The sequence below is a fragment of the Castor canadensis genome, chromosome 12 (genome assembly GCF_047511655.1).
Source record: "Castor canadensis chromosome 12, mCasCan1.hap1v2, whole genome shotgun sequence".
NCBI lineage: Eukaryota > Metazoa > Chordata > Mammalia > Rodentia > Castoridae > Castor > Castor canadensis.
In genome coordinates, this window is record NC_133397.1 from 113,762,723 (window position 1) to 113,834,271 (window position 71,549).

The window sequence follows — 71,549 nt, forward strand, 5'->3', positions numbered from 1 at the left end:
GGAGAGCTAATTCAGACAGTATTTTCTGAGTCTCTCATGTGGCTGCAGTCACATGTCAACTGGGACTTGTAAGCATCTAAAGCTCAATACTGTCAGAAGTTCAATATGGCGTGTTCATGTGGCTGGCAGCTGACACTGAAGCTGTAAACTTCACCTGCAAACACACAACCACTAGCCTGGCAGTCTCTGGTGGTCAGACATATCACACAGTAGCTAGATTCCCCCAGAATCAGTATCCCTGAAACACTGCACTGAAGTGGCATGGCCCTTGTAATGCAGCCCTGGGAGACACATAGCATCACTTCGGCCATATTCTATTGGTTAGAAGAGGCATTTGCTTGCCCAGAATCAAGGGGAGAGGCATAGAAACCATTTCTTAATGAGAGAAGGGTTAGAGAAGTTGGGGCCTTTTCTTTAAAAACACACCAACAATACCATATCCTTGTAGTCTGTGGAGTTCTTCAACCATGGCCCAAGTCTGTATGGGTGAAGCTGGATGAGGCTGCATGTCTGGTCATAGCAGTTAGGGGGAACAAGGTAGTGTGCAGGATCAGTGTTACCCTCTTCTTTCCCCTCCTTCCTTGACTTCTAGTTTTAGGCTGAGACTGTCTTTTAAAATAGCTCAAGAAGCTGGCTCATTGCATGGGTGATGGAGCCTCCCAGGGTGAAACAGGCTCCATAGACCCACCCAGAGTCGCAAGAGAGAGAAGGGTATATTTAATGAGCACCTATTGTATTCCTACATGGAAAGAAGTCTACAGAGACTACAGGAGTTCTTTTTTTTTTTTGCAGTACTGGGGCTTCACCTTGAGTCACTCCACCAGCCCTATTTTTGTGAAGGGTTTTTCAAGATAGGATCTCATGGAACTACTTGCCCAGGCTGGCTTCGAACCACGATCCTCCTGATCTCTGCCTCCTGAGTAACTAGGATTACAGGCGTGAGCCACCAGCACCAGGCTTACAGATTTTTTTTATTATAAATTTTTTGTTAAGATATATTCATTATGGGGGGGATTTGTAGTGACAATTTTCCCTTTACAGATTAGAAAATGCAGATTCACAGGCTAAATGGATTGCCCAAGGTAGGTGATTTATATTCACGATTCATATGACCTCACACCACCTGCCTCTGGGGCAAACATGAGGCAGACAAAGCTGTTGCTCATGTCCTCCTGCACGTTCTTCTCATATTCCTCCCTGTCCGCTCCCTCCATCCAGGGCTCAAATTTAGCCACTCACCAACACTCGGAACTGACCTGTTGGGTGTCCCAGTTCTATCTCTATGCTGGTATCCCCTCAGAAAAAGACTTTCACACAGCTGTCAATGACAATGACAAAGATCCCTAAAATCTAGAATAGGCTCGTTATCTGGATAGCCCCTCCCCCAATCTATATGTGAGTTCTGTATGCCCTCCCCTTAATTCTGGGCAGATACCATGATCCACAGAAGAGGTGACACTTTACATTTTCTAGGCCCAGGCCTTAAGAAACTGGCAGCTTCTAACTTCTTGTTTTTCTTTGGTAGTACTGGGGTTTGAACTCAAGACCTCATGCTTGCTAGGCAGGCGCTTTTTGAGCCACTTCACTAGCCCTATTTCTTGTCTCTTAAAATGGTCTGTCTGGGAACCTTGAGCCACCAGGAAAGAAGTCTGGCCACTGGAGATGAGCTTCTCTGGGGAGGCCAGTTGTAAAAGCCCACTCTGACCCATGCTCTCAACCATTCTCACTGAGATGCCTTTTTTTTTTTGGTGGTATTGGGGTTTGAACTCAGGATCTCATGTGTGCTAGGCAGGCACTCTACCACTTGAGTCACTCTGCCAGCCCTGTGATACCAGACATTTTGTTAGGGGAAAGCTTGATCTTAGGGCTGGGGGTTACAAAGGAGCAGATGTTAGGCAAGAGAACAGATCTAGCACAGAAAGCACTGCAAATGCAAATGTAGACTCAGGATAAGGAGGGATAAGGGCCTGCCCAAGGGCCCACCTATCAGAAAGCCATCTCCAGGGACCACCTAAAGGCCCACCTGTCTGGAAGCTGTCTGGCAGGGCCCACCCAAAGCCCTGCTATTTCCTGGGATTTGCAAAGTCTGCCTCAAAAGCACTCCAAAAACTACATTAAAAATTCCTAGACAGCACAGTTGCCACAGCTCACTCTTTCTGAGTCCCACCCGTGTGGGTTCTCTTTCTTTCTTTACTTCAATAAGCTTCTTTCTCACTTGCCACTCACCCACTGTCCGAGCTTGTCATTCTTCAATGAAGAAGAACCAGACAAACCCAAAACCAGTATCAAGTTGAGTGAATGTGAAGGAGGCTGCCTTGGACCTCCAGACCAGCTCACCGGCCAGTTGAATACCACTGAGTGGCCTCTGTTGCCACAAGAAGAGTTGCTCATACAATCCCTGCCTGAATTCCTCACCCACAAAATCATGAGATAATAAAATGGTTGTCTTATCCACTAAAATTTGGGCTGACTTGGAACGCAGCATGGTCCAATGTGCATTTTCTCATTCAGTCTATCCATTATCTCTATCTTAAGAACTAGGAAATTTAAGCTCAGAGGGATTAAGTAATTTACTCAAGTTCTCCCAGGAAATGAGCCCCACTTGGCATTTGCATTTGAGTTTGTACTTTGTAAATATGAATCTAGAGCTCCCTTGCATCAAAACTTGTTGTTCTGCATCTTAAAGGGTCCTTTCTAAGAGAAGGGCTGTCATTAGAGTCAAAAATGTTACCTTCAGTTAAAGGGCCAAATGGCTATGTAAGGAATGGCTTTTCTACAACAGGGATATTCCCTTGTTTGAGAGATAGGTGGAGAGACCTGTAGTACAGGGCAGGCTCCTCCCTCAACAAAACTCAGGTAGGTGGGGCTAATTAGCTTATCTTTAAGTATCTATGACTAGTGTGGAGCCTTCTGTGGTGTATGCTTAATGTTGTTCCAGGAATAACCCACAAAGGAAAAAGTGACAGAGTGGGAGGGGAGGGTCCATGGGCTAGCTCTTGACAGAAAGGGGTTCTCGCCACCTGGCGGCTGTGCCTGGAACAACGCTTTTCTCTGGGTGGCAGGCGAAGAAAATGGAAGGCTCCTTTTTTGGACATGGCTGAGTGTGTCCAAGATCACGTAGTTCCAGCATCATTCCAGGCTGGAGTGAGACAGGGCCCGTGCCCAGGAGACAAACAAATTTCCTCTATGAACATCTATGCTCCTTGAAGGAGGCAGGAGAAAGGGTTTCTGCTGTCACCAGCTCCTCTGCTCTTCACTGGGTGCTTAATAAATAAATACTTGGTATTGATATTTGAGAAAACAGGTGGTGTGACATCCTGTAGTTCATCTTTACCCTTCACTGAAGATTCCAAAAGAGACAACTAACCTGAAACGAAGGGTGACTCTCAGAACTCAGGACATGGGTTTGCCATGGGCCAGCTTATCTCCTCAGCAACATGGCCCCTCAGTCCCCTTCCTCCCTGTGCTCACTCTTCAACCTCCAGTCACAGGTAGCTTCTCAGCCCCTGAGGTGGGGCCTTCAGCACCCCACTCTTGCTGAGTGGACAAGGATACCATTCCCCGGCAGTCAGGGAGGACAGGAATGCCCCCTGTACTGGCCTGAAAGACACCAAACACCATCCTCACATCAGACAGAGCCTCATTTTCCTCACCTGGAAAAATCTAGACAGAAGCATCTCCCTCAGAGCATGGTTGCAAAGATATCAGCGGGGCTAGATGTGTGGAGTAGTAGGACCCCATAAAGGACCAGCACAAGTGTGCATAGTTAGTACGTAGGGCAATTTCTGGGAAAGTAAATATGTCTGTCCCCAAACTCCTCAGCCAGCCAGACAGGAGTCCTGTCTACCCATCCCAGGCCAAGATTTTGCCCCAAAGCTTCCTTTGGAATCATTGGCTTTCCCCATCCCTTCTCCCTGATCCCAAGAGCAGGTAAAAAAGACAAGAGGGGCGTGGTAAGAACAGATATTTTATTGTATTCCACGGTAAGGGAGAGAGGAAGGAGGGATGCTGGGTGACAATGCCTCATGCCCTCCCCTGGGCTGAGTGGTCTCAACCCAGGATTCTGACCAGCCACGGGACACATGGACTTGAACTGTTTTGAACTTGCTGCAGGACCCAAAGTGACTGCCTAGCGTGTGTGCTTGGGTGGGTCTGTATAAAGTAAGCTTTCTGTGAGAAGGGACCCTGCTCCCTCCTTGCTCCGTGAAGGAACAGCAGCCTCCACATTTCAGGGCCTAGTGGAGAGACTCAGGGATGTCCGGTGCATTGCAACTTATTCATACTCGCTTCTCTTTTTCACAGTGGGGAGTACTCTGACTGGTGACATACAGCTGTGAAGACAGCAGAAGGGCAGCCCCCTTCCTGGAATACTGGAGGCCTGTGCAGGCCCCAGGCTCATGGCCTACACAGGCTGACTTGGAAGGGCTTCTCCTGACACTAAGCAAGCAGTAATCCCTGCAGATTTATTGCTGGAGGGCAGAAACCAACCTTACCTACGTTGCCTTGTGTGCTCAACCTGTCCATCCCCCAACTGAGCCTTGGGTTTCATGTTACCTCAGTGAAAAGGGCAGAAGCCTCCCTGAGCAAGAAGCTGGTGATTGGGGCTGGGGGCAGGCAGGGCAGGAGACCCTTATAGGCATACTCCTGCCCTACCCCAACTCATGACTTATAGTCCCGAGCTCTTGTGCCTCATGGTGGGCACTGCATGACAGCACAAAGTGGTAGTGGTGGAAACCTCGTACAGGGACTTGGGGGCCTGCCCCACTCTGGCCACCTCCTGCCCCTCCAGGAAAGCTGGGGCTGGAGTGTAGCTTTCCAGGTGATCCCATCTGCTCTTGGCTCCCCTGAGGAGGCAGCAGAAATGTCAGAAGCACAGTTGGGGAAGCTGTTCCTTTCTGAGCTGTCAGAACCATTCCAAGGACAAACGCAGGGCAGAGGTGCTGTGAGAGGCCCTCTCACAGCATGGGTTCGCCATGCTAAGACACCTAGTACTTTCCCTGCTGAAGAGCTTGTGACTACAGTGGGAAGAGCAAAAGGTTGACTGGAGAATAAAATTAGGGGCCTCCCCCTCCACAAGGCCCTCCCTCCCATCAGAGGTGTAAAGATGGTGAGTCACCAGCAAGAAACACGTGCCTTTCCCCACAGCTGGAGCTTCCTGTGGACACTGTGCTGGGGCCTTACCCATAGAGCTCAGAGGAAGAGGCAAGGGAAGCAGAATGGTCTTCCAGAAGGTGGTGACCACTAGGGGGAGAGGGGAGTCACAAATCAACACCCAACACACACCCACACTCGTGTATGTGCACGACACACACACACTCCACACACACACATGCACACGCACTCACACAGAGTTCTAAGCCCTACATATAACACGCAGCAAAGACACAGCAACCAGGACAGGGCCTGGCCCATAGCAAAAGGCTACGAGGAACACTATAAGCAAGCAGACAGCCCCAGCTCAGCCACCTCCCACAGGCTTGCAAGCTGGGGCCTGGCCCAGCCACGCTACAAAATTAAAAATATATCAAATATACAATGAAAATAGATCTGTACAGCACTGAGGATGAAAATAGTCCACCAGCCACAGTATGATATTGGATTTGTCATTTCACAGCATTTACACCCACGTGTACAGATTGAATGTACAATAGAAATAGCACAAAGAGTATAGATAGTGGAGTGTCTCTCCTGGGGCCTGGTTTTCCTGTTGCTAATTCTGCTTGGGACTAGGCATGGGGCCAGGTAAGAGGTGTTGTTAGGTAAGGGGGCCATGACAGAATGCTGTACCCTCAAAGTGCATCTCCGTGGAAAGAGATGAGCTCCTCTCTCCTCACATCCTAGGACAGGTGGGGCCAAGAGGGCTAGAAAAGAGAGAAGGTATGGGGGACTGATGAGTAAGGGAGATGGCAAACTGGGTGGATGGACCCCTCCAGGCTGGGGACGGAGGTAACCAGAGGACCCAGGGGTAAAGGAGGAGGCCTCGTCTGTCTGTCTCAGTGCTGAGAGCAGTGAGGGCTACAAGACTCAGAACCCTCCTTGGAAATGCTCAGGCCTGCTCCTGCCCTGCTCACTATTCACTCAAGAATGGAGCCAGTCTTTCATTCCATCTATAAATCCATCCATCCATCTATCTATCCATCCATCCAACCACCCATCTCTGCCGACATTTATTCTCCAGTCAGGTTCTGAATCCTCACAGGTGGCACTGGAGGGCAGCCTATCTTCCAAGGGAGGCCCTGAAGGTAAGGGGGTGGGGAGTAGGGATGCAGCCCTTTGCAGGCGCTAAACCTCAGGACAGAGGTTCTGCCTTGCCCTCGGCAGACTCCTATGTTCATGGCTGCCTGTGGTGCTGCCTGTCATGGGCCAGGGAAGCTTGGGAAAGTTTCCAAGGTGTCTGCACACTATGTGCACACAGGTGGCTGTGCTTGTGCAACAAGGAGAGTGAATGGCAGCCCATAGGGGCAGTGAAATTACCTGTCTTTCCCCCAAGAACAAGGACTCCTAGTGTCGATCTCCAAGGAACCCTGATCCAGAGAAGCTGCCACTAGACAAAAAATCAGGCCCCAGGTGAGGGGACAGGGAGTGTGCTTCAATTGTGCTCCAAACCATCTAAATTGTGCTGGGAACCATCAAGGTGTGCTTTGGAAAACTTGCTTTGTGCTTGCACTGTCCTCTCTCTTCCCTTCTCTCTCTCTCTCTCTCTCTCTCTCTCTCTCTCTGTCTGTCAGAAAGAGGCAGAGGCCACCACCTGGGCTCCAGGTTGGATAGAGGGGCTGGGAGATGGCTAAGTCCTAATTGGTCAAGGTGGGAAGGATCTGGGCCCACTCACTGCCCTCCTCCCATGCAGGATGCAGAAATATACCCTGCCCACCTCAGCAGGGGCAAGGACATCCAAAGATTCACCTATAGCCAGAGGCCAAGGAGCCTCCTTTGCTGCCAAGGTTCAAACTCAAGCCAAAAGCACCTATCTTACAAAGCAGGATTTGAGAGTTTCTGTATACTTCCTGCCAAGCTTGAGTCCTGGCACATCTTCCCCATCCCTGTCAGGCAGCCTCCTGGCTCAGGAGCAGCCCAGTCCAGGTGGGACAGGATGACAAGTCCTGTTCTTATGGCAGACCGAGACAAAGTCCTCCTCCGGGCACCCTCAGCCCTGATGGCTCTTATCACCTCCACCTAGCAGCACAAGGGGACTCTCCCCCTGACCTAAGAACTGAAGGTGGTAGGTTATAAGAAGATGAGTTGACTCCTAAAGTGGCTACTTGGAGTCCCCCATAATGGGATTCAGGATTTCTGGATTGTTCTGGTTACATGGCTGCAATTTGGTGAGAGGTTCTCAGAGAATTAGATGAATTAGGGGGTCTGGATTGGAGACAGAGCTGTCTCCAGCCTCCTGCTCAGAGCTAGAGAGCAGGGTCTGCTGAGACTGGGGTGGGAATGTGGCAGGGTGGATCCTCTCTCCTTGGGCAGAGGGCCTGGCCTGGGCCTGGTGGCCATTGTGGAAGAAAAGGCCAGGCCAGGCAAGTGGGCAGGTTGGGTGTGGGGAGAGGAGGGCAGGTTGGGGGCAGTGGTCACAGCTCTGACTCAGGGGTGCTGGCCAGGAGGTAGCCGCTTCCATAGCGTCCATTGGGGTTGCCACTTGTCTCCAGGGTTGACGTGCTGCCGGGCCCCAGATAGGAGCGGTGGGTAGGCATGGGGGACGGTGCCTCACTGGGCACCTTGCTGAGGATAAAGCGAGTCTCATCGTTCTCCTCCAGGTTAGAGATGTCCTTCATCATGCGGCCCTTCTTGTAGGACACAGAGAGGGTGTTGGAGCCATCAGACAGCAGGTGGAAGTGCCTCAGGATGAACACCACAGGGATGGGCAGGGTGGCCACAGCGATGAGGACGATCAGAAGTGCCATGGCCCAGTTAGGGAAATACAGGTAGCGCTCAGCAGCCTGGAGATGGGTGGTGGTGAGGGCTGTGGTCAGCACTGTGACAAGTCCCTGCTTTCACCCCCCTCCCCCAGCCTACAGGACAGTCTCTTCCTTCCCTCACCCTTGGTCTGCCACTCCTCGCTCCTCCCATCACCCTGGCCAGGCATCAGGGGGCACTACTTAAATTCTGCTGGGATCACAATGGCTAACTAATCTCAGCTTCTATCTGTAAAAACGACAGGTAATTCTACTCCATAGACACGGAAAGAGGCTATGGTTAGAAAGGATTGGATAAATGTGTTACTGAGCCTGTTTCCCCACTTGTGTTTCAGGGATAATTCCTCCTTCTCAGGGTTGTTGCAAAGGTTTGGTGTGCAGATCACACCAGCAGGGCCTGGCCCAGAGTAGGTGTCCTTTAAAGGGTTATTCTATTGCATTAAAGGCTTGAGGTCAGACACTAGTGGCTCATGCCTGTAATCCCAGCTACTTGAGAGGTTGAGATTGGAAGGATTGTGGTTCAAGGCCAGCTGAACCAAACAGTTCATGACACCTCATCTCAACCAATAGGTGGGCATGGCTCTGCACACGTTATCCCAAGCTATGCAGATAGTTGAGATCAGCAGGTTTGTGGTTCCAGGCCAGTCCAGAGGGGAAAAAGTTTGGAAGACCCCATCTCAATGGAAAAAAGTCTGAGTGGGGTGGCATGTGCCTGTTATCCCAGCAAAGGAAGGAAGCTTAAAATAGGAGGATTGCAGTTCAGTTCAGCCTGGGCAAAAAATGAGACTCTTATCTCACTTTTAACCAGAGCAAAAGGGGCTGGAGGCTCTCTCAAGCCACAGAGCACCTGCCTAGCAAGTGTGAAGTCCTGAGTTCAAATCCCACACTAAAAAATATGGCTGGAGAAGATGCAAGTCACCCTGGGCGCTTCCTGGCCCAACTCTCACCTCCTCCTTGATCCAAGCACTGTAGCCTGGGGGCGTCACCCCTAGTTGGATGATGCTGGCTGTGGTGAGCACAGCCATGCACAATGGAGACACGAACTTCCACATGTAGAAATAGAAGCGGTAGGGTTGGAAGCCCAGCATCTCTGTCAGCTCCTGCATGAACCTGCCAGGCATAGCAGAAGGCAAGAGGCTGGAGGCATGGTTCAAGCCACAGAGCACCTGCCTAGCAAGTGTGAAGTCCTGAGTTCAAATCTCAGTACTAAAAAAAAAATGGCTGGAGAAGATGCAATGGCCCAGAAGTTGGCACTTCACCACTGTGAACCCCCCCCCCCCCACCCCCAGTTACCTCCTCCAGGAAATCTTCACTGATCAGTCCCTTCCCAGACTTCACCTTCACTGCTCATGGTGTGAGGCCTGGGTGGCCTCTGCTAGGCTCTGCCCTGACTACCTCACACCATGTTCCACGCAGGAGTATGATACAGTCCTTCAGACCTGCCCTGGGTAGGTGGACAGTCACTAGGGGGCTTTGTGTTCACCAGAGCACCCAGCCAGCCACCTTACCAGCCTGGCTCCAGCCTCCCCCTGCTGGAAAAGAGGCAGCAGTGCACTTCCCCAGCATCCAAAGGCAGGAGGTTGCCAGGATTAAGCGTTTTCTAACCCTGGGTCTGCGCTAGAGCTCCAGCAGGCAGGCTGTGTACTTGAAGCCATACAAAAACTCATCTTTACCTCAGTTACACCAATGAAAATCCAGCAATTCATTCTATTGAAAGTGCAAGCAACCACAGTAGTGTTAATAATACCTGTGGCTCTGTCTACTAGAGACTGAATCAGATATTTTTACATTGCATTACAGTTGTTGAAGATACCCAGAAACCTCATTTACACTCATCACTACTGTGAAATTATGGCCGTTACTAGATCTGGTGACTTAAAGTACCCGGACATTACTATTTCATAGATTAAACAATATTTTGCTATTTTTCAATGTGATTATAATACTGCACATCGTATGCATTTAAAAACAATATTCTGAGAAGGGCACAGGGTGGAGTCCATGGTGTCCAGTCAGAGTCTGACTCTCATGCCTTCCAGACCTGGCACACAGGGAGCAATCCTTTTCTTACGATCCCTGCCCCCTCCTGCACTCTGCCTGGAAGCAAGTGGTCCCTGGGAGAGAGCCCTGATTCCAAAACCATCAGGGCATCAGGGAGGATCAGGTTAAGGGGTTAGTGCTGAGTACAAGGATGGAGAGGCCCCAGGCAACTAACCCTGAGTAGGTGGAGAGGGCCTACTCCTTGGGGACACAGATTTGTCCTTAAATGGGGGATGACACTGAGTGCTGCCAGTGAATGGAGGTCTGCCCCAGGGTCAGGCCATGAATCCAAACCCTTTTACTGCTGAATCATCTTGCCCTGCCTAACCCCCAAACTTGGAGCCAAACCATACTTTAAAAGTGTGAATCAGCTGGGTGCTGGTGACTCACACCTATAATCCTAGCTACTTGGAAGGCACAGTTCAGGAAAATTGGGGTTCAAGGGCAGCCCAGGCGAAAAGCAAGACCCTATCTCAGAAAAACTCAACACCAAAAAGGGCTGGATGAGTGGGTCAAGAGGTTGAGTGCCTAGTTAGGAAGCCTGAGGCCCTGAGTACAAACCCTAGTACTGGCAGAAAAAAATAAAGCGTGCATCAGCATGCTGAGGTCTATAAGTTCATGGAGGGCAAGGGACCCCAGAATCCCCACCAAGTGTTTAACAAGCTTAACAGAATTTGGGGAGTTGGCACCCAGGAAAGGAAGTTTAGACTGGTGCCAGGACCTGAACCTAGGACTCCCAGGTAGGTCATCAGCATGGTTCTATCTCTTACTAGCCGAGTGGCCTGGGCCAGCCACGCCCTCTTTCCAGCCCTCAGTTTCCCAGTGCCAAAGGACACTTTTAGCTCTGATATTCTGACTCTCTGATCTCCTGCCCCATTCGCGAGCAGCTCTGGGAACACAGGACCCTCCAGGAAGTCATGTTATGACAGAACCCTCCTCCTGTCCCAGAACCTTCTACCCTGTGTCCCCCTTACTTTTTGGTTCCATAGATCCAGGCCACAGCGATGTTCTCGAGGATGACAATGACGGTTAATGGCAGGGTGGCTGAGTAGTCATCAAACATGGTGACAAAGTAGTTTCCAGAGCGCTGGACGAACAACAGCCCCACGAAGAATGCAAAGACACAGCAGCCCACTACAGAGAGCCGGGAGGCCGGTGTGGGGGCAAAGGTGCAGAGTGGCCAGGGCCCTGGGGGTCTTGGGGGCACCCAGGTCTCTCCCATCAAATTGCTCTCCCAGCAGGCCTGCAGCCCACCCTCCCTCAGGTGCAGCCCTACAGGAAGGAACCCAGTGCTGGGGTTCTGAGCTCCCCTTCTGGGTTGGGTGGGTTCTTGAGGAAGGCATGGACACTCCAGTCTTCTCTCACACCTCCTGCCCCTGGCACAGTGCCTGGGCCACTGCAGTTACTCCATTGGGTTTAAATGATTCATCTGGTTCTCGGTCTCTTTTTGTCTGCCTCAGTTTGAGAACATCCCTGGGGATGTAGGTGAGAAGTAGCCCTGTACGGAGTCCAGCTCCAATCAGCAGGGACAGAAGGGGACTGTGACACAGCCAGAGACTGGGGGTAAGACATGGAACAGGACGTGAGAGGTCAGTGCTGAGAGAGGTCACTCCTGCCCAAGACAAGTCAGCAAGCCCACAGTGAAAAGGACAAGCCAAAACTAAGCAAGAGACCTATCTCCTGGCTCAGGCTCTCTCCCCTTGGCTGTGAGTGCTGGTGGCGCAGTGGCACAGGGAGATTCCAGCTGTGTCCCTGGTGATCCCATCTGGGGATGGGATACTGAATGACCCAGTAAGAACCCAGTCTTTCTATAGTTAGAACCTTGCACGTGAGCATCAGCAGGCTGGGCAGAGCTGCAGGAAGTTACCTGTGAACATCTCCTTGGGCACCTTGAAGGTGTCGATGATGGGCGTGGTGATGCCCGCCATGGTCCCGATCATGCTGCCAAGGCCCAGGTTGATGAGCATCAGAAAGAACATGACGGACCAGAACGGGGAGGCGGGGAAGTGCGTCATGGCCTCGGTGAAAGCGATGAAGGCCAGACCTGTGCCCTGCACGGACTGAGGTGGGTGGAGAATGAGGGTTCTTGAGGCCCACCTTCACCCTGGAAGCCCCCTGCTTCTTTCCTTCTGTCCTTAGGGCTTTAAAAATCACTGTTCCCTCTTTCATAGGGATCCCCACCTCCACCGGAATCCTATTGGTTGGGGCCAGACTTCAGTGGGCATCAGAACTCTTGTGGATTGGAGCAAAAGGTACCAATCCAGAATTCCCTTAGGGACCTGGAATCTACAGGTGGTACAGGGACCCTGGAGATTCATATAGAGATGCTTGCATCTAGACATATACCCAGTACAAGACCCTCCTCCTCTAAGATGTCTTCCCCGATTGCTCCAGACTCACCCCACCAAAGCTCTGAACTTCTGACCTGCAGATGGTCTCAGGCTCAGCTGCCCAGTGGAAGCAAGTGGAGCTTTTAACATCCCTAATGCCCAGGTCTTCCCCAAGTAAAATGACTTGATTGGTCTGCGGTGAAGCTGGCCTCGGGTTTTATAAGAGCCCAGGTAGGGAACCACTGCTTTAATGCTTGGGCCCTGCTCATAGAGTACCGACCTGGCTTCCTGCCAGGATCACTCACGCGCTATCCTGTGTGTGATTGTGAGAACATGTGCTCCCACACAAGCATGTGATTCCTGTCATCTGGATGCTGTTGAGGTCATATTATATGGAAAATATAATGGAGCCTTTTATATGGAGCTCAGGCATCTACCAGCAGAAGCTTCTGGACACATGAAGAAGGACAGGGTTAGCCCAGGCTATGGGTGCAGGCTCTGTCACAAGAGCCTTGGCTCCAACTGGATTCCCAGGACCCTGAGGATGTGTCTCTGTCCTGTTATCCCTTAGAACAGAACAGTCATTTTGAAAATGCCCTGCTGTGCAAATGTAAATAGAAGCAAGGTGTCCAAGTATGGGCCTGAGCGTTGGTGAGAGGAGCATCTCCTGCCCAAGCCCAGGGGGGTGGGAGTGTGGAAGCTGAGGGAGGGGACAGAAGCATCAAGGGGTGCTCCAGAGCTCTCCCACTTTCTAGCTGTGAGACCTTGATGAAACAAGGTCACCACTCCCTTACAGGCTACTCATCAGTGAAACTGGGGACAATATGAATATTCAACTTGCCTTGAGGACCAAAGGAGATGGACAGCAAAGGGCAGACGATAACATAAACACTCATGTCATGCACTGTGTACAGAGCATGTTCTAAATGCATCGCATATGGCAGGGCCAAGGTACACAGCAAGCTCACCCAGGAAGTGAGGAAGCCACCCCACACCTACTGTGGTCTCTGGGATTCATGTGTCTGCCTTGGCCCTTGGTCTGTTCATAAGCCTACCTGGGATTACAGACGTGGCTGACACTTTTCCTCAATTTCTCCCTGTCTAGATGCATTATGGATCTTCCCCTAATACGTAAACAAATGCTTGGCTTTCTAAGGCCAGGCTCACACTCCAGACACCATGGCCTGTCTCTGGGCTCCTTCCTGTCCTCGAAAAGGCAGCCCACCCCGCACCTTGTCCAGCTCCTCCTCCAGGAGGCAAGGGTCCAGGCCCAAGGCCAAAAAGCGGTCTTCCTTCACGGTCATGATAACATTGTACATCTCTGCATAGTCCTTGGTGGTGAGATGGGAGAAGTTGACATGAGGTGGAATGAGGTCCCGGCTTAGGACGTTGGAGTTTAAGTACCCCAGTATTTTCTCAGCGTTTCTGCAGTACAAAGGGGAGAGGACTAGGTAAGAAGGCAGGAGTGGGATCTGGAGGCCCCTCCAGACACCCAGGCAGGACACAGGGGCCACTGCAGAGACAGCTCTGAGCCTGTCCTGTGGGCCAGGGCTAGGGACAGATGATCCCTGATTTTATCCCCCTTGCCCTGCACGGCCCATCTGCTCACTCCTGGGTGAGGTAGGGGACAGGAAGGAGGGACAGGAGGGGACATGCCACCTACTCGACCACACACTTCTCATTCATAATGTTGGCCTTGAAGCCCAGCACGGCAAACACCACCAGGGTGGCCAACACCGAGGTGAAGAAGTTGATGAAGGACACAAGGGCAGCATCAAAGTGGCAATTGTTGTCCTGCTTGTTGTAGCTGGAGAACGCGATGACACCACCAAAGCCCAGCCCCAGGGCGAAGAAGACCTGTGTGGCTGCCTCCCGCCACACCTGGGGGTCCAGCATCTTGTCCAGCTATGGGTGAGGACCGGGGCAGGGGAAAAAAGACACAAGAGATGATGGTTATACTCATGTGCCCTGGGTTCCCCCACGCCCCTCTTCCTCAGCCTCAGTGGAATTCAGAGGCAGCATGGCAGGGTAGTAATAAGCTGTGACTGTATGAGCCTGAGCAATCCATCCAATCCTTCTGAGCCTCAGTTTCCCCAGATGTCAAACACAGACACAAAACACAGACAACAAGATGTCAAGTTCAGAGGATAGTTGTGAGGCCGAGATAAGATAAAAACAAATGCTTACAGAGTAAATTCTGTTAGTTTTAGTTGCTATCATTGCTTACCATAGAGCTGTCAGACTATAGAAAATGGCCAAGGCTATTGTGTAGTATACAATGATACTTGCTTAGACTATGGTGTGAAGGGTGCCTCCTCAAGTCATGCAGTGAACAGCCTGCACAACTGTACAAGAGAACAGAGAACACAATGTCTCCCTGAGATGTTTTTCCACTTCAGATAATGGAAGAACAAAATTCACCATCTGCTCCCTCCTGCCTACCAGATCTCCCCTTTCCCAGAAAGAGGCACCATGAACACACATCTATATAATCTAGATCACACAGTCCTCCTCCCTGACCCCTTCCTGGAGAGAGGCAGCCTCCATCTGCCCACAGACCTGAGAGGGGCCTGGACCACAACACACATGGATGGCATGAGGCCATTTCCAAAGTCCCTTTCATATCCATTTTTCTTTTACTGTTTGTTCCTTGAGGCAAGACCAAGGGGTGAAAGCAGGCAGGGTCCCAGCGCTCATGGGGGTTAGGTCTTAGGTGGAGAGATGGACACTGGTTAGCAGATGCTAAACTGCAAATGTGACAAGGGCTGTGATGGCTAGGAACTCAATGTTCAGATCACCTGCAGTGGGGGATCTGAGCAAGGTAGGAGGGCAGAAAATCGTCTTGGGGTGGGGGGAAAGGGGGTCTGGAGCTGACATCTGACAGGGGCAGCAGGGGGCAGGGAGAGCACTGAGGTAGAGGGATCAGTATGCAGGTATGTGATGAAGGTAGGACAGAGGGTGGTGGGGGAAGGGAGAGGAGGTAGTCAGAGTAGCAGCATGGTAGACGTAGAGGTGATGCAGGTAGGGTGGCGCAGGTGAGGTGATGCAGGTGAGATGGTACAGGTGAGGTGTTGAAGGTGAGGTGGTATAGGGGAGTGGTACAGATGGAGTGGTACAGCTGGAGGTGGTCCAGGTGAGTAGTACAGGTGGGACTAGGAAATGCTGAGGTCAAAGGCCTGTAGGGTTCCCTGTCTTCATCCTAAGAAAGATCCAGGAAACACCACAGGGCTGAAGAAGGAGGGACACTGGGGGATGTGCATTCCAAAAGAAATGAGTGTACGTAGCAGGGAAGCTATGAAGAAGCACTTCTGGGGTCCAGGTGGCAGGCTGTGGTGGCTTTGCCTGGGGTGGGGAGGGGCTGATGGAGAGATTTAAGGAGAAGCCAAGAAGACATCAGGGATGAACTGGAGATGGGGAATGCTGGAGAGGAAGAGCCAAAGTGACAGCCATGCTCTGGCCCGTGTGCCAGAACCCCACTGGCTATGGGACCAGTGAAGTTTGTGTTTCTGCATATTGCTTTGGTTATTTGGGGTTGGACTAATTTGAAGATAGAATACATAAAAATTGGGGGAGAGTGGGGAGGTGGCCTTCTATAAAAGCCCCTTGAGCTGGCCATTAGAGACAGCAGGGAAGGGTGACCACATGGGGCAGCTGCAGGCAGGTCTGCATGTTCTGTTCCTGCCTGTCTTTTGAGGGGCTCCCGACTTGGTGGTCTCTTTTCCCTGTAAAGCAGGAGGTCAAATCTTCTGCTGGAATGAGTGCTGGAGACAAGGGCGGAGGGTTCAGAGGGGTGGAGGTAGTGTCAAGGGAGACAGAACTCAAGAAATGGGGCAGGGCTTTCCCACACTGCTAGGGGCCATTGACCTTGCACAAGTGGAACTCTGGTTTGTTTTTATTTTTATTTTTGTTGGGATTGGGATTTGAGCTCAGGGCTTCAAGCTTGCAAAGCAGGTGCTCTACCTCTTGCACCACACCTCCAGTCCATTTTGCTCTGGTTATTTTGGAGATGGGGAGCTCTCAAACTATTTGCCCAGGCTGGCCTCAAGCCATGATCCTCCTGATCTCTGCCTCCCAAGTAGCTAGGATTACAGGCATGAGCCACCAGTACCGGGCTATTTGTTTCTATATTTTGAGACAGGTTCTCCCCAGGTAGCACAGGCTTGTCTCAAACTCATGATTCTCCTGCCTCAGCCTCCCAAGGGCTAGGCAAGTGCTCTACCACTGACTAAATCCCTAGCCTTGAGGGGTCTGGCTTTGAAAGTAAAATTACAGAAGTAATCCAGGTAGGTCCACAGCTCCTTACCTAAAGCCTTGGGGCCAAAACTGGATTTGGACTTCAGGCTTTTGTTTCCAATTCTATTTTAGGAAGATAAACTGATGCCTATCTCACGTAATTGCCTAACAGTTTCAGCAGGGTCCAGGCCAGCACTCTGGAATCAAACACATTAGGATTTCTGTAGCAGAATATGAATCTCCACACCAACAGAGACTATAAATAGTCTCACATCTGTGCAGGTCATTTTCCCTCCAAATGAATTCTAGGGGAACAAAACCAAATTGAGGCAACTCTTGCTTTTCAAGGTGATTTGGGTTTTAGTACTGTGGACAAGGAGATAGGGGCCTGTACTGTGTTTAATAGTCATTTGGAGGTTACAGAAAATAATATTCGTCCCCCTGTGAAAGGATTTCTGTACCCCTCTCATTCTCATGGGTGATGACTTTAACATGATTCTCTCAAAACACTCCATAAATGGGTGAAGAGATTATGCACACCTGAAAGGCACGCTGGCCTTCACTAGTGTCCCCAGCTGTCCATGGTGACAGATCTATCAATCTGCTGAAGCCTGAGCACTTTTCTTAGCTAGAATCCAAGACCTACTGGGAGAGCTATGGGCAGTTTGGTGAGTGCCTACTAGGAAGAATTACAGGGTTTTGAAGAGAGGCACATTGAAATGGGCAAGCTCTGGTCATGTTCCTTACATGAAAATAATTTTCAGTGTCTCCCACTGCCTCCTGGAAATCTTTCCCACTCTGACCTCTGCACTTCAAATTCAGTGTACTACAAATGCATCATGGTCTCTCATACTTCTGACCTTGGCTCAAGCTGTTCCCTCTGCCTGAAATTTCCTTCCTGAAATTCACTTTCCAGTGAACTCCTACTTATTTCCCAAAACCCAGCACAAATATCATGCCTCTGAAGCTTTTCCTGACTGCCAATGGCAGAGCTAGTCATGGTCTTGGGCTCTCATACCTCTTGTCAACCAATAGCTACATCACAAGCTTGTGTGTCTACCTTCCTTCCAGCTGTTCATATGAAGGGTGGGAGTCATGTCTTGTTCGCATCTGTATCAACAGTGCCTGGCATGTGGAAGAGAAGGTAGGAGTGGAGAGCAAGACAGAGACAGAGACAGACAGACAGACAGACAAAAAGCCGATCTGATCGAGGTCATGAGCCAAACAAAAAGAACTGGACAAGGGACTGTGAAGTTGGACCTGTCATTTTGGGCTATTATGCCCGGTTCCAGATTCTTAGGACTTCAAAGTGCCACTTTGTAAAACAGTTATTTTAGTGCTGGCTTCCTCTCCTCCTTCCTTCCCTATATTTTTGGTAATTATTTCTCTTTTTATATACATCAAATATTACTGTGAACCAGGAATGGTGGTGCACACCTGTAATCCCATCACTCAGGAGGATGAGACACAGGAGGATCTTGAGTTCCAGGCCAGCCTAAACTATGTAGGGAGAGTCTGTCTCAAAAAAGAAAAAAACCAAAATGACAACAACAAAACATTACTACAGTTTTTACAAAAGGTCTAGATCATCTGTGAGACCCAAACACATGTCATTATCAGGATTCTTACCACTCCCTAAACCTAAAGCGAGGGTGTAGATAAATTCCTAGCCCCACTCAAGGGACAAATTTCATAAAAAGAAACAGCCATTCCAGGTTAGATGCCACAGTCCCAAATGGATTAGCAATATCTTGGAGGACTTCTCTGAGGACAGGGCAGGACTGCAGCGTGTGCAATGACTTTAGATGGAAACAAGATTGATTCTGTGTTTGTTTACCATTTGTCTATTTACATTTTTTCCCATTTTTAAAAATTATAAAACGAACACAAGTGGGGAGGATAGAGAAATGAACCCCCCCACTATTCCCATTCTCCAGCTTTAACAGTTATGAACACCTGGCCAACCTTGTTTCTCTATGATCCCACATTCTCCCTTCCCCTAGACTATTCTGAAGGAAACTGATAGATCTGAACCTGACAATGAACTCCAGGAAAGCACCCTCGCTCCACTAGAGCTTGACCTTCAAGGAGAAAAGTGTCCTGTGTAAATTCCCTCAGCAGCCCCACTTGCAGCCTGTAGCTTGGAGGGCCTCCCCCACTGATGGAGATGAACAGATACCCAATGCTAATCTGGGAGTAAACTGAGTCAGGCTCCTTCAGAATGGGATGCTTGGTATTTCTTGAATTTAAAGGAGACTGTTGCCAGGACTCCTGGGGTGAAGATGTGTGATTTCAAACAAGTGTCCACAGAGGATGAATCCCTGCCCAGATTCAAGATGTCCCGTGTCCCTTCCAGACATTAGGATGTGACTGCAAGAGGAGAAAGATGGGAACTGGGCTTTCCCTCCAACGCTAAGCTCACACCCTCCTCAGAGCGCCCGCTCTGAAATAGAGCAGTGGCTTCCTGCTGTTTCTTTGGCCCAGTGGCTGAGTCACTTCCTCGCCAGGGAACAAGGTGTTTCACCAACATGAAAATGAGTCTGGATCCTCACGCAGCTGCTGAGTCCCAGCCTGAGGACCTGGTGTGGGGCAGCAGTGCGCACCCTTGCTTCTCGGCACTGCTGTGGCACCTGCCGGTGTGGAGCCGGATGGGCCACAGACACCAGATGGCACTGGAGTGCCAAGTTCCTACTGACCAAGGACAATGTCACCTTCACAAGGGATGAGGATAATAATAGCTAAAGCTAAAACTTACCGTGTGCTCTCCACTTGTCAGGACCAGTGCTACGAGCTCTCCCAACAACCTGTGCAGAGGTGCCATCATTCACACCTCTCACAGCTGTGGAAACTGAGGCACTGAGAGTCAGGGACTTGCCCGCTGGCTGCTGGGTGATCTGAACTAGATCATTGGCTCCCTCTGGTCCCAAGGCTGGGCTGCCTTCGCTTTCCTGCTGAGAGGCCTTTGGAACGTGCACTAACCCTCTTCTTGGGTCCCAGGGATGCGCAGGGACCGGTGTTAGCATACTCTCAGTCATGTCGTCGCCTCTCCTTCTCCTGGATCCCAGACTCCCAGTTTCCTTCCCCAGACATCACCATAACATATGGGCTCCCTGTGTACGCCTCCAGTGATGCTGACAGTGATACAGCAATCTTTACAGTCACATGTTACAACACATACACATGAAAACACGTATGTGTGTGTATTCCTTTTTCTGCTGCTGTCCACACCAGAACTGTCCATGGCGCTCTCCCTACTCCCGGACAATACCTTGCCCTCTAGAATTCTTCAACCTGCTGAGCTGGTACTCCCAAGCCCCAGAGCTCCAGGCAGGATGCCCCCCTCCCCTTGCCTTCTCACAGCCTCACCCTACAGTTCGCTCACTTCTCTGTGAAATGGTAGTAATAAGAGCACCTGCATGTACGGTCGCTAAGAGGCTTGAGTGAGTTAATTTTGTAAGGGACGTGCAATATGGCCTGGCGCTTAGTGAGCACCACCTCACTGATTGTGGGAAGCTATCTGCTTGGAGATGTTTGAGGGTGAAAGGCTGCATCCTGGATCGCACAGGAGCTGGGGATGGCCATGCTGGAGGAGTCCATGGCTGATAGCTAGCAATTAGCGCTGTGCCTGGTTACTGGGGTTTGAACTCAGGGCCTACACCTTGAGCCACCCCACCAGTCCTTTGGGTTTCTTCAAGTAGAGCCTTGTGAACTATTCACCTGGGCTGGCTTCGAACCTCTATCCTCCAGATCTCTGCATCTTGAGTAGCTGGGATTATAGTCGTGAGCCACCGGCTCCCTGCCAAGTGTGCCCCCTTAGGCCTCCACTACTTTCACCTCCATTCTCAGCTGATCACTTTGCTTCCTACCTCACTAAGAAAGACAACGCAATCAGAAGAGGACTCTAGCCATGAGAACCCCTCCCAGCAGCTTCTCATGGGTCAGCATTGTGCTGGGTGCCAGCCCTTCTCTCCTGTTGTATGGACTCTGTGCTCATAGCTAAGCCATCCTCTTCCTCATGGGCACTGGGACCTCTCCATGCTGCTATTCCTCCTCCCCGACAGCAGCAGTCTCCCCTTCTTTTTTGGACTTTTTAAAGTATGCAGTTCTTAATACATCATAGAGCTATCAATCACCATGATCAATTTAGAACTTTTTCCTTACCTCAAAAAGAAGACTGTACCCATTGACAGTCATTCCCAATGTCTCCTCAACACCCCCTCAAACTCCAGCCCTAATCCAGCCAACTAATCTCTGTCTCTAAGAATTTGTCTACTCTGAACAGTTCATATAGTTGGAATTATACACTGTGTGGTCCTTTGTGTCTGGTTCTTTTCACTTAAGTTAAAATTCTCAAGGGTCTTCCATTCTGAAGCATATATCAGTACTTGATTCCTTTTTCGTGGCTAGATAATATTCCATTTTATCTACATGCAACTTTTTTTTAAATCATTCTTGGGCATTTGGGCTGTTTCTGCTTTGCAGCTATTATGAATCCTGCTGCCATGAACACTCATGTTCAAGTTTTCATGTGAACATATGTTTTCCATTCTTTTGGCTATGGGCCTGGGAAGGAATTAGCTAACTCTGCTTAACCTTTTGAGGAACTATCAGGCTATTTTCCAAATCTATGGCACCATTTTAAATCCCCGTCTGCCGTGTAGGGTGGATTGTTTTCATTATGGCCCTCGCCAGTTACCACTCATTTTTCATTTCTCTGCTTCCCTTTACAGCAAAACTCCTGAAAATAAGTGATCTTACTACTTGTCTCTAATTCCTCACCTCCCATTTCTCTTCCAACCCATTACTGTTAGATTTTGTTCCCAGCACACCACCAAGACAGCTTTGTCATAGTCCCCAGTGGCACCTCTGTTGCCAGGTGACTGGTCACTTCTGAGTCCTCATCACCTTACCATTCCCTCTTTCTTTGAGCATTTTCTCCACTCTGCTTCTCTTCACTCCTCCTCCCTCGCCAGCTATCCCTCCCCTGTAAACTCAGCGGCCCCAGGACTCAGTGCCCAGTCTTTTTTTGACAATGTTCACTCTCCAGGTGATTATAAACCAACTTATGGCTTTCAATTCTGTTACACCAGACTCTCAAACTTGTACCTCTAGCTTCATCCACCCAACTGCCTATGCACCCTCTCCACCTGGCTATCTACTTGACATTTTAAACCTGCCATGTCTGAAGCAGTACTATGGGTGTTCTCCACCAAATATCCTTCTCTCATCCCTCCCCCATCCATCTGTAAGTGTCAACTCCACCCTTCTAGTTGCTCAGGCAGAAGACCTTGGAGTCACCCTTGACTCCTCTCCTCCTTCCATACCTCACCCAATCAAATGCAAATCCTGTTGACTCTGCTCCCTTGGTGCATTTTCAACCCAAACCATCTCTCATTACACCCATCACCATTTGGGCTTAAACCCAGTCTCCTCTCACCTAGATGACCATCCCAGCAGATACCTGTCCTCCCTGTGTCCCCTTGGGTCCTCTATGGCAGCCTCCTAAGAGGCTTAGAGTGACCAGATCCTGTCACTCATCTGCCCAGAACTTTCCAATGACTCCAGGTTCACCCAGAGGAAATGTCAAAGTTCTTACTCACCCCACCAGACCCTGTGGTCTGACTTTACTCTGTCCCCACCGTCCTCCCCCTTCACCACCATTTGGTTCAGCACACTGGCCTCCTTGAAAATGCAGGACTCAATCCCTTTGTCCTCACTGTCCCCTCTGTTTGAAATGGAATGCATTACCTCCAAATCCTCATATAGCCTGCTTCCTCACCTCCTTCAAATGTCTCCACTCAAATGTCATTTTCTCAGTAAGGCCTTCCTTTACCACACCATCTGAAATAGCACCTCCTTCTCCCCTCGCTCTCTGCTTTATTTCTCTCTCTAGCAACACCAGACAACAACAATTCTGTATCTTTATGATGTATCTTAGATTGTCCATTTCTGAGGGCCAGGAAGTCTGTCTGCTTTCATCACTGCTGATTCCCAGGATCCAAAACATCACCTAAAAGACATTCGGTGAGCTTTTTGTTGGACAACTGAATAAGAGAATGATGGGTTTGGGGGTGTTTTCAATCCTTTGCCACTAAAACAAATATAATGGCCAATACTGTGTGCTGATCATTTTACTTGTATATAAATAGGTCTGTAGAAAAATTCTGTAGAAGTGAAATTTCCGGGCCAAAGAACACGAACGGATGTAATTATTTTTTCTTTTTGATGGTACTGAGGTTTGAACATGAGCTCAGGCAGATGTTCTTGCTAGGCAGATGCTCTACTGCTTGAGTCACACACCCAGTCCTTTTTGCTCTGGTTATTTTTGAGATAGGGACTCACTTTTTGTCTGGGCCAGCCTGGACCACAATCCACCTACTTATGCTTCCCTCAGTAGCTGGGATGAAAGGTACATACTACCACACCCAGCTTTTTCTGTTGAGATGGGGGTCTCATGAACTTTTCTGCCTGGGTTGGCCTCAAACTATGATCCTCCCAATCTCTGCCTCCCCAGTAGCTTGGATTACAGGACAGGCATGGCCACGGTAGTAAGTTTGATAACCATCCCTGAAAGTTTATAGGGTTACAAAGCCCACCACAATTCACCAGTGTATGTTGAGCAAACCACAAGACTAATTACATTGTACCCCATGCTGATCTGGGTTTGTAACTGGACAGAAAGAAATAATCAGGAGAAAAGCTGTCTGGGAAATCCAAGAAGCAATTAACACCAGCCACTGTGCCACCAGAGGCTCCTGATCACATTGCAGTCATTGTACCCAGTGCTGTGTGCTTTCAGGCAGGGACTGGATTATTCATGATGGTGGAAGGCTTTCATAGGAGGGAGCATCTCCCACACCACTTAGCATAGCTCACAGGGAGCCTATGCTTCTCTCACATGGCTTCTGAGATGTCCTTGGACTCTGCCCAGGATGCCAAATGACACGATCCCTGGGGATGTCATTCATATTGTGGCCTATAGGAATGGAGCAGTGCCCATTCCTGTGGCAATGCCCTGGCACTCTACGGTACCATTCTAGGGTTTCCAGGGCCCCCCGTATCTTCAAGTCTGGGCTGAAACAGCCACACCTCTGCAATGGCCCTCTGCACCGTGTGGACTATTGGACGGCTGTTTCTGAGAGTGGGTCCACCCTTTCTGCAGATGACCTGACAGAGTTACAAATAGATCCACACCCCAGCAGTCTCACTTGCCTCAAGTGGCACAGACTGTTCCAAGGCCCTTGCTGAACGAGTTTGGTCTTCCCCACTCTCCATTCAACCCAGCTCTCAGGGTCAAGGGCAGGAGCTGCTCCATGGACTTGCTCAGTAGACATGCTGTCAGGATGGGCTCCATCCAGACCTAGAGGCCAGAGTCAGATGGGCCAGGGGCTGCCCTGTGTTGGTTTGGGACACTTGGCTTCTCTAAAGTCTTCTGGGTTTCATTTTTAGGTCTCAGCCTCATGAAGACTTTGGCCTCTGCAAATGCTAAGGTGAGTTCCTACAACTTCCCGAATGCCTGGGACGTGGTTTGGAAAAAGAGCAGCCCTGTTGTTCAATGTGCCCATCGACCATTCCTTACCCATTTGATTGTCAAAGATGACGTCTGACAAACATGGTATGAAAGAAACTCTCCGAAGCAAAGTGGACATAATGGATATGTCCACTTTGGAGAGTATTTTGGCTGAAGTTATGCACACCCTTTGAGACAGCAATTGCACCCCACACATATACACCCTAGAGAAACCCGTGCACACAAATTACCTGTGTAATGATGTTTATTTTAGTCTTATTAGCTATGGTGAAAACTGAGAATCACTAAATGGTCATCAACTAAAGAATGAATAAGTAAATTCTCCTTTAGTCCTATGGTGCAATACAACAGAACAGTGAAAATCAATTTAAGTAAATCTTGAAAGCAGCGTGAAGCAAAATAAAAAGCAAATCACAGAAAGATGCCTACCATGTGATTCCATTTATGTAAAGTGTAAGAGTATGCACAAAAAAAAGTTATTATTCATGGAAATGTATATGCATTATGAAGAATGGATTAGCAAGCTAATTAATTCCAAGTTCAGGTTAGTGCTTGCTCTGGCCTGAATGTTGGTGTCTCCCCCAAATTCACGTTAGATCTTAATACCCAACGCAATAGTGTTAAGAGGCGAAGTCTCTGGGAAGCGATTAAGTCACAAGAACTCCACTCTCTAGCAAGCTCCTTTATTCTTCCACCACATAAGAAGCAGTAAGTAAAAAGACTGAGCCCTCACCAGGTACGGAATCTGCTGACCCCTTCTTCCTGACCTTCCCAGTCTCCAGAACCACGGGCAATAAGGTTCTGCTGCTAAAAAATTCCCTGGTCTGGACTGGACGTGTGGCTCAAGCAGTAGAGCACCTGCTTTGTAAGCTTGGAGTCCTAGTTCAAACTCCAGTCCCACCTTCCCCCCTCCAAAAAAAAGATAAGTTACCTGGTCTAAGTATTTTTGTTACAGCAGCAAGCGTAAACTAAGACACTGGCTACTTTTGGGAAGGAAGGGAACAGAATTAGGGAGGGTTACACAAACACTTTAATGGCATCTATAATATTTTGTGTCTTAGAATGTTTATTGCCTGGCACCAGTGGCTCACGCCTGTAATCCTTGCTAATTGGGAGGCTAAGATTGGAAGGATCACAGTTTGAGGCCAGCCCAGGCAAATAGTTCATGAGACCCCCATCTCCAAAATAAGCAGAGCAAAATGGACTGGAGGTGTGGCTCAAGCAGCAGAGTACCTGCTTTGGAAGTGTGAGGCCCTGAGTTCAAATGCTGCCCCCCCCACACAAAGTGTATTATATTATTAGATGTGTGTTTTTTCACTGAAAAAGCTTTGCTATTTTATTTTTTAGAAAATTTATTAGCATAAGTTGTACAAAGGGGTTCATTGTTGTATCTACACACACACATATAATGTTTTGTAATCAAATTCATTCCATCAATATTACTCTTCTTAACGTCCTTCCCTTCTTCTTCCTCCTTTTAACCAGTTTTTAGTGGGTTCCTATGCTATTTTCATACTTATATATAGTGTACTTATATCACTTCCATCACCCTTTACTTTCCTGCTCCCCCTCTCAGTGGCTCCCCTCCCCAACAGTACCCTTTTCACAATCATGCCATATTACTATTTTGGGGGTATAGATTCCACATATGAGTGAAAACATCCCATGCAATATTTGTCTTTCTGAGCTTGGCTTTAGCTGTGTTTATATGCCTAAGGTATTTCAACATTAAAGGAACATTTTAAAGAGTGTGGAATCCATAGAGGGTGGCACTGTGCACACTGGGTCCAGGGGCCAGTTCCAGCAAGACTGTTCTGTGGGCTTCTAGAGTTACGTACCCCGGGCTCTAACACTTAAGGGCCCATCTGGAGACCTTGGTGAATGTCCACATTTATAAGCATCACCAGCTCATCAGATCCCCTCGTGAAACTCTGTAGAGTACAACTCAAAGATTCAAGTGTCCACTTGAGACTTGTCATGAGTCTATGGCTAACAGTGAAGGAAGTCATTAGAAACCATTAGATTTCTTCTCTAGGTCGCTTATCTTATAGAAACCAGACATTTTTTCTTCTCTATCAGATGTTACATGTTCACAACCCTCTGGCCAGCCACCTGGCTTGGGGACTCATTTATATGCCTCTGTAGATTCACTATGTGCCACACAAAGGGGGCCTTTACGGGGGTCATTAGAAATCTTAGAAGTTCAATTCAAGGCCACCAAGACCAGTTCGTGAGATAGTGTGGGGCTCAGCCAAGCCTACCCTCCAAACATCAGGCGCCTGCTCACAGCAGCAGAGCTGATGTTGGGAGGGACTAGGGATTTCACAATCCCTGTGTCATCCTGTGTGAACTGTCTATGAAGGACTGTGTGCGTGTGTGTAAACATGTGCAAGGTACACTATTGAACACGGAAGCCTCAAGCTGGTCTGACTGAGCCTGTGGGCTGGGTTTCTGCAGGCCCTTGTGGGCTGCTAGGTCAGCTGATATCAGGAGGTAAAAGTCTCAGCCTGACCAGCTGGAGTTGCTAATGCCCACTGCATTAAGGCCAATTGGAGGGCATGTCACTCTGCATTTCAGATTCTCATGCACGTTGTGCCTAGTGGTCAGAGGGTCATAGACAGGCAGGCCACCTTCAGGAAAACTGGGTGTATCTTCGGGATGCCTGCATCTCGGTGTACCCTCTGTGAAATGTGAACTTATAATTCGTGGACTACTGAAAGAACTGAGAGGAGGTGTGAATGGGTTCTTTGTTCTCTTGATTTGGGTAAAAACCTGGATTTCTAGTGGGGGGCTCTGTTCTCATAGGCATTTTTTTTTTGAGGTACTGGGGTTTGAACTCAGGGCCTACACCTTGAATCACTCCACCAGCCCTTTTTTATAATGGGTTTTTTTCAAGATAGGGTCTCGAGAACTATTTGTCCTGGCTGGCTTTGAACCAGCGGCGATCCTCCTGATCTCTGCCTCCTGAGTAGCTAGGATTACAGACGTGATCCGCCCTGCCCAACATAGGCGTCTTCTTGGTTCCTGCTGTCACAGATCCATGAAGTGAAGTCCCATGAATGAAAGAATGAAGGAAGCTACCTGCCCCACCACCTGCCCTAGGCCAACATGACTTCCCACAATTTCCTCACACATGCCCAGTGCTTTTCCACGCCCTTGCTCGTGTGTCACCTTGGTAACAAAGTCCTCCTGGCACTCACTGAAATCCTACCTGCTCCCTAAGGCTCATTTCAGATGTTACCTCCTCCTTGAAGCTTTACCACATTTCACCCAAACGGATGTAATGGCCTTCTCGTTGGAACATTGAGAGCAGGGCTCATGGTCCCTTCCCTGTGCATCCTTCCCAGGCCCATCACGATACCCAACACACAGCAGGGGCTTGGCATGTGTTAAATTGGATGAAGTTGGGCTGGCAGAGTGGCTCAAGCAGTAGAGTGCTTGCCTGGCAAGCATGAGGCCCTGAGTTCAAACCCCAGGACCACCAATTAATTAGTTAATTAGTTGCATGAAGTTGACCAGGCCAGTGGACCTGCCAATGCTCTCCAGCACACAGAAGCCCCAAACCCTTACCTTGGGCGTGAACATGTGCAGGATGCCATCAACCGCCCCTCTCAGCAGCAGCCCCCGGACCAAGAAGCAGGCCAGCACCACGTAGGGGAAAAGGGAGCTGAAATACATCACCTGCAGAGAGGACAGGGACCCACTGTCAGGCAGCACCCCTTCTGCAGCTGGCATCCCCTCTCCCTACTCACAGCTGGGGCCCATGAGTCTCCTCTGATATCAGGCAGCAGAAAGCAGAATCTTGGAGCCCCTGGGCACAGGGCCAAACCCACCACCCATCTGGCTCTGAGCCCAGGCAGAAGCAGGAGCAGGACAAGCTGGAGTCAGCATGGCTGTGCCTGGGCTTTATGGGCCTTCCAAGGGCTGGCACCACCGTTAGTGGTCCCCACCTCCAGGACCACTGTGAGAAAACCATATTCTCCCTCCTCATCTTCCCATGTGCCCTCTCGGGCCCCTCAAGGATCTCACTTGTCCTTTGACAGAAAGTAATTTGGAGGCCAGACAGGGCTCTCAAGCAGAGCCCATCAGAAGAATGCCTCACCCTTGTGATCCTAAGTACATGCTGATTTCTACCACGCGATTGTCTGGTACATTTCCACTGCCCTGGTACTGAGCTACACACCAAGTACCTGCCCACAGACACCCGCTGCACTGAAACAATCCCAGGCCTGGTGAGGGCAAGACGGTGCGAAGACTAAGAGGATCCTGTGCCGAGCCGACTGCCAGAGCACTGATCTGCCTCTACCATTTACCAAACATGCAGCCTCAGGCTACTCCCCATCTCTAAAAAAGGGTGTAGTAATTCCTAACTCATAAGGCTGCTGAGAACCAAGTGTGCCCATACAAGTGCCTTGAAGTGTCAGCTACTATTTTGGCCTCCATAAAAGGAAGAGGTGGGTAGCTGGAATGGCACCCTCTTTACAGAGCTTCCTTGCTCCTCAAACCTGGCACACAGTCTGCAGCCTCAGCCAGCCAGCCAGGGCTCAAGGACTACCCAGTTCTGAGACTGACTGGCTGCAATGCATTAGGCAAGGTGCTGTTCCCTCTCTGGACCTTGGTTTCTTTATTTGTAAAATGAGTGGATGAGGTTATAGGATGCCTAACATCCTTTCCATTCCTGGCAGTCCATGAATATTGATAAGTGACTGATAAGAAAGTGCTTCTCTGATGATTGCCAGTGTCTCATGCCTGTAATCCTAGCTACTTGGGAGATCAAGATCAGGAGGACTCCAGTTCAAGACCAGCTGGGGCAAATAGTTTGCAAGACCCCATCTCAACCAATACTTGGGTACAGTGGCACTCAGCTGTCATCCTAAACTGTGCAGGAGGCTGAGATTGGGAGGATCATGGCTTCAGGTCAGCCTGGGCAAAAATGTTCATGGGACTCCATCTCAATGGAAAAAAGTTGGGTGTGGCGCGTGCGTTCGTCATTCCAGCTATAGTGTGAAGCAGTTCATGCAGGTCTGGGCAAAAAGTGAGACCCCCACCCCCCACCATCTCCAAAATAACTGGAGCAAAAAGGGCTGGAGGCATGGTTCAAGTGGTAGAACATCTGCCTAGCAAGCACAAAGCCCTGAATTCAAACCCCAGTACCACCGAAAAGAAAAGGGGGGAATCTCTCTTTGAAGGGATTTGAACTGCTGGGAACAGTGTGAGCTTGGCTGGTGGACACCCTTGGAGACTGGACTACTGGACAACTGGCCCCTTGGGGGTCTCCAAGGACCTTCACTCAGAGTACCCACCAGCTCTTTTCACCAAAAATTGCTCAGAGCAGGCTATGCTTAGGTTTTTGCTTAAGAACATGGACAGGCAGAATCTAGACAGACATTGCTGGGTCAATAATTCTAATTTTCCTTCTCTTTAATGTTCACAGAGCAGGCCTGAGTTATCTGGGCTCTGAGGTGGATGGGGGTCAGGACAATGACTGTCCAGCAAGCCTACTCTTGATAGGTTATCCAGAGCAAAGGGTACTGTAACGCTTACATCTCCACCTCCCTCTGAGGCCTGTGCCATCATGCTGAGCCACCTGAAGGGCACTGCTTTAGGGACCCAGAATCCTCAGTTCCTGCCCTCTTTGTCTTTCTGCTGCCCTCCCCCAACTCACCTTGCCCGAGGACTGGATGCCCTTGACAACGGCCATGCCCACGATGCTCCAAGCCACAAGGAGGCACAGCGTCATCTTCCAGTTAAGGCCCCCACTCTCTGAGATGGAGTTGGAGATGTCCAAGGCCTCTCGGTACCAGAAGTAGGTAGTGGCTGAGCTCTTCTCACACTCTAGCTCCACTACTGAAACCGCAGCAAAGGCCACAGGGCCAATGGGCCACCTCCTCTGTGGGACCCGGCTCAGGCAACAGCGGGTGAGGGCAGGGCCAAGGGTGGGCAGCCAGAGGGGTTATGCTCATTCTGGGTGACCTGGATGAATCCTGGGTCCCTGATGGGGCCTGAGAGGTTTGATCTGGCCAAACTGCCACCTGTGCCACCCTCCTGCCCTTTCCATCCATGGAAGGTAAGAAGGATTAGGCTGAACTGGCCTAAAGGTACTTGGGGGAAGGTCCTGATTCTTGTCCCAGACTTTTGTCCCAGATCATGGATGGTGTGAACATGGAAAAGTAGTTTCAAAGCCTCTGTTTTCCCATCTGTGAAGTGGGATGATCACCTAGCCCTTTGTAAGACTGGCATGGAAATGAAGATTGTTCTCAAATATATGGTGTTAGAATAACACTAACTAGTTCATAACAGCAAACAAAAGCCACAGAGTTTTACCTACACTCACTATTTTATTCAATTCCCTAAGAATCCTATAGGCCAGGCCAAAAAGGGTTCATTCTCACTGGGGAAGGAGAAGTGAGAATCAGGGTGGTAAGTGATTTGTTCAAGGTGGCACAATAAGTCAATAATCCCAAATCTGAGTGCTAAGCCTGTTAGACTCTGTCCTGGGACAGGGCTGGCTGAAGTTCCCAACTGAGTCCCTCAATGGGCCCACACTTGCCTGTTGTGGTCCCATTCCTGACGACAGGACATTCACTCCAGGGCAGTGGGTACTGGAAGGATTTGAAGAAGTAGAAGATACTCCATCCAATGATCACATTATAATACAGCCCGACAAAGAGGCAGACCTGAGGACAAAGGCGCAAGGTGAGGTCACCGAGGCTGCAGGCAATGCCATCCCACCCTGCACTCCAACCAAGGCCCAGCAGCACAGGCCAACAACAAGAGCCCAGCTGCACAGCACTGAAGGAGGAAGATGGGAGATGAGGTAAGCAGTTGAGGGAGTGCCTGTCCCCTATGCTCCACTCACCTGCTACTCAGGCAATCCGTAAAGGCATGCTTGGGATATTAACAATTTCTCCTTTAAGCAACAAACTCTAGCACATCAATCCTTTCTAGTTTGAAGTTCCTCTAAAATACTTGAAGCTCTTCCCCATCATTTCCTGGTGACTCAAAATTCTAATTAAAAATACCCTGCAGGACCACAGAGGCACGTGTAGTTTTTGCCCTTATAGGAAATGGCCCCAGATGGCTGTGCTTTTTGAGGCTTACTGGTTTCCTATGTCCTCTCTTCTCTCAGGATATTTACTGTCTCTTTGGAACTGCTAGCAGCCTCCCTCTAGAAAGACATCACTTTTCACTTCTTGGAAACCCCATCACTAACTTGGTAGAATTTTATTTAAAATGAACTCTGACCTAGGATGTGGCCATGTTTTACGGCCAGGGTTTGCTGATTCCTCTCTTGGCTGTCAGGGGGTCCCTTCCAGATGCCTGGCAGTCTCAGGCAGAGGTGAGATTGCTGTTCAACACCAGAACCGAGGCCTCCTTGTCTCATCCATTCCACCTGAGCACCTGTGTGCAGGAGCTCAGGGAGGGAATGGAGTAGAACAGAAACAAGAGAGTCACCCACTCCCTTTATTTGGGTGCTTCCAGTGCAGGTGGACACCCACACACGCTTCTGATGTGCACACAGCACAGTACATGGCAGTCGGCCGTATCAACCTGTGCAAAGGTGATGACCAGCATGACAGCAGAGGCTGACAGACCTTCTCCTGGTCTCTTCCTGGGGCAGGTTTGGGGTGGCCCTGCTCCAGACCGACAGAATCCTCAGTCCCTTCCAGCAGCAGATTCCAGGTTTTTCCCTCCTAGGTATGAGTATGGGCACCTATGGGCTTTGCCCTTACCCAGGGGGCTCAGCGGAGTATCACCTGCAACCTCATCGAGGAGCCTAGATCCAGCATGGAGTTCCCCATCCAGGGGTCTCCTGTCTCCCAAAACCTGTGCCTCCTGGGTTGACCATCAGGCTCCTGTCTGAGTTCCCCAACTGCTCATTTGCACAGCACAAGGCAAGGGGGCCCTGAACCCCAAGACTGCCATTTCTTGAGCCTTGTAATTGCCCAATTAAAACACTCTTTGCCCAAGCAAGGGGGGTGGGCCTCTCTGATGGGAGAGCTAGTGGCTGGTCAGCAGAGATGGCTATCTGGGGTAGTCCATATGCCCCCAGAGAACCCTGGCTGAGATGGCTCAGGCCCTCTATTGTAAACACACCCCAGCTCTTCCTCCTTCGCACCAATTGCACACATCGTGCTGTTTCAGGCAGTGTGATCAACTTTCATTTTCGGGACTATGGTGACCATGGCCCTAAGACACCAGATGGAAGCAATTCTCATGTGAAGGGTCCCCCTTGCTGCCCTTGTCCTGGCCCAGAAATCTGGCCTGTTAGCCTGGTGACCTCCTCTCCAGTACCCAAGAATGCTCCTCCACCTCCCACTCAATGATTGCCCCCAGTCCTGGACTCACAATACAGCTGGAAAAGCCGATGCCTCCCAGGCGGGGGCACACATAGTGCCACACACCAATGCTGCCACGGCGGATCCTCTGTCCCACAGCCAGCTCCAGGAAGAAGAGGGGGATGCCAATAATAATTAGCAGCACCAGGTAGGGCACCAGGTAGGCACCTGTGGGGAGAAAGGAGCGGTGTCAGGAGCATGTCGACAGAGTGAGGGAATGGGTGCACAGCCATGTCCTACAATCTTAGCCACATCTCAGGCTACCCTCACATTGTGTCTAGTCATGGGACTCCTCTGCGAATGGTGAGGCCCATTCTGTGACCTAGCCCACACTGACACATCCAGACCCTTTTCTCCTTGACTCCCCAGGCCTGAAACATGAAGGGAGGAACCATAAGGAATGTTTGTCAGTGCCTCCTGCTCCCAAGACTGGGACAGTGAGGTGAGACAAGCACCTCACTGCCTCTCAGAGACCCACAAGTCAAGTCACATGCAGACAGACTCTCACCTCATGAGCTACTCTGTAGGCACCTGTCCACACCTCCCCTATCCACACAGCAGCAGTCCCAGATGGTGTGGGCTCTGCTCATTTGCCCTCAGTGGCCTAGTCCCCACTGGTCATCCAGCCTGCTCACATCTGAGCCAGAGGTTGACACAGTAGATTGGACAGCTCTGGGGAAGCAGAGTTTGGAAGCTGTCCAGGGAGAGAGGATCTGATCAGCATCCTCACTAATCCACAGCTAATTGTGAGGAACGGGAAAGAAATGAGCTGTTCAGGAAAGTGTAGTCAGAAGGATCATAAAGGATAGAATAGCTCTCACTACAGATTCCCGGTGACAAATGAATCTCACTGTCCTAAAACCTCGCTGCAGATACAATCTCAATTCCAAGTGACAGGGCATTTAGCAGGAAAATTAAAGCCACGTCTGGACATGGACGAGTAAACCTTGCCGAGAACTGTGCCAACAACCTAGTCCTTTTAGCAATGCTGTCAGCGAGGCCTGCCTATCAGGCGAACAGTGTTAAGCCAGTCTGACTCAGCAGAGCCTTGATGGCCACCCAACACCTCCAGACCAAGTCTCACAAGTGAGACTTATTTCCAGAAGTCCCCCAGCCACACTACCCTGCCCCATAACTTCTTAACACCTCATCTTCTTAACACGTTCCCCTCCATGTGCCTAATCTGCCAGTAAACTCCGGGGGCAGGTATCTCCTGGGCACAAAACCTGGCACTTGGCAATAATCAGTCGTGTACTTCTCTGTGCCAGGCACAGGCATGGGGGGGGAATGTTGGGGTAGCAGAAGGCACCGATGCCATCCTGAGGGAGCTCACGGTCTGCTGGGAGGCAGGAGTCTCAGATTCACATGGGTAGTGGGACTCGTCACACAGGCACAACTGAGCACATACAGACCGAGGGACAAGCCAGGGTCCAATGGAGCTAATCAGGAAAGACTCCCAGGGGAGGCCACCAACCCAGCCTTATGCAGCAGTATCTATTTATTACCCACCCACACATACATTCAACATGTCACTAACAAGCAGCCTCATCACGGTGCTCAAAGGAGGGATGACCCAAGTACCACAGATATAAACCTCTGCGTTTGTCTTTAACTCAGCTTCCTGGTCTTGGGTAGGGAGATGGAAGCAGAGATAAGCAATCTGCCACTGGAAGGCACAGGGAAGCAGCCTCCTTGCTAGCTCTGTATTTTTTCCCTGGTGTCCTTGAGAGCAAGACCTGCGAGATTTCAGGGTGTCAGCAAAGTAGGTTGGAATGTTCTATGAATGCTTTCTCCTCTCTGCAGAGAACGGGGGAACGCCTCCAAGAGTAATGCTGTAGCAAAGACTGGGGGCCAGCCTTATGCCACACCAGCTCTGTCCTCCCAACCAGTCCACAGAGTGCTGACCAGACTGCAGGCCTCTCAACCATGCCAATGCCCAGCCAACCAGGTGCTGTATCCAGTCTAGGTGAGCAGAATTCATACTTTTGGACATCAACCTTTGTTGAAATTATTTGGAAATTCAATAGCACCCTCTTCCACCTTAGAAAATACAGCTTGGAGGCACAACTGGATTTCCTTTGATGTTTTCATGGCTTTTGGCAGTCACAGCTCTAAATAGCTAAGGGCACCATTGAGGGCATTAGGAATTTAATGGAAAGAGGCAAGAGAGGAGTGGAATCCAGGCTCTCTGAGGTTCCCTGGATCTATCTATGTCTTACTCTATACTCGGCACCTCAATTTTGGCAAACCCTGGGTTTATTCCAGGGGCTTAAAAACCACCTTGGCCTCAGCCCATTGAGAAGGAGCTAAGATCCTGGAGTCAGACCTCTCAAGCTTGAATCCTGGCTGTGTGATTTACTGTATGACTTTAGGCAAATTTCTTGACCTATCTATGGTGTTATTTTGTCATCTCTACAAAGAGGATGAAAATATTATGTAGAACCATATGAAATTGCTAAGATATGACCATTTTGGCTTACAAAAATACCAGTTCATATGCTTAGACCCCATACATCTCTCTCACAGGGATGTTGTGAAGAGAAAATGAGTTTTATGCAAAGTGACCTAGTGGTGATGGTGAATATACTGAGTGAGAAGGGAAAGATGGAAGCCTCAGGCCTAACTGTCACACAGACTCTGCTGGGCATTCTCCTGACCTGCCCTTTAATACAAACTTGTACTAGATCCCAGCTGACTGGTCAGGCTGGGATTTGAACTCAAGCAGTCTGAAGCCAGAGCCTCCCCCACCCAAACCTCGCCTTCTGAATCAGGCAGAGAATATGTCCTAGAGAGGAGAGAAGGGCCCTTAGTGGGGCTGCATTTTTGGAGAGGCTGTATGTCAGGAATCCCTCAGAGCGGGGGAGGATGGGAGCTGGGTTAAAAATGCCTTCAAAGCTGTGGTCACCCAACAGACTGGAGTGTGGCTGTCCCAAGGTAGGAGAGTCAGGAGCCCGGAAACTCCCTCCTGGCTAGCTTTCCCAGGAGCAGAGGCTGGGCTTGGCGGGGAGTGGTTCTAGATTTTCAGTAAGTTGTCCATGGTTTCAAAGCAGACTGCCTTTGGAAAATCCTAGTTTGCATCCAGTTACTGGGAAGACAATGCCTGGGGGACGCTACCTGCCTTGGGGATGCTGATAGAGGGATTGACCTGCATCCCAGAGCAGCACACAATCCCCTACAGGAAGGCAAGAGGTGTGGTATGAAGTGTGCAGGCCGGGGTGCGAGTGTCCTGTCAGATGCTGCCTTTGTCACTAGCTGAAACTTTGATCCCACAAGACCTTGAAAAAGTTCCCTAGCCTTGGTTTTGCAGACTGTAAACTGAGACCATGATAACTCCTTCCTCACATAAGTTGTTGGGAGGATTTGATGGATGAACCACGTGAGCTTGGACTTGTGGTTGCTCCAAGATGCTCAGGCAACAGCAGTTTCAGAAGTTTGAGCCTAAAATCCATTAAGTGCTTAGAACAGTGTTCAGCACTGATAATAACAGCCAACAGGTGCTCTTTACTGCTGGCCAGGCATGTGTGTAAAGCTCACCTAATCCTTCAGGAGCCAGTATTTCTTCAATTTACTGGTAAGGCACTGAGAAGCACAGAGAGGTCCAGCAACTTGTACTAGATCCCAGCGGACTGGCCAGGCTAGGATCCGGACTCAGGTAGTCTGGGCCAGAGCTTCTTGATAGCTATGAGCAACCATAAGGCTTTTCTTGCAAGTCTTACTCTGAAATCCTCACTCTCACCTACCAGGGCTCCAGTGCTGCCTCAGCAAAGCGGGGGCTCCTTTTCACCCTCAGCCTAGCCCATTTTCAGGGCACCCTGATGCAAGCAGGGCTGCTTCTTACCTCCTCCATTTTTCTGGCACAGATAGGGGAACCTCCAGATGTTGCCAAGGCCCACAGAGAAGCCAATCTGGGCCAGGATGTACTGCAGCTTGCTATTCCAGGCTGGCCGGTCCTCTACGTCCAGCTCCTCCTCTGCTACCTTCTGCTTGCCACCTGCCTCGCCGGCCACATTCAGTATGCTCTGCTTATAGTCCACAGGCTCCTCAAGGGCCAGCAGGTCAGCCACTGACTCGGTGACGTGCTCATTGCTGTGCTCACGCTGGGTCACCTTGCTGTTCTTCGGCATGGGTGCCACAGGGGCTCTGCAGCCCTGCTCCCCTGCACACAGAGAAGGTGGGACCCCGCTGCTGTCAGCTCCTTCTCATCCAGGAACCTGTGCAACCAGGTGGGCAGGAGAGTGTTAGCTGATCACAGCAGGGAAGGGTGGTGGGGATCCTAAAGTGGATACAATCCACTTTTACACCCTCAAGGCTGGTGAAGGGGCTCCCCGTCAGGGTGCCTGCTGAGGGGTTCAAGGTCTAAGTGCAGTTTTCCCAGAGACCTTACCTGAGCATCGTGAGAAAGGTAAATTTAAAGAGCAAAACAGGCAATACCATACACCAAAACAAATAAAGGGTTAACAACTATCATCAAGCTTACCATGTTCAAGACTCTTTGGAGCACCTCCCCCTCCAGCCTTTCCCTTCCAGGATAGCCACCCCTCTTGTGCTGTATTTAGCCAAAGCCACTTGGGAGCACCCTAGGAAGCCAGTGTCTGTCTTCTCTAGGGTCTTTCTACTCAGAATGTAGCCGGCGGGCTGGGCATGGTGGTGCATGTTTGTAATCCCAGCTACATAGGGATTACAGGGAAGATGGTGGTTTGAGGCCAACCTAGGCAAAGGTAGCCAGATCTTAGCTCAAAAACAAAAAAAAAAGCAGAAGGAGGAATGCATGGCTCCAGTCCTAGCAAGTGCAAGGCCCTAAATCCAATCCCCAATACCTGCTCTCCCCCACCCCCAAAATGCAGTCTATGGATGAGAAGCTTTACCAGGAGTTTGGCAGAAATGCAGACTCTCAGGCCTGCCCCTGACCTACTGAATCATTTTCTGCATTTTTTCAGGATCCCCAGGTGATTTAAGGAGGACATTAACATTTGTTCCCCCTACCTCCAAAAAAAGGTCTAGCTCCCTCACTGTAGGGCCCCTGGACACCAGATACTAAGGCCCCTTCATTTCCCTGGCAGGAGCAGCTGCCCCAGGCTCAGCTAAGGATTCTGGCACCAGAGACCTAGAAGCATTTGCTTGGTGCCAACAAATCCTGGGTCATTGCTCAGCAGTGACATTATCTGAGGGCCACTGCAGCCAAGAGCTGGTCGTCCATCCTTTAGCGACATTTTTACAGCAGATAATGTCTGCACAACACAGGCAGGGGAGGCAGAACCCTCCCCGGCTCCTGCCAGTCCTCATTCTCTTTCCCTTAAAGAAAGAAAGCACTGAGAAAATGAGTTCTTTGAACAATCTGAACGTTCTGTTGTATTTCAAGGTACCTCCTCCTTTAGGCAAGGCTGAGGATTTAAAATTAAACACACACACACACACACACCACTCTACCATTGCCCTGCATCTTTCTAGGGATGTAAATTAGCCACTCTGTAATTACTTTATTAAGGGAACAAGCTGTCTGGCAGTCAGGCTCAGTTCGTTCTCCTCCCTCCCGGAATGGCTGTACCACCTGAACAACACAGGCAAGGTCGTTGTGCGGCAGAAGGGCACAGGGCCGCCCTTCCTGCTGGACTTTGACCCAGACCTCCTGGCTGACTCCTGCAAAGATCTGACTTTTGAGGAGACCTAGCTAGCCAGGATGTTACATGTATGATAAAGCCTCAAGGGCCTAGCAGATGGTGACTGTCCATGCTAGTGTGGGGGACTGGCTAGACTTCCCCAGGCCAGGCTATGGACCACGTTAGCAGGTGACACGTCCCTGCCCTCCTCATTCAAGGGCAAGTGCTCTCTCCCATCCCAAGAATAAGACCCCTAGGGTCAGCAGGGCATGGTGGTACATGTCCGTAATCCCAGAACTTGGGAGGCTGAGGCAGGAAGATCGAGTTTGAGGCCAACTTGTGCTACATAGTGATACACTGCCTCAAAACAACAACAATTAAAAAAATACCTCAGGGTCTTGGGCCTTAGAAGAACCGGGACTTGAGCCTTAGAGAAACTGGGACAGAGACAGCCTGCCTAAAGGAGCTCAAAATTCCTCATAAGAAACTCTGTTGGAACTCTACGATGTATCAGCAGAACATTTCATAGTCTCCTGAAGGGTGTCCCCAAGGTGGCACTTGTGTGTCTGTGTACCCTTCAGCTGTCCCCCACCCTGAGGCTGCTGTGTTGCCCATGCTGTGTGCAAGTGAAGGGAGCCCCTGGGAATTGTGCAGTGGGGGAGGTCTTGTTCTGCCCTGGGCCGTCAGGATGAGCCCTCCACCCCCACCCCAGCAGGTCCCTGTCCCCAGAGCTCTCATATAGTGGAAAACTAAGGCATATGTAAGGGCTGCTTGCCTGGGTACCTCCTCCTCCCTGCTGGCTCACAGTGAGAGTTTTTGCTAGAGATTAGGGCTGGGGAGAAGGGTTGGGGTCCCTATGGGAACTGTATTCACTGGGGTGCCTTGACTCAGAGCCTCTCTCCAGCTAGTCTGCCTACAACAGGACTTAATCAGAATCTTCTGCAATGCATTAGGTCTGACTTACTGATCATCAAGCCACAAGTGGAGAAAATCAAGGGGGGTTCCTACCAGTCTGCAGAATTCATCTTAAAGCTGACCAATAATTGAAGCATGTTTTCCCATAAAAAGTCAGATGAGTGACAGCTCTAGTCACCAACATGAGAAAGGGCTGACAACTAAAAAGCACCATTTTAAGGTAGGAGGACTCACAGACAAAGGTTGTGCATTCTGGAAAGCTAGAGAAGGACACCTACAGCAGCATCCGGGCAACCACCGGGCCTTGCTCAGTGCTGCATGAGCTTCTCCTTCTCCCCAGTGTCACTGATGCATACATGTGTCCTGCACTGCAGGGTCAGGGCCAGAAGCACCCATGCAAACTGCTGGTGTAACCCTGCAGACTGAGGAACTAGGCTGCAATCGTGACTATATTCACCACCCAGTGATTATGCACAGGTGACAGTAGAGTCAGATTCCAAGAAATTAACACTCAAGGTACCCTAACAATTGCCCAACTCAACACCCTCATACCATATTTATTGAGCACACCAGAATTTGGCTTTGTCAATTAAGATGTGAAATGGGAGCTATTTACCATTATTCATTTAAAATATGTAAGTCCTCGTATTTATACTTGGTCAGATAAACCCCCTCCTTCTCCTCAGGAAGTTCAGGAAGGGACAAAGTGAGTTCAAAGTAGGTGTGGAAGTGGGGAGTAGAGAAGCATTTGGCCCATTTTAGAAATGTCCACTTTTCTTTTTGCAGAGTTGGGGATTGAACTCAGGGCCTTGTGCCTGCTAGGCAAGTACTCAGAAATGGCCACTGTTGTTTGTGAGAACTGGCCCCTCCTGAGGCTGCTGGCCAGCACCCCACAAAATCCTGCCACTCACCACACCCCAGTGCCCCAAAAGCCAGGTAAAGGCCATGAGCTCCAGATGTGGATCCAAAAATTGGTAATATTATTATTAATAAAAATAAGGCCTTGTGTGAAAAGTTTAGCCTTATTATTTTTAAAAATATAGCTCATACATAGTATTTGCAATCATTTGAAACTATTCAACCACCTCTGGTACAGCTCATTCAGCCTAGGTTCAAATCCCTGCTTCACTGTGTACCAACTGCCTAGACTCCAGTTTCCTCATCCGTTCCAGAGGGATGTTAAAGTGCCCCCTCACAATGCTGGGGAGGACAGCCAGGCAGTCCCAGAGCTACAGGCCCCTGGGAGGCGCTCACAAATGCTCCTCTTCTTGGGCTCACATTGGAATTCCACCCAAGCCCAGCCCAGCCCAGGGGAGTAAGTAGGAAGCTGCCTTCACTCTGGGTTACAGATGGGGGTGCCCAGATCCTGTGTGGCACAACCATGGCTCACACCATGCAGGTCTCCTGCTCCTGTGCCCTCTCATTCTCCAGGCTGAACTGCTTCTTCAAAGGGGCAGCAACTTAGAACAACCCTCCTTCCCTCTGCCCACCCTCAGGCCCAGTTCCCTGAAGCCTAAAGTCGATGTGCCTGTGAAAGGCCAAGTTTCAGACCAGAGTTAGCAATGTAAAGTGAACCCAGCCAAAGGCCCCAAAGTATATCCTGGGACAAGCACCAGGATCAAAGAAGAACCCAGATGGGGTGACTCCTCCCCCATAGAGCCAGCCCATGATCCAGGCATTAATCAGTTATAAAAATTGACACCATACTCTATGCTCCCTGGACCTCAGTTTCCCATGTGTAAATGGATGGGTATGGATGACCTCCAAGGCCCCTTTCAGTGCCACCAAATGTCCAGCCAGTGCCCTTCCTGTAAGTGGGTGTGAGTCAGGCATCACCAGCACCACACATTAGGTACAGCAGGTTCTCTGTCTGTCCTGCCACCCTCTGTCAGCTGAGAGCCTGCTGTGGCGCCATGGGGAGGTGTTGACAGCCAGCTCAACCTACTCTAATTATGCCCCCTGTAGTAGCTGGGGTGGGTTGTAAAGTTGCTTTCACGAGCTGTGCATCAGATGATGAAGTTGCATGGTGCTCTCTGAAGGAGTGCCTCCATTACTTACTTAAAGCACAATGCAGAGGGACTCAAATGCTGAGCAAGCCTGGGTGCCATCTTGTCACTTAGCAACCCGGGCGGCTCACAGCTCAGAATAGCTCATGTGAGAGAAGCAAGACTGAGCAGTGAACTGTGACTCTTCTTCAAAGGAAGAAAAAAATAGTGCGACTAGGAGGCAGACAGATAAAAATATCTCCTGCCAGAGTGCCGACGGCTCCACAACTTTTCAAATGCAGCGTGTGGCACTCAGCTCAGGGGATAGGTGTGGCTGCTTTTGCCCTGAGACCAGGGCCGTGCCCGGAGCCCCCAATCCCACAGCTGCAGGAGATGGGGAGAGAGGTCATTCTGGGAAGGATATTGAGGTCAGCCACCACCACCACCCCCTCCCCGACCACCACCTCTGGTTCTGATGTGTCTCCTGCTCAGGAAGGTTGTGTCAGGTCATTCAAGGGACAAACTCTCTAGGGTAGCTGAGGGGAGACACTGCCATCTTTGGAAAGGCCAGCAGTCAACACCACTACAGAGTCCATGGGGCCTGCTTTACCCAGCCCCAGGGTGTGCCCAACTCTGCCACCTTCAGGTCTGTGGTCCTTGGTGTGACCCAGCCATCATGAAGAGAAAGAAACCTCTACACTATGGCAGGCAGGAAGAGCTGCTGAGAAGCAGTGGGAGAATGCCCACTTGGGCTTCAAGGCCAAGGTCTAGTTCAAGAATACCCGCTGGTGAGGAGGAAACATGGCCAGGTTCCCAGCCCTCAGAGCATACCTAACAGCTTCCTGATTTACACATGACAAGTGATTGTGGCCCCAACAGTTTCCCTAATTACCTCAGAGCCTTTGGGCCTCCTCTGAGCCCCAAACAGATAAGACTGCTACCAGAGACAAAAAATTGTCCTCCAAATTATTTTTAATCTGTTTGTCAAAATCTCTGATAGTCACCTATGCAAGTCACTCCCGACAGGATCTACCTGGCCATAACCTGGTGACTGCTGTCCTTGGGACTTTCCTTCCCAGGACACACAGACTTTCTCTCCCAGGCAGGAAATCCAGCACCATTCTCCCTTTCTCCCTCCTTTGTCCCCATCCAAGTGCCACAAAGTCCTGTCAATGTGTTTAGCTCAGTCCTGTCTGACCCCTCTTGCTCTCCTGCGGTCTTCTCTCTGGCTAAACACCAGTGGCAGGCTCCCTACTCACTTCTATCAGACATCCTACATGTTGCCTTCAGAGGCATCTGTTGAAAATATCATGTCGCCCACTCCCACTGCTTGCTGAAGAGAACCCACAGCTCTTTCCAAGACATTTGGCCACCTCCACCTCCACGGCAGCATTGGCTTCCGCTTCCTCCCCAGCACTCACCACTCCCTCTTCAGAAACCTTCCTCCATTCCTTGCCTCGGGAAGCCTTCTAGGCCTATCTCCTCACCTCCGAGACACCTTCCTCAGATCCTGGAGTAAGCATTATCGTCCCTTCTCAGCACGCTCCTTGTAAAACTGTCTTACGCTCTCATCATTAGGCTTTCTGGTGCAGCCAGTTGTTCACGTGCCTGATTCCTTTTCCAGACAGGAAGCTCCTCGAAGGCAAGAACCAAAGTGCATTCGGCTATATGTCCACCCATCACTGCTCCTTGACCAGCCAGGGCCTGGCTCACACAGGTTATCTTACAGATCTTCTAGTATCCCTGCCTTCTCATCCTTCAAGAACAACCTTGTTCCCAAGCTGAAATCCCAACTGGTGGCTTCGCCTTTGGAATAAAGAGGCAGGCAGGAAGAGCAATCAGAACTAACCAGAGAGGCACCGAAAGCTCTACAAGAACAGCTCTAAGGACTCCCAGCACTTGGAATACAGCCTTCTGTTCCTCATTCATCTGTAGACAGGGAACATCACTTACCTACCTACTGCATCTGGTCACCGCATGGGTGGAAGGAGAAAGAGAAGTCAAATATGAGGTGGTAATTTTCTGATCCATTTCACAGATTTGTCAGGTTTGTGTGGTGGTCTCCCATTTCAATCTTAATTGATAAAGCCAAATTCTGGTGTGCTCAATAAATATGGTATGAGTGAATTGAATGAGTGCATGAGCAAACTAAAGCATTTTGAACTCCCCCAAATTTCTACAATCTGATGTAATTTTCTGAGCAATATTCTGATCCCAAGAGCATGTCATGCTCCAAGGATGCCTCAAGTGACAGTTTAAAAGTTAAAGCACACCAAGAAAATGGCCATCATTCAATGACTTTTTGCTTCCTTTAAAGGAGCCAGTGGACTAGGCATGGTGGCTCACACCTGTAATCTTTTTTTTTTCATTTTTCTTTTATTATTCATATGTGCATACAAGGCTTGGTTCATTTCTCCCCCCTGCCCCCACCCCCTCCCTTACCACCCACTCCACCCCCTCCCTCTCCCCCACCCAATACCCAGCAGAAACTATTTTGCCCTTATTTCTAATTATGTTGTAGAGAGAATATAAGCAATAATAGGAAGGAACAAGGGTTTTTGCTGGTTGAGATAAGGATAGCTATACAGGGAGTTGACTCACATTAATTTCCTGTGCATGTGTGTTACCTTCTAGGCTAATTCTTTTTGATCTCACCTTTTCTCTAGTTCCTGGTCCCCTTTTCCTATTGGCCTCAGTTGCTTTTAAGGTATCTGCTTTAGTTTCTCTGCGTTAAGGGCAACAAATGCTAGCTAGTTTTTTACGTGTCTTACCTATCCTCACCCCTTCCTTGTCACACCTGTAATCTTCACTAATCAGGTGGCAGAGATGGAAGGATCGGATCGTGGTTCAGTGCCAGCCTAGGCAAAAAAGTTATTGAGACTCTATTTCAACGAGTCTCAATATGCTGGGTGTGGTGGCATGAACCTGTCATCCCAGCTAGGTGGGGAGTGTAAATAGGAAGATTGTGGTCCCAGCCAGCCAGGCACAAATGTGAGACCCTTACTCAAAAATAACTAAAGCATAAAGGTCTGGAGGCATGGCCCTAGTGGTAGAGACCTTCCTAGCAAGCATGAAGCCCTAACTCCAAATCCCACTATCACCAAGAAATAAAGTTCATAAATAAATAAGCAAAAGCAATAAATAAAGGACACAGTATTTGTGCTCCACCTTGCCCATTTTATAGACAGGGTCAATCATCATCTCAGAGAAATAAACTGGATGGGCACAGTCTGGCACAGAGCATGCTAAGGGGACTGGTGGGATGGTTCCCAACAGCAAATCGGGTGAAGGACTCAGCCTGTCATATTGGCTGAATGTGCTCTCTGTGGTTGATATTTTTTCTTAGTCAAGGGGGAAAAGAAGCAAGAGCAGGGCAGATGGTCCAGAGAGGGAGGAACTGGCACTGGGGGATGTAGGTGTGGCCAGTGCAAACAAGCTCCTTTGGTTCCATTTTGCCATTTCATGAGAGGGCAATGTGTGCTCAGTACGTAAGCAAGGTCCACACAGTGCCCCCACCAGCATGCATTCGCTCTTGTGCTAGAATTAGGCACTGAGCCTAATCCTGCAGAACTTCTGAGGGCAGAGTAGAGTATAGCAATCATAAAAATCATGACGGCAGCACACAGCCACACTGCTTGAGTACCCCTTCTGTTACAGTCACTGTGCTCAGCACCCTACAGCCTTATCTCCTATCATCCCTCCAGTAATTATATTAGGGAACTACCCCTGCTAATCCCATTTTACAAAGGAAGAAGTGGAGGTTTCAAGAGATCCACTGCCTATATTTCATTGAACTGAAGATCCTTTTGCCCCTGGCACTTTCTTGAATTTACTAGAAAGGGTCCATCAAAGGTTTTCACCCAAGTTAAGTCACCCCTGCCTCAGACCAACTGTTATTTCGAAATGACCATTGACTGCACAATATGACCTAGTTTTAAGGTGTGGCAATGTGCAAAAACATGTATTTTGGAATCCATGAAATGAACCAACCCAGTCCATGGGCACACTGACATGTTTGACTTGTCAACTGACATGGTCTGACTCTGGAATCTGACTCTGAACCTTGCTCTATTACAGAAAGATCATAGGATTTAGAGCCAAGAAAACCTGAATTTCAGTCACTCTACTTTGCCATTTACCAGTAATGAGCCTTTGGAAAAGTATACCCTGTCTTGGTTTCAGCCTCTGGACCTGAAAAGATGGTATGACAGCTCCTAAGTCTTGAGTGCAAGATGATATAACTTGAGGGCTGTGCTCACCTGAGACCAGGCCCTCAGGGGCCACTCCATAAGCCAGCACTAGCTGCCCTCTTCAGGTGGGGAGGACAGAGGGGAATTGAGTTCAACCAGGAAGACAGGCACATCCCCCTGCTATACCACAATGCACAGGAGCCCCTAGACTGGTGAGGCAAACAGGTGATCCAAATGCTCAACACTCCAGATGCTCTCAGTGTCCTCTTGAGTTGAAAACAGAAGTGGAGGCCAGACTCCTATATATTAGAGCCACTGCTAAAACATGGGCTTTTAAAACCCCTTCTACTTTCTCCCCTCCTTCCTTCTTTTACTTCTTTCAACATATATTAGTTTTATGCTGTGTGTCAGGCTCTGTTCTAGTATAGCAGAGAGAAGAGCAGACAATGTTCCTGACCTATAGAATTTTTATTTTAGTGCAGAAGGTCAAGTACATATATAATATACAACATAGAGTATGAGGGGACAGAGTGGCCAGCGTTGCAACAAGATATAGAGAGGTTCAAACCCCAGCACCAAAAAAGACAAAGGAAGCATGCTCTGATAAAATGACACAGTAATCTGAATAGAGTGAAAGAATGAGCCATGCAGATATCCTGGAAGAGCATTCAGGGCAAAGGAAACAGAAAAGTGCAAAGGCCCCAAAGCAGAACCAGAATGCTTGGTAAGAACAAGGAAGAGAAAGAAGGGGTCACATGCCTAGAGCACCTTGAGCAAGGGAAAATGGAGGAGTTGAGACAAGAAGACAGTGTTCAGCGCAAGCAGGACTCATAGGCCACGGAAAGCATTTGGGTTTTCTTCCTAGACCAATAAGAAGCTCTTAGAAGTTTTTGAGCAGGGGTTGGATATGACCCAACTATTTAAAAAGGGATCACTGCCTGCTTCTAGTTCAACAAGTGAAGAAACTGGGAGGGAAGGTGAGACGTGATGACCTGGACGAGGCTGCTGGATGAGGCCAAGGTTTTGACAAAAGAGGGGAACAGAGCTCCAAGGTGTTGAAGGGTATGCATACCATGCCTAGACAGGCAGAGGACCCATGAGAGTCTACCAATTAAAAAGAAAAATTTAAAAATCTGATGTGAAAACAAAAGTTTAAGAGCAATGAGTGGAGGCCTTACTCCCATTTCTTCATCCAGGAGGGGCTCACCATGTGACAGATGAGTCCTCATAGCATCTACCCAGATCCTCTGACCTGGATTTTCTTAATGCCACTATTTTCTCTCATCTGAGAGAGACACAGAAGGGACCAAGGGTGTCCAATTACCCTAGTTACTAAGGGACTGCTAAAGAGCACTTGAAGGGATAGTGATCAGAAATCCTTAATTACAGTCCCCACATGGTGCCTCTTTCCTGTGTGTCTTTCCTTGGCAGCCCTTGGGGCAGGTTTGCAGAGGGTTAGGCAGGAAGGCACTCCTCCTTGAAACAAGTCACAAGAAAGACCTACTATGCTCATAGGTGTTAGTGATCCTCCCAACAATGTGAGATTAAATGTAATCCTCATTTTACTGCTGCAGAAGCCTAAGCTAAGAGAGTCTACCCATCATACACAAGACGTCCCAGCCATGAAATGCAAGAGTGGGGATTCAACTGTGACCCACAAAACTCTAGAGCTCTTTTTCTTTCCTATCTTTTGCATGTCATGACACCCACACTAGTCTGGCACATGGGGGTAAATGGAGAAGGCCATACCACCCTCTCCCTCCCCAACCTGCCCAGCTACTCCGAGAAATGCAGGATCATGGTTTGTGGACTATGTTACCCCTCCAGCACTGGTGGCCTTGCAAAATGCCATTCGGCAGTGGAACAAGCCCATCTACCACCATTTCTCCTTGAGGTCCAGAGCTTCCTTAGTCAACTGGGTCTCTCTCTAGAACTAACTACATAATACAATTTAGGGCACTGTCAAAAAGATTCCTTCTGGCTGTCCTAAGGATTCTCCAGATTGCTAGCAGGCAGATGGCCTCAGTGGTGTGGCAGGACCGTGGACAGCGCCCACTGGCCATTCTGGGAGCCAGCACTTGCCCAACACAGGAGCATCTGCTATTCTTCCAGTAGACCTTGGGGAGAGAAGTCCCCAAGTCCTGCCACTTACCTGGCAGACCTGCTGCTATTCTACTGCATGACGTTCACATCTCTTGCAACGTGGGTTTAGGGAACAGCGTTCTTGCCCTGTGTGCAGCTCACATGGGATTTAAAACCACAAAGAGTCTTAGAAATAAAGAGAAAAATTCAACCGGCAGGATTGGAGGGTGTGAACCAATGAATTCTATTTGCAAACAAAAGAATGGGTGGCAAATTTGTGGTGCACAGAATCCAGCAGAAATTCTAATTAAACCAGCAATTAGAAATGATGGAATAGAGTGAGAGGCAACTTGTTATCTTCAGATGAACTGCTGGGAAGGTTCTGGAAGGCAGTGTGACAGCTCAGTGGGACAAGTGCAGCAAATCTGGGACATTTGTTTCTCTGGCACTCAGTGTGCCTTACTACCCCTGCATAAAAGCCACAGAACAGGGCTTGAAGCCTCAACTCCTAAGTTGGGCACTCAAGTAGCCTAAGAGTCATTTGACCCAGAATTATTCTCTCAAAACATACTTGATTCCGAACATGAGACTAATTTAGTACAGTAATTCATATTGCATCTGAACATATGTTCTCACATGTGAGTTTCTGTATACAATGAATATCTAATTATGTCTTTTTAAATCACTGGATTTTCCCAGAGATGAATGTCTTAATAAAAAAAAATTACTCATGGGAGGAAGGGGAGGAAAAAAGAGAATTATCAACAGACTGCATTTCCACAAAATGGCTGCCCCTAAAGCAAGGGTTTCTGGGAAGTCCTCTCTGTCCACTGGGGGTGGGGGAACATTAATGCCTACATTCCAGTTATCCACCCTCACTTACAGGAACTTCTCCACCAAGATCTCAGGTGGTTTGGAGATGGCAGGCAGTCTAGGACACCATCCAGGGATGGCGATTTCTCAGAGAGGAAAGAGACAGACAGGCAGGAGGAATCAGATGCCAGATTTTCCAGAATAGCCAAGGACATGAGTGTCAGAGCCCTAGGAGTGAGGAAAGTGGGCTCTGTGTGTGACAATACCAGGAAGCCAGCAGCATCTGTCTGAGCAGCCCCTGCCAGCAGCTGCTGTAAATAACCTTGGTGTGTTAGCAGTTTTGCCCTGGGGTCTGGGACCTCTTCAGAAACTGCTGCAAATCCCTGGCACACTGTCCAGCAGAGAAACCTGACACACCAGAACTCCCATAAGTGACTGGCTATCCTTGATTCTGCAGTTGCAGAAGTTCTCAGTGCAGCCAATATCCAACCTACTCTGACTCTTCTCTCCCTGCTCTGGGTACCAACGCTTACATGGACAAACTTTAAGGGAATGAAGTCTGGGAGGTAAAACTCAAAAACAGAAAGACAGGAACAGGACAATAAAACACCAAGATGGAGCCTGGGATCTCTCTCTCTGGATCCCCAACCCACCTGGAAGCAAATACCACATTCTCTGAACCATGAAAATGTGGGTCTATTTATTTCCTACCAATTTCCCACTGACAGAGGTCTATTTCTACCTTTCCCAGAACACTGTCTTGAAGAACAGCCCACCAGTTAATAGACGAGTTCCCTTTTTGTAAATGCCTAGATTGTGGCAAACATTTATTAAGAACTTATTATTAGACATGCACACAGAAGTAAAGAACATGAAGTTTGGAAACTGACAGAACTGAGTACCAATTCTCAGGTTACCACTCGCTACCTATGTGACCTTGAGCAAATTATTTAACCTCCCTGAATCTCAAATTCCACATCTATAAACTGCAGACAGCAATATCTGTCTCCTGAGACTGCTGTGAAGATTAAACAAGATGGTCCGTGATTAAGCACTTAGCACAGCGCACAGAAGCCTCAGTTTAAAAACTGGGTGTTATCACCATGTGCCAAGGATGGTAGAAGCTGCTAGAATTCAGAACTGCACTCACCCCTGCTAAAAGCACACACAAGTGCCATTTCTCTGAAAGCACTGACCCCCTGTTGTTCTAACAACCCCAGACTGGGACTTCTGACCTCTGGCAGCTTGGCACGTTGGTCAGGGGAAGCTGGCATAGGGGCTGAGAAGCCAGGGCTTTTTTCCCCTCCTAGTGTTCCAGATGACTGGTTGTAAGGATTTCTTGCAGTCCAGCCTGGGAACAAGTGATAACACAGACCTTGTCTAGAAAAAAAGCTCCAATCTACCTTTCCTTTAAACATCTCTGTTGCTTATCTTAGCAGTTTTAAAGGGATTTAATGATGAATGGTTCTGCTGCAGCAGAAGTAGATGAGAGAGAAGTATGAGGGGAGGGAAGGAGTTGCTTCTCCAATATCTTCTCATCTCCATCTCCATCATCCTTGGAATGTGCTCCCAGATCCAATGAGGAAAGCACTGATTCCAGAGCGAATGTGAATAAAACACACACACACACACACTCACACTCACACTTTCTCTCTCTCTCTCTCTCTCTTTCACACACACACACACACACACACACACACACACACATGCACACAGTTCCAGCAGCAGTCTGGCTTCTTTCTTGCTGCATTGGGGGATCTTCTTACTTCTTTCACTCTTGAGGTACACACATCTTAGCTCAGCCCCAAGTCTAGACATAACAAATGGGAGAAGCAAGGGCCCAGGATCCTTCAGGGAAGTAGGAGGCCCACTGTTCCCCTCCCTGTCCTGGAAAGGCCAGCCTCACCTCTCCTGAACACTTCTCTTGCAACTCCCAACTCTAGTATGGATAGGACAGGTGGAGAGGAGGATAGCAAGACCTGTTCAAAAAGAAAGGACGCCTGACGTCCACCCAGCAGGTACCACAGCTTGGGGCCAAGCCATAGTCATGAACAATCCCACGAAGTCAAGGTCTGTGCTGGAGTCTCACCCAGGAGCTATTATAGGTGACTGTTGGCATCCAACAGACCCAAACACACCCCCCCCCAATACTAGCTCTGCTTCTGCTCAGACTCCCCCATCCAGTGTCTCAGAGGTCATGAAGATTGCAAATAGGTCCCTTTGAAGCCGAGCTGTGGGGTCTTCTGAATCACATGGGAGACACTGCCACCTTCTTCGGACTCCACACCCCTCTCTTGCCCAGGAGTAGAGCATGGGGAAAGAATCGCCTCTGGTTAAGACTTACAAGGGAAGGGTGGAAAAATAGCATCGATGTATACCTGTTATGCATCCAGCACTGGACATAAATTAAACCTGTGGGAATGTTCTTTACAACTGCTGAAACACAGGCTCCAGAGGTGACTTGACCAAGGTCACCCTGTTGGGGTGACTGGGCCCAGCTGTGGCCACAGTCACATCCCCTAGACTCCCCTTCAACACTACACCTCCCCACCCCCCACATACATGGTGCTTCTCACTTTCCCCAGTACTGAGGGCCTTGCCCAGCAGTCAGGCAGCCTGAACTCTACTCTGAGGACTTGACCACCTCTGGCAATGACCTCAAATCATTTGGGGCTTGTGCTACTCCTGCTCACGAGTCCTGATAAAGAACTCCATTGAACTCACAAACAGCTGACACACACACACACACACACACACACACACACACACACACACACACACGACTCTGCCTGTGACTCAGGCTAAACAAACTCCCAATCAGAGCTGGTAGGCACGATTTGCCTCCTGCACTGAGTCACCCTCCAGGCTGAGCAGCAGAGATTCCCTGAAACTCAACCACCTACCTAGCCACAGCTGTTCCATTAGAGAAAAAGCCGGCTGAGGAGCTACAGCCTCTGATGACTCCATAAATGGGCCATGGTCAAGGACAACCTGGTCTTTGACCTCAAAGCCCTTCCTGCCTGGGAAATGGGCCCACCTCACCAGGCAAGGGATAATGTAAGCAGTATGAGGCACAAGAAGCCCCATTGTTAACCTTCACACAGTCTGACCTTGTTCTCCAGGTGTCCATCAGTAAGCCTGGCAAAGCCTGACAGACACTAACTAAAGTTTTGGTTGAATTTTCTTGGAGCCATGACAAGAAAATTCTCAGTTTCTGAGAAACGTGTTAACAAGGCCAGAGTCTTCAGAAGAATCTTCCTTCTCATCCCTTTCCCCCATGGTTCCAACGCAACCCCACTTGCCTCTTGGTCACAGGTGAACTGTCACCAAAGGTTGCTGTGGTTAGAAATTTCCTACATCAAGTGACCCATGGCAGGGAGGGCGGGGGGGAAGGAGGGAGGAAAGGAAGGAGGGAGGAAAGGAAGGAGGGAGGGAGGAAGGAAAGGAATGACTGAAGGAAGGAAGGAAGGAAGGAAAAACTTTAAAAGAAAGTCCATTCCAGAGCGACTGGGTTCTGTAGGTGAGAGGCCTCAGAACTTCTGAACCCCTGATGGGTCTGCTTGGGCTTTAAAAGGAAACAGCAGGCTTCCTTCCAAGGCGGCCGTGCCCTTTGGGGAGTGGGCCCTCCCTTGCGAGCATCGCTTCAGAGCACTGAGCACACAGGTATAAATGTGGCACAGGCCTCTCTCCCCAGACGGCGCCCCCTCCAGATTGGCGCCCCCGTGCACATCCCCTTTCGGTTCCCAGATGCGCTTCCCTAAAAGGAGGAAGGACTCCACTCCAGCTCTGGATTCGGCAAGGACTAGCCTGGGAATTAAATATTCATCACAGGCGTGAGCGTTCTGCATCTCTTGCCAATGTTACTGTCAAGGTCAAGGGCCTGAGGCCGTGGTTGGGGCTGGGGTCCCCGGCTGCGCAGGAGACTCCCCGCGGAATTGCGCCCTGGGCGCGCAGTTCCAGCCCGCGGGAGAGGCGGGGCGGGCCTGCTCCCCGGTTCTCCGCGGGAGCTTGCCTCTGCAGCTGTGGGGGGTTATCTCCGGATAGCTGAGGCCCTCCAGAGTCCCAGAAGCTGAAGCCCATGTCCAAATCGTGCTTGAGCCTCTGGGCACCCTTGATGCGCCGGATTGGCATAACCCAGTGGCTCCGTCGCCAAGCAACGGCGGCTGGAGCGGCGGGAGGAGCCCCGCGCCAGCCCAGGGTCTGGCGAATTATCAGGGAGGACCGCCTCGCACCTAGGTCCTTGAGCCTCCCAGGCTGGGGCGGGGCCGGAACAGACAGAGTTGCGGTGGCCCAGTTTAGCCAGGTGGGGCACGGCCGGCGACTCACCTGTCTCTCGTGAGCCGTTCTGCAGACTCGGCCCCTGAACTCCAGCCGAGTAGCTGTGGTCCCCGACGGGTCGCGGATGCAGTCCCTCCCGCGGGCAGCCCGAGTCTGGCGGCGACAGGCCCCTGCCGGGGCTGGGGGCCCGGGACCCGCACACCGATACACGCGACTCGGCTCGCTCCTCACTCCCTCCCTCACCGCCAGTCCCAGCCCGGATCCCGCCCGCCGCGCGATCGGGGCTCTGGGGAGTGGCCCGGGGACCCAGGTTCCGCGGCGGAGGGAATGCGTGGGGCTGCGAAGGCCCGGGCCGAGTGCCACCCTCCCCGCGCCCTGGCCGCGCTGGCTCTGCGGAGCGGAACGGAGCTGGGCGGAGCGCAGCGCGCACTGTTCCCTCGCTTTCCGAAAGGCCACCCTGGCGGCGGGGCGCCGTGACGCAGGCTTGACTCACGCGCGGGCCCGCGTCAATGCGAGGCTCTCCGGCTGCGAGCGAGGCGCTGAAGACCGACGCAGGCGAAGTGGGTGGACGGGAGGGGGTGCCCAGGCAAAGCCTCTTGAAGCACCCGGTTAGGGGACCAAGACCCTGTGCGTTTCCAGGGCCTCTACCTTTGGAGGGAAACGGGGCCCTAGTGACCAAAGCCCTCCTGAAGCCCGGGCCTCACTTTCTTTTCAGATTCATCTCTTTCCAGCCTGCTTCGTGAACTCAATCTTATTCGCCTTGCCTAGACCTTTCCACCTTCACTGCACATATGCGTTGCCTCTGTTCCCTTTCCTTGGACTGCCTTTTCCCTCCACTGACCTTCCTTAGGTCCTACCGCCTGCAAGGCCATCCCCTTCAGTGTATCATTCAACTCTTCAGTGTATCATTCATCTTTTGGGCTCCTACCGTACGCCATGAGCTCCAGAGGCTCAGAGGATCCCAGATGAGGGAAGGGACGCTCAGGGAGTAGAGTGAGGTCTGTGCAGGTAGTCAAAACAGGAACCAGAAGGACTGAATGAGTAAGTGGGGGCACAGTGAGGGAGAGGAAAATTCTGCCTGGGGTCTGGATAGGTGCTGGAGGACGCTAGCCTCAAAGGATGAGCAGACAGGACCCTCCTGCTAGCACCTGGGAGGCTGTTTGGGAGTCTGGAAAGAATATTCTGTGCCCTAAGGGACATGAAGGGGGCCTTGGCATCAGAGGCAGGTGTCTGAATGAAATAGGATGTGAGGTTGTCTCAATTATCATAGTGAAAGGCCGTAAGTGCTATGGGCAAGACCTCTGAAGGGTCTGAGATTCCACCTTTGCAATCTAACAAGTTAGCCTGACACAGTTTCATGAATGCTGGCGAAGGCATGAGACTCCAGGGCCAGAGACAAAGGACTTTTCATTACTCACGGCACAGCAGGTATCATGCACTTCACATTCATATCAGTTTCTCTTTTATGTTATATTTTATTAGCATACATTAATAGTAGAGGATGGGTTCATTGTGATAATTCCACAGATACAGACAGTGTACTTTGAACAAGTTCACATCCTCTATTACACTCCCTTAACCTTCCTTCCCTCCCCTGCTTTTCCAACAGCATTTGGTGGATTTCATTATGCTATCGTCATATATGTGTGTGTATATACATGTGTATATATATAGATAGATAGATAGATAGATATAAAAAATGTATTTTCATCCTCTTCACCAGCTAGTACCATCTCCTTTCCCCCTCCTTCCTTCCCACTTATCCCCCCCAGACAGACCACCTTTTTCACTCATATCCCCTTATCATCATCATAATTATCATTTTAGGTCTAGATTCCACATATGAGCAAAAACATGCAATATTTGGCTTTTTGAGTTTGGCTTATCTCGCTCAATATGATGATATCCAATTCTATCAATTTTCTTGAAAATCACATAATTTCATTCTTCTTTATGACTGAATAGCTTTACATATACATATATACATATATATCATTTTCTTTATCCGTTCATGGGTTGTTGGGCACCTAGGCTAACTCCACAGCTTGGTTATTGTGAATAATGCTGTGATAAACATGGTATGAAGGACTTACATTCCTTCAGATCTATGCCCAAGAGTGGTATAATAGGGTCCTAAGTTAGGTCTGTTTTTAGTTATTCCATGACCCTCCATACCAAATCAGTTTCTGTTAATCCTTGAGTCCTATAGGAGGGTATTGGGCTATGCCCCAGTAATATGCTCAAGTGTAGGAAACCCCATCTTTTATAATGGTTTGCAAGCAAAACTGCCTATCATTTACCCCCCACAGACTCTTTATTACACTGGACAGCAAATGAAACTGCTCTCTGTATCTTCCAAGGCAGTTTACTGTGCAAACACCCTCCAAATCACAGTCTGAGACAAAAAGTCATCAGTGCCTCTGGACATGAGACTGGTGGAAATCAAGACACCGATTGAGAAGTCTCTCTCACTAGACATTTCTTTCAGTCAACACATGTTTAGTGAGCCTGGTGTTCATTTGATACTGCGCTAGCCCTGAGGATCTGGCAGAAATCAAGACAGACCATGATCCCTGCCCTTATGGAGCTTACTTTCTGGTGGACCTAACAAAGGAAGCAGAACCAGGTGGTGGTGCGTGGCAGGAAGTAACAAGTGATGCAGGGATATACAGAGGTGGACAAGTATTTTGTGACAACTGACATGGTATGGGGGGTAAGGAGAAGGAAAGCCTCTGACACAGGAGGTTATAAGACAAGGGAGCTTGAATGTGGTGTGGGGATGAGAAAGAGAAAGAACTTTGGAGTTTTGAGATAAGAGTTTTCATCTGGATTGCCATTACCTGGAGACCTTGAGCAAGTTATAGAACCTCAGTTTCCACAGTAAAATGAATGATACATACTTCTTATGGTTGTTCTGATGATTATATGAGATGATTATTTAAAAATATCTGGTATCATATTCGATGTAATGTGCTTAATAAGTGGCTGTTATTAGTGATATTATTAAATGATCGTGTTGTTATTGACCAAGACAGAGACTTTAGCAGGAGGTGCAGACGTTGGAAAGAAAGTAAAGAGTGGACTTGGGACATTGGGAGGATAGACCCATGGAGTAGGAAGGCACTAAGCAGAAGAGGCCCTTATCTTTCTGCCCTCATCTCACATTCATCCACTGAAAGTCCCAAACTGAGTGAATGCAGCACCTACTTCTCTGTGCAAAGTTCTCAAGAGAGAAGAACGGATTGGTCTCCCTCTGCCCTCATGACCGCCAGTCTCAAGTATGCTTCCTGATGCCTCCCTGTGACTTTCTCTCCAAGCAAGGCCACTTCAACCTTCTCTATGCTCCTCAAACACCCTCCTTCCTACCCCTCCCCCACCTCCCTGCTCTCTCAGGAGCTGTCTTGCTTTATGTAGAGACTCTCTAGGTTTCCACATAGACACCACTCTCTCCTCCTCCTTCCTCCTGAGAGAGCAGGAGAGAGCTTCTCCTGCTGTCTGAGTCCAGTCTCCACCTGGACCGTAGGTCCCCTGGCCACACTGTCTTGAGAATCCCAATCAATGTCAACTCTTCTAGGCTCTCCTGACCTTTCCCTTTCTACTGCACCCTTCTCAACAACTTGTAAGCATCTTCAAATCTATTCCTTTAAAAATCACTAGGTTTTCGCCCCCATCCTTTCATTTTTTTCCACACTCCTTTCCTCCATTTCCTCACTCTTATTTCACTTTATCTCCATCGTGCTGCCAAGATGTCTCTTGATAAGGTCACCAATGACCTCTTGGTCATTAAATCCATAGGAAATTTTCCAGTCCTCACCTTGCTGGCCTACAAGCGCTACAGTGCTTGTCTTGTACACCCTTCTCTTCTTTCTAACACTCTCTTTCTTTCCTTCCTTTCTAGAAGTCTCCGCTCCTGATTTCCCTCCTGCCCTCTGGTCAGCCCTCACAGCTCCCCCCTGCAGACTTTTACATGTTGGACTTCCCAGAACCCTGTCTTTTTCTCATTCTAGATCCTTCCCCTAAGCCATCTCCTCTACTGATGACTTCCACATGTCCATCTCCATTCCAGACATTCTGAGCTCCACATACTCAACTACTCACTCTACCTTTCTACTTGGCTGTCTCTGAATTATCTCGAACACATACGTTCAAGACACAACTTCAACATTCAAAATGTCTAACATTTCTCTTCTGTGCATGAACCACTGAGCCAGTCAGAAACCCACTAATCACCTTGAGCCCTCCCTCCTTGCCTCTTCATGAAATCCATCCTAAACCTAGAGGGTTTAACTCCTAACAACCTCTAGAAGCTGGCCACTTCTCTAAATCTACTCTCACAACCCAGTCCAAATTATAACCATTTCTCACCTGGACTCTCACACCTTCCTAACTCCAACTCTAATCTCTACCCTTTTTCTCCACACTGCAGCAGAAGGGATCTTTTGGAAGTAAAAATACAATTGCACCCTTGTCAAGCTTGTGGCATTTTATCCACATCTGTAGCCAATCCCTCAAGGCTCTCTCTCTCTTTTTTTTTTTTTTTTTTTTTTTTGCAGTGCTTGGGCTTGAACTCAGAGCCTTCACCTTGAGCCACTCCACCAGTCCAATTTTTTGTGGTAGGGTTTTTCAAGATAGGGTCTCATGAACTATTTGCCCAGGCTGGCTTTGAACTGCAATCCTCCTGATCTCTGCCTCCTGAGTAACTAGGATTACAGGTGTGAACCACCAGCACCCAGCTTAAGGCCCTCTTGACTCTAGGCTCATCTGTCTCTCTTCTCCCCATGGCTCTTCTTGCCACTTACTGACTCTGCCAGCCTTCTCTCAGCTCTTCCCCCTCTCCCACACTTTTCTGGCCTGGGCTTCAGCCCATATGCCCTTTTGCAAGGAATCTGTTTAGTCTCCTCCTCCTCTTCCCTTGTTTCCTGTCTACTCACCCAACAGAGCTCACCTGGAACCCCAATCCTTTGTGCCTCTCCTGACTGTGGAGAAGAATTTGGTCAATCTCCCAGGTGGACGTTTCTCCGTCTTGGTAGCCCTTGTCACATTGTAATTAAGTACTTAATGGTATGGCTGGCTGCTTAGTGATGGGTGTCTCTGGTTATGTGGAAGCGCCACAAGGGAAGGGACCATGTCCACCCTCAACACATGATGGAAACTCCATGTTATTTACTGAAAGATTAAAGTGTGGTCCAAAACATGGGTATAGTATGCACATGTGAATAAATGAATAAAACCACAAGACATGGGCATAAATCCAGGAAAGGAAATTAGAGATACATTCAGAAGTCATAACCATAAAAGGAGTGGTCAAAGCAGTTGGGAAGGTGAGACCCTCCAGAGGAAGCGTGTAAACAACAAGAAGTGTATAGTGCTTACTTATAAGGGGTAGAAGGACCAAGAAGGGTCAGGAAAAAAGACAGAAGATGCCAAGAGGACAAAGTGTGTCACAGAAGAAAGAGGATTTCAAGAAGGAAAAGGCAGTCCATGATGTCAAAATCTGTAGTGATGTCAAAGAGGATGAAGCCTGGAAGATGTCCACAAAGGTGTCCGAGAAGTGGTGAGCAGGAAGCCATATTGAAGGTGCAGAACTGGAAATGGAAAGTAAGGCTCCCACCATGATATCTATCTGAACACATCAGCTCTCAATAACCATCTCATCTCTGAACATTTAGGAAACTGATTCTTCCTTTTACGTGGTGTGTTAGTCTGTTTCTTTCCACAGTGACAAAGACTTGAAAAAAACATCAGCTTAAAAGAGGAAAGGTTTATTAAGAGGAGAGCAAATGCCTGCACTAATGGGCTTTCTCCTTTCCCCCTTTCATTCTATCCAGGCCCCCAGCCTATAGAATGTTGCTGCCTATATTCCCCTTTAAGGTCTTCCTGCTTTGTTAATCCTCTCTGGAAAGCCCTCACAGACACATCCAGAGGTGTGCTTTTCCAATCTCATAGGCCCTTCTCAACCAAATCAAGTTATCCTAGCTATGCAGCAGGCAGAGATCAGGGTTGCAGTTCCAAGCCATCCCAGGTTCACAAAACTGTATTGTGAAAATACCCAACACAAAACCAGGCTGGGTGCCAAGTGGTAGTGTGTATATCTAGCAAGTACAAAGCACTGAGTTCAAATCCCAGTACCACAATAACAAAAAAATTAACCATCGCAGATGACTTACAGAAATATATTTAAATTATGCAATATAATATTATTGTCAGTACTATAAGTGCCCCTCCCCGCTTCTCACTAATGGAGAACGTAAAGCTAAGCATGGCTGACTGATCTTTCCATGAAGTTCATCCTGGATTTAAACTCTTTACTCAATCTTGACATTTAAGGGATTATAAAGTAAGTCCCCCTTCATATGTCTACAGTTTGCCTCTCAAATTAAGTGTGACTGACTAAAGGACGGGGACCTTTTCTAATTCATATCCACTGCTTCATATTCCCAGCGCAGTGACTCACATATGATAGCCAAAGCTCACACAATGGGAAGTTCCATTTAACATGGTGAGTCCAACACCCAGCATGGTTCCATTGAGATCTCCTTGGCCTCATCCTCTTTCCAGTCAGCTAGAGTCAGCTGAAGAAATGAAGCATGGGGTAGAAAATGAGATGTGAGTTCTCAGCTCTCGGAGACAAGGGTGAAGGAGTAACATGGGACAGCAGCACCCTGAGTGCATTCTTAAAACCTTCCCCACACCAGGAGTGAGGGAGCGTACCTGTAGTAGTCCCAGCTACTCAGGAGGCTGAGAGCAAGGGAATCATTTGAGCCCAAGAATTCAAACCAGCCTGGGCAATGTAGTGAGACCCCCCTTCAAACAAACAAAAACAAAAAACTTGGCTCCTGGAGTAGAGGCGCCAGGATTCATAGCCTCACCCCATTATTCTAGTTTAGGACCTTTCAGGACCTGAATGCCCTTGCCTGTCAAATGGCCATAAAAACTGCACCCTGTTCATAAGGTGTTGAGACATTAGTGAGATTTTTTTTCCCCAAGTACCACATTCATAACAGCAGCTCGCACACTGAGGCTTCAACACATGCGAATTAATGCTGTGGAGGTGGAGATGACAGTACAAGGAGGAGCAGGCCAGGAGCTGGAAGGAAGGGTGCTCTGGATCAGAGCTCTCCCTGAGGCCCTACATAGATAGACAGAACTTTGAGCAGGGAGGGAGCTTTGCCTTACGCACTACAGGGTCACCTGTCCAAATCAGAAAGGGGAAGGGAACTTCCCTGGGCAGAGGTAGGACAGAGGGGCAGCTGCCCCTCCTCACCTAGCTCATCTGGAGCCACCCTTGGGGATGATAGCCCTTCCTTCAGCTCCATTTCCACCCGCTACTGTCAGCAGGATTCAAATCCTGTCTGGGATTCAAACCCAACTCACTCTTGGGCAATCTGCTGTCTGTCAGACACTGTGGTGAGCTAAGCCAGCTGGTGGCAGAAATCAGAGGTAGGATTTACACCATCAGTCAGGGACAACTTGAAGGCTGTTAGGAAGCTACACAGTTTTCCTCCATATAGATCAGGACTCAATAAAAGTCCCAAAGCAGCCCTGAAGTGAGAAGACAATGCCAAACTTCATCCAGTTGGAAGAGAAGGCAAATGTTTCCCAAAGCAGAAAAAAGGACTTTGTTATCACCTAGAGGTTTGTGTTCAGTTCAACTCAACTCTTGATCTGACCATTATGTTGCTTAGAAGAAGGACATAGGATTGCTACCCTCTTCTTTCTCTCTTTTCTTTCTTTCTTTCTTTCTTTCTTTCTTTCTTTCTTTCTTTCTTTCTTTCTTTCTTTCTTTCATCTATCCAATCTATCTCTAGCTATCTCTCATTTCCTTCATTGTTGATATGAAAAATACCCAGAATTTTCATTTATTTCAAGCTGAAAATGAGGTGACAATGTGACATAGCTACAAAACAGTGTGTTAGTCAACTTTCTATCACTATAACCAATACATAGGATAATCAACTAGAAAAGTTCTTTTGGCTCTTAGGTTTAGAGGGTTCAGTCCATGATCAATAACCCATTGCTTTGAGCTTGGGTAGCAGGCTCATCTCCTGGTAGATGAACTGAGGGGAGTGGGGGGAGAGAGACAGAGACAGAGAGACAGAGAGAGAGAGAGAGAGAGAGAGAGAGAACAACTGAGTAGGGTCCTACAGGCCCTTTCAAGGGCACACCCCAATGACTGGAAGACCTCCCACTAGATCCTACCTCTTAGTTTCTACCATTTCCCAAAAGCACCAAGCTGGGGACCAAACCTTTCACAAATGGGCCTTTCGGGGACATTCCAGATCCAAGCTGTAGCAAACAGCTGCTTAAAGTTAAGCTAAATTAATAGAATTATAGTTTTCAGATGAACGGATGGATGTAACAAATCCATCTAACATCCTATCTGTTATTATGGGACCACTGCAAAGAAATAGAGGGCAAACAAGGATTAGCTGGAGAAGGAATTTACCTTGTCCTTGACCTCCTAGACGGGTCTGGACCAGCTGGGTCATTTAGAAGCTGTGAACTTAGGGAATAATGGGAGACAGAGCTGGAGAATGAGTTTGATTTGCTAATGTGGAGGGCTCCCGTGTCAGGCTGGGAAGTGTCTACTTATACCAGAAAATAATATGTAGCCTTTGAAAGGTAGTGACATTATGGGGATGGCTGCTTATCAATACATCTTATCTTAGGTGGTATCAACCCAAAATAGGTTGAGGTTCCACCTCATAGTAGCTTATAGAAAGTTCTTCCTTCCTGCTTTCAAGGGCCTAAGAAGAATTTCTAAGTCAGTGAACTCCAGTGGCAGGGGATGTGGGGGAAAACAGGGAAGAAGAGTAATTAAGGAAAGAGACAGACAGTGAGGGGTGAGAGGCCCTGGAGGATTTGAGAGGGCTTTCTAATTGTTTCCTGCCCCCACCTCCTTATCTTCCTCATCGTGACTCACAGGAGCCTCTGAATGGCTTTGTTCCTCATCTCCCCAGCAACGCGAGGCCATTGTGCCCCGTGATGGAGGATATGAATAGATGTCTCTTCACAGGAGCAAGAAGTACCACACGAATATAGGTCAGGCTGCATTGCCCAAACTCTAAAGGCAGCCTCAACTCCTTTGCCTCTTGGAAGTTAGAGGCAGAGAATGTGGCCATGGAGAACCTGACTCCAAAGAATCCTTCTGGAACAATCTGGGGGTGCCCCCAACTAAACACACCTGTGTGTGAACATTCAGAACAAAAGCCAAGGTAAATCTTCAGATTCTCAGGAGCCCTTCACCCTCTTTCCCTTTCCCCCGGCAAACCCAGGTTCTATTCCTAGCACTGCTTCGACAGGTGACCTTGCTTAGTATCTCTGACCTTCAGACTGTTAATTTGAAAAATGGAACTAATAATCTGTTCTCTAACTTCATGAGGTTGCTGTTAGGATTAAGTGAAGTGAAACTGCATAAACAAGAGGCAGCATTATCACTGTTGCTATTAGCAATGGCACGTCAGATGCGCAGGCACTGCTCTAGGGAACACACGTTCATTAACTCACTGAATCACTGGACAGCCATTTTCCCTAGGAATCTTAAAATATAATATGTGTGTGATTCCCCTAAAAGGCTGAAAGTTTCATTTGAAGAGGAATTTACAACTAAAAGACCTAAACAAGATAATTCAGTAACATAATCAACTTATTAAAAGTCTACAACCTTCAGATATACAACCCCCAGTCAGAAGGTATACAGAATGACTCAGTTACAGTATCAACCACAATTTTTGGCAGTCCTAGAGTTTGAACTCAGGGCTTCACATTTGCTGGCCAGGCGCTCTACCACTTGAGCCACTCCACCAGTCCTGGTGTGTGTGTGTGTGTGTGTGTGTGTGTGTTAGGTATTTTCAAGATAGGGTCTCATGAACTATTTGCCCAGGCTGGCTTCAAACCGCAGTCCTCCTCCTCCTGAGTAGCTAGAATTACATGTGTGAGCCACAGATCCTAGAAGCAACAACTTTTTAAAAAAGAAAAATACTTAGGGATCAACTTTAAAAGGTGTAAAAAAATTAATGTGAAGAAAGATTTCCAGATGTTACTGAAATATTCAAAAAAATATTTGAATACTTAAAAATGAGATGCTCTTTGGTAGACATGTTTGTGGAAGAAAAACATAATAAGCTTGTTATTTCTCTCTAAATTAATTCATAATTTAAAAATAACTCCAGTGCAAGGCCCTGAGTTCAATCCCTGTACTGCAAATAAAATAAAATAAACAACTCCAGTAAAAATAACAGATTTTTTTTTTCTTTTTAACTAGTCAAACTGATTCTGAGGTCCACATAGAAAACAAAAGAAGCAAAACTATCTAGGGAAATTATTATGGGGAGATTAGTGGGTATCATGTGAGGCTCACTGGCTGGGAAGTCATATTCTAAAGCTAAATATTCTAAATTACTATGGTCTTGGACTGGCAGAGTGGCTCAAGTGGTAGAGTACCTACCTACCAAGCATGAGGCCCCAAGTTCAAACCCCAGTGTTGCCAAAAAAAAGTCTTGATGAATTAACATGGTCTTAGTCATGAGAAATACAGGAGATGGAGCACAAAGTTCAGAAATAAACTCAGACAATAAGTCTGAGTTTAAGTGACATCCAGTCAGCCTCTTCCCACAGCTGTATGCCTTGCCTTCCTTGCTACAATAAATTAGTATAGATGGGTTTTGTACAAATGATATGGTTTGGCCATCTGAAAAAAAAAGTATATTTGAATCCTTATCTTACTTCTTGAAGCAATCTAAATTATAGGTGTATCAATTTTGATGAATATAAAAATTTAAGTCACAGGAGCACAGCAAAAGCAGGATTTACAGGGATATTTATAGACTTAAATAGATCAATGAACCAAGCAACCATTTCACAACCTAAGGAAAAGAACTACAAAATGGAACCAAAGAAAACAGAAGAAAGGCAATGATAAAGACATAGAAATAGTTCATATTATTAACTTCATAATAGAAATTAATGACATAGGCGAGTAAACTTGCAGTAATGGGGGTTCTCAAAATCACAAGTTTGTCCTTTGAAAAGTCCAATTATTTTTAATGAAACCATAAAAGCACTAAAAGCAAACATGGAGAAAACTGTTCTGACGTGGACTGGGTTGGGTGGGAAGACCTTTCCAAGTGTGATATAATTGCTGGCACTCCCTTTCCTTCATTGGACGTCAGTGTTCTGAAAATCTCTTACCACCATCTGGCATTCAACTCACTTTCCTGTTCATTTATTTGTAGACAAAACCAAACTAGATGCAAGCTATAACCCAACATCTAGAATAATCCTGACACATAGTAGGTCTTCAGAAATATCTACTGATGATTATTAAAGAATAGTCCCTAAAAATCATTTTAAAAATAGAAAAGGATGTGATTGAGAAGCTTGCAGAAATTAAAATATGGGTGTCTCTTACAGATATAAAAGATGTTCAGTTTCATTTGTAATAGAAATGCAAATTGAAAAATCATGAGACTCCACTTTTTACTTATTATATTGGCAAGTAATTAAAATAAATTTTAAAAAAGGTTAAGAACACATGTTACTGGTGAGAGAAGAGTTAAGTAATATAATTTCTGTGGAAGCTAATTAGGCCGTATTTATGACAAGGACCATACAAAGTTGTTGACCATATGGATATATCTATCAAAATTATGAAGGTGCATACTCACTTTGCACAAATTTATTTAAAGACATTCATTTAAAGATACAAATAAGCAATGTTTGTACTAGAAAAAAACGGAAACAATTTAGACATCTATCAACAAGGAATGTTTAAATAATATATAGAACCTCCGTGCAATGAATTCTTTGCTGTCATTTAAATGAACAAGGCTGGTTTACATATTCTGATCTGGACATGTCTCCAAGATGTGCTGTTAAATGGAAAAAAGGTGCAGACTAGTATGGAAAGGGTATGACCACTTGCATATGCTTGTAGAGGCATAGCTATTTCTAGAACAATAAGTTAGAAACTGATAACGGTGCCTCCTTAGGGTCAGGTGCTGCATGGCTGGGGTGGGTTTGGGGATTTACTTCTGATGGTCTGTGGTGTGTGGTACGGTATGTCTGTGCCACAAATAGTCCACATAGCCCTGTCTGCTTCTATACGTATATGACATGTCTAGAAAGTGAACCCCTGAAACTGGTCACAATAACTTCTTCTGCTGAGAGGGACTGGGGACTGGAGAAGGGGAACTTAGTATTGGATTTACTTCAATTGTTTGAATTTTTCTTCGTGCCATGTGTTACTTGTACACTAAAATAACAAAACAAATTCCCAGTGCTCCCCTGTCTCTTTCTGGCACTTGCTCCTGGCAGCCTATTTCCGCCAGCCCCTCCACTGGGGCACACTCTCTGCCACCCTCTCCGCAGGGCACAGCGGGAAGAACATGAGGTATGGACAGCCGAGCTGGGTTCTCCTCTGGCGGTGGTGATAACATTGGTATCTGTGGCACAGGAGATGGCGAGGATTAAGATAACAGATGAAGCGAGTGCTCAGGGAAGAACAGTAACTGCTATCTTGCTTTTCTAGAATGTGCTCACAACACCTACAAAGGGCAGAGGGGACTTGAGCTCAGATGTGCACACCCTCCCTTTAGCAGGTACCTCCAAACTTTTCAGGAAGAGACACGTGGCAAGCAGTATTTTCTAATATTGATTGAGAGCAGCAAGGACATTTCTTCTTCCTGTACCTGGGGAAGAGGGGAAGAGAGTGTTCCAAACGCCCAGGCGCACAGCATCCTAAGGTACCAGATTGCTGCTTGGGAAGAAGTGTCTTTCCAATGTAAACAGAGCGGGGGTGGCTGCTCTAGTAAGGACCAGAGTCAATCAGGAGCCATGGCAGGGCAGGAGAATATCTGTCCCACCAAGCCCAGGGAGGGAACAGCGGATGCAAAACCCGCCCTGCCTCAGGGACGGCATGGAAGTTTCAGTACCAGAATCAAATATAGACCGTTTCCATAAAAGCACCAGCCGCTGCTTCTATAAATATCTCAGCCAGTTTTCCGGGGTTCTCATGTGACTTTGATGTCTACTTCGGCTGCTGCGGGGATCCGTTGCCATGGCGACTGGCCCCGTGACCAGCCACTCTTCATTCATGGCAGGTTGCAGCGTCCTGGATTGAGGGTGGAGTGGTGCAGGGGGCGGAGGGAGGGCAAGGACAGGGAGAAAGGGGATGAACAATGAACAAGGATAAAGTTCTGTCCTAGGGACACTGCAGAGCTCTCTAGCTTAACTGCAAGCTCTGATGGAATTATTGATCTCCCCAGGCTTCTGTCAGGGGAGAAACATTTTTATTGAGAAGCAGTAGACAGCCTTGCCTTTGAGTCAGAGAATCAAAGATTTAGAGCTGGAACCACCTCAATAATTTTCTAGGCTACTACCCTTGTTTGTTCAGATGAAGAACAAGGCCCAGAAAGATGGGGTGACCTGTCCAAGGTCCTACAGCAAGTCAGTTGCAAAACTGGGGCAAGAACCATGTGGCATGTCATTGGTGATTCCTCTTCATGTAAGCAGGCTCACTCTAGGCTGGGGTCTGTGGTGGGCCACAGAGCTCTAAGTGTGGCTCTGATGAGGGGAACTTAAGGTTTCTGTGCGCTCAGGTTATTGCACCTGGTTGGAGTTCATGGGTCCTCCAAGGAAGGTGAAAACAGGGCTCATTTAGTCTGCGTCAAGGTCAGCCTGGCCCCTTGTGATTTATAAATCATAAGAGTTACTGTAGCATTGAGCAAAGCCAGATGTGAGACTCAGCTCTGGAGATGTCTTTTTGAGTTGAATTTCCCAGATCTGCCCCTATCCAGCAGAATGTCTCAAATACAACCAAGTGCTCCCCTCAGTGCTCAGTGCTAGGGGTGAGATGAAGAGGCAGGGAATCAACACTTCCTGCTTTCATAGAAGTGCTGTCCCTAGGCACATACAGGCAAATAAATAGAGAAGACTCTTATTAACCCACAAGCTGTGCTTGGGGAGGTTCTCAGGTCTGGATGTAGGGTGAACCACAGAAGTCGGAGGAGGCTTCCAGGAGGAGGTGGTGAGGAGAATGGAGTCTGACTGAGGTGGCCAGGTCTTCAGATAGGACAGCTGATAACCACACACCTGATTCAAATGGCTCAGTAGATAGGGTTGAGCAGTACCATTGAGGGTCTGGGAAGAGATGGATTCAGAGACTTACAAGGAAGCCCCTCATAAAAATATTCCTGAAAGAGACCGAGAACAAATGCAGACATCATCAAACAGGCTTGGAAGACCACCAGCAGCAATTGTGGGCTCTGTCATCATCTGGTTTTAGGACACGTGTTCAGCAGGCTCCACAGAGGTTAAAATCCCCTTTGCTGGAGCCTAATGGCAGCCAGAGAGACCCAGATGGAGCTCAGGGTAAGGACATGAAGCAGAGCACAGAGTGCCCCATCTGTCCCCACTCTACCTGTGCTAGCCTAGAGGGGTGACAGCATTCACTCTATGAAGGAAGTATCTTCTCCATCATCTGTGGGCTTCATCTGTGCTGCCACCAGCTGCACACCTACTATGTGTGTTTATTCTACCAGAACAGCTGCTGGAGGCCAGAGACGCTGCCATACCTGTGTCTAAAACCCCTCCCTTGGCCCAGGCCTCCAGATGGCCTGGGAGGAGCTGGTATTTTGTTTCTCTTGTGAAAGGGAATAATGTCACCTACTTTGACAAGCAGCTGGGACATGAGACATGGTGATTACACAGTGGCACAAGGCAGTGGTTTCTCTCTCATCACAGGGTGAGGGAACAGAAGTCCCTTCCTCCCCTCCCAGCTTGCACAGACCCTCCCTTCGGAATCCTGCCAAATACACCCACCCAGCCCTTTCCTGTGTGCCATCCCTTCAGCCTAGAAGGTCCTCTCATTTGATTCCTTTCATCCTCAAAGTGCTATTGAAATGTCACCGGTTCCTATCTGGACTGATTACCTCCATGTACAGTGCTGTTCTTCTGGCCAACTCTGGCCATAGTGCCTCGCTACAGCACAGAGCACACTCTGCCTTTAAAAGCAATGAGAATTGTCCTATGTATAATAGGACCACAATCCTTGGAATGCCACTTACTGCACTGAGCTCCTAACATAGATGAGATCAGAGTGGTAAGGGACTTGTCCTGGTCATGCAGCTAAAAGGTGGCAAAGGTGGGGCTAAGCCAAATTGCACCTATTTCCAAGCTAGGTGCACATCACTACACAGCATCCTCACTGCTGACTGTCCTTTTACTCTCTCCAGCTATGGTGGATGCCAGTGTGGACGAGGCAGAAAAAAACACAGACCCTGGAGTCAGCTAGAAATGGATTTAAAACTTGCCCCAGCCACTAATGGGTTGGGTGTCCTTGGATGGGTCATTACTTCTCCAAATCTTAGTTTCCTCGTCTAGAGTTGTTGAGAGGTTCGTTTAAATGATAGTTATCATTGGGTGCTCTCAGAAGACCTTGGTCAAGATTTCAGATCCTTGGTGTCCCAAATAAAGAGGTAGAAAAAGAGACACCCAGATTACAAAGTAGCAGCAGAGTTTTATTGAGCATGAGAGTGAATAAAAGCGGGAAAGTACATTCCCTAAGGAGAGGGAATGGGGAGCAGGCTTCCAAAAGCAGGAAGTAGGAAAGTACGCTCCCCCTCAAGGAAGAGGAGGAGTGGGCTCTGAGCAAAGTGGCTTAAGAAAAGCACCTGTAGCTCAAGAGCCCCAGTACCTTGATCTGGACGGTGTGTATACACTACCAGGGGTGAGCAAGTTAGGGGTGATTTGGGTGGTTCTTAGGAGTGGCTTTTGGTAATTGACGGACTGATTGACTGAGCATGTAACTTCAATGAGCTATAATTAGGGGCCCTTGCATGCATGCCCCAGTTTGGGTCCAGATGAAAATGCTATTTCTAAAGGAGTGCTTTAGGGTGGCTCTGGGTGGAGCTAGATCCCCTGTTCCCCAGGAGAAGATGACAAGGTGTCCACCTGTTTGGGTACTTTTTCTGAATTTCCTGGCCCCAATATGATATGTAGCAATAGGCCTGTTTTATGTTCCCATGCCTGCTTCCTCTTTGCTCTTACATCGCTGGGTATATAGTGAACATTGCAGATAGTAGCTGGCCACACACCATCCCAAGGCCCCTGTGCACCCTTTCATTTTATTTCTTAGGCCACCACAAAGTACGACATGCTGTTAGTCCTCCCATTTTACAAAGCCAGAGCTTAGAGGTGAAAAAACATATCCAACATGACATAAAGAAGCAGCCCTACCCAGTGACCTCCTAATCCATCTGATCCCCAACTCCAGGCTCTAAACCATGACTCCTTGGGACCTTCTACAAAGTAGGTGATGGGTGATCCCGGGTCCATTTCTCCTTGGAGCAGGATCACAGACTCCATCTTATGGATGAAGGAAACGCCAAGAGAGTATGTTTTAGTCAGTTTTCTATACTATAACAAGATACCTGAGATAATCAACTTATAGAAAGAAAAGGTTTATTTCAGCTCACAGTTTTAGAGCTCCCACTCCATGATTGGCCAACCCTATTGCTTAGTGCCTGTGGCAAGGCAGTATATCATGACAGGAGTATATGCTGGAGCAAAACCACTCACCTCATGGCCAGGGAATAATAAAAAGGTCCCATAATCTCCTTCAAGGACACACCTCCCAATGACCTGAAAACTTCTCACCTCTTACATTTCTACCCCTCCCAGTAGAGCCTCCTTGGGGACCAAACTTTTAACACCACACCTTTGGGGGCATTCAGGATCCAAACTACAAGGGTTATTAAGTGGCTTGTCCAAGGTCACAAGCCAGCTGGTGGCAGAGCCAGTCTTAGAATTCGGGGTTCCTAAACCCAGTGCTCTGCTTTCTCCCTTGCTCCCTGCTGTCTGTGGCTGAGATTCCTGAGGTGGAGATGCTGGGATTGTGGGACCTTGGCCAGGAACTTGGCCACAGGCCTCAGTCTGGCCCAGGAAGCCTCCAACCACGGAGGAATTTGCTTTGAAGACAAAGGATGACTCTTGGCAAGGAGAGTCATTCCTATTTCTGCTCCAGACAATGGGAGACTGCCACTGATTCCATGATAAATCTTTTTGCTAAAGATGATGCATGACTTTGGGCTGGTTATATGCACAGAGACTTTGGACATTATACAAGTCAATTACTGAGACCAAGCCTTTAGCACTGAGCAGAGATATTTTCATTGAGTGGCTGTAATGGAGCCAGAGCCTCCCAGGGATCTGGCTGAGATACTGTTCTGCTTCGTGCTTGATGCTGGAGGAGATGTAGAATAGTGAAACTTGGTCCAGGTGCCCCCATGGGAAGGTGTACCCAACTCCCCTCAAAATGGCCTCCACCCTGTGTCTCAGAGGTATTTTCCTGAGGTCACTAGAGGGTCACTGGGCCAGTCAGGAACATTCTGCCCATTTTAGACTCCCCAGTCTAACATGTCCTCACTATCAGCTGCCTGGAGTCAAGGAAATAGGCTTCCATTCCAGGCCAAACCCCAAGTACAGCTTTGCAAATAGGGCCTTGCTTCCTCAGCCCCAGGTCACAGAAGCACATCCCCTGTGCCCCGGCCGTGTCCTTACCCGAACCCCAAACACTGTGGTCATCACTCCTGCCCTTCAGCAATCTCCTGGGCATTACAGTCTGCCAAGGCCAGGCCCTGGGAATGGCTCCAGACCAGCAGATCCAGCCTTCCCTCCATCCCCCAAACCCTAACGAGAAGCACATGACAGTCCTCCTTGAGATCAAGAGTGCTCAACCCAATGTGTTTGCTGCTCTTCCGACTCAAGTGTGACATTCCATGTTTCAGAATCAGGTTGAGATCCTGGCAGGAGATCTGTGACTTCCCATCCTGGCTGTGTGGATTGGTCCTCAGTCCTCTCTACAGCCTGATTTCCTCTTATGAAATGTGACAATGGTCTGCCTAGCTCCAAAATGCTTAGATTCATTCTCTGGGACTCCAAAAAGGCAGTTGGAGGTGGCTAGAGCACAAGATGAAGGAGCTGGGGCTGTTGAGAACTGGGGACATAAGGGATTAAGCAGTGGGGACAGGGGGTTGAATCACTGAGAGCTTGGACGTCATGCTAAAACACTTAGCTTTTCTTTTAAAGGTAACAGAGAAAGGCTACAGGGAAAATTTTAAGCCTGGGAGTAGAATTGCCGGATTTAGCAAGTAAGAATGCCAGACATCCAGTTACGCTGGAATTGGAAGTGGGCAGCCTGGGTTTTATCTGGCAACCCTGCATGGAAGTGACAGAAAGGCCTCTGGGCACTGAGAGGAGAATGTATCGCAGGGGGCAAAATGGGAACAGGGAGAGCATTTAGGAGGTAATTATATTCTAGGCATGCGTTATAAAAACTAATATTTGTTGAATACTTATTTTTGCCAAGCACTGTTCGAAGTACTTACATGTACAACCTCATTTAATTTTCACAACAAGCCTATGAAACATGTATCTAGAATCATTCTCATTTTACAGGTACAGAGACGGCAGCACAGAGAGGTTAAGAAACTTGCCCCAGGTCACACAGCTATCTAGTGGTGGACCAGGAATTGGAGTCCAAAGACCATATGTTTAATCCTACATTATTGTGCAGTCACCCCTAAGGGCCATAAAAGCCTGGACCTGGGCCATGTTATGGGAACTGAGTGACAGAAGCTATGATAAAGCCCCAGCCCACTGTGTAGGGTCTGAGATATGCAGACAGGTAGAGAGGAAAGAGGGAGGCTAGGAAGCATCACTGTATTGCAGTGATGCTCATGTTTTCAGATCACTGGATACTCTTACAGCAGGAAGGGACTGGTAAGGAAAAGAACCAAACCTTGTTCAGAAACAACCAAACATCAGGACTTTTTGTCTCACATCTACCTTACTCCATGGGTGAACAGGAGATTTTTTTTTTAAGCCAGGGGACAAGCTGGAAGGGGTGAAAAGGTGCCAGAGGTCAGTTAGGTGGCTATGGCACTAGCCAGGGCTCAGGGCAGTGTCCCTGGCTATGTGACACACAGGAGGACAGTGATCCTCGAGGTATTCGGGGGGCACCATTAATGGCAATAGTAGTGGCAGGACTGGGGGTGAGGAAGGGCTAAGGGACAGCTTGAAGGGTCCTGGTATGGGATGGCCGAAGGGCAGCATTCATCAGAGAGAGCTTGGATGAGAGCAGCATTGAGTTTGAGCCTTAGGCTGGGACAAAACAGTAAGGTACTCAAAGCCCGGAGAGGTTAACGACTATCCTAGAGTCACACAAAAAGGGGGAATCAGGGTGGAAATGGAACTGGGTTGTCTTGACTGTATCTGGGGAGTCTGGCACAGGCAGAGCCAAAGA

At 48.6% G+C, this 71,549-nt stretch overlaps 1 protein-coding gene across 2 annotated transcripts; it reads right to left on the bottom strand.

The window, feature by feature from the left end:
• Positions 1-3,951: 3,951 nt before the first annotated feature.
• Slc6a17 (solute carrier family 6 member 17) lies at positions 3,952-52,704 on the bottom strand. 2 transcript variants are annotated; one of them, XM_074050798.1, is made up of 12 exons: positions 52,295-52,704; positions 36,225-36,597; positions 32,397-32,554; positions 30,598-30,724; positions 29,713-29,891; positions 27,618-27,728; positions 13,947-14,188; positions 13,516-13,708; positions 11,821-12,013; positions 10,928-11,087; positions 8,861-9,023; positions 3,952-7,937 (listed from the first exon to the last, which is right to left on the bottom strand). In XM_074050798.1, exons 2-12 carry the CDS (start codon positions 36,508-36,510, stop codon positions 7,569-7,571), a joined length of 2,181 nt encoding a protein of 726 aa, XP_073906899.1. In that variant the 5' UTR covers positions 36,511-36,597; positions 52,295-52,704; the 3' UTR covers positions 3,952-7,568. The 2 variants fall into 2 exon arrangements, with proteins under 2 accessions (XP_073906899.1, XP_073906898.1); XM_074050797.1 differs by having other exon boundaries at positions 29,713-29,894.
• Between the last annotated feature and the right edge of the window lie 18,845 nt (positions 52,705-71,549).

Coding starts and splice junctions, on each gene's coding strand:
- Slc6a17 (XM_074050797.1), bottom strand. CDS start 36,510: ATGCCGAAGAACAGCAAGGTGACCCAGCGTGAGCACAGCAATGAGCAC. Junction 14,189..27,617: donor TGCACATGTTCACGCCCAAG/GTAAGGGTTTGG, acceptor CCTCACCCATAG/CTGGACAAGATGCTGGACCC. Junction 12,014..13,515: donor TGGAGGAGGAGCTGGACAAG/GTGCGGGGTGGG, acceptor CACCCACCTCAG/TCCGTGCAGGGCACAGGTCT.